The sequence below is a fragment of the Tenrec ecaudatus genome, chromosome 1 (genome assembly GCF_050624435.1).
Source record: "Tenrec ecaudatus isolate mTenEca1 chromosome 1, mTenEca1.hap1, whole genome shotgun sequence".
NCBI classification, from domain to species: domain Eukaryota; kingdom Metazoa; phylum Chordata; class Mammalia; order Afrosoricida; family Tenrecidae; genus Tenrec; species Tenrec ecaudatus.
Genome location: NC_134530.1, coordinates 11,226,282 through 11,298,370, shown reverse-complemented (window position 1 = coordinate 11,298,370; position 72,089 = coordinate 11,226,282). Strand labels below are relative to the sequence as shown.

Below are 72,089 nucleotides of genomic sequence, written 5' to 3'. Positions count from 1 at the left end.
TTCAGTGTGGATTGATTATAACACAATGGAAAGAAAACAAAAGTGTAACCATTTGACCAATTGTTAACACCACGGTAAGTGGAGACGAGATTGAATTTTGTCTTGTTTGGGTCTACAATCGATGCTCATGAAAGCAGCACTCGGGTGTTCAAATGACTCGTTGCATTATGTAAAACTTCTGCACAAGTCCTCTTTAACGTGTTGAAAAATAAGGAAGTTACCTTGAGTACTAAGATATACCTGACTCAAACCATAGTATTTTTAATTGCTTCATATGCATGTGAAAGTTGGGCACTGGTTCAGGAAGACTAAAGAAAAATCGATGTGTTGGAACTATGGTGATGGAGAAGAAAATGTATGTGCAGTAAGTACAGCCAGAATCCTTATTAAAGGCAAGGAATGCAAGACTTGGGGTCTTGTATTTTGGACATGTTATCAGGAGCATCCGGTCCCTGGAGAAAGTCACCATGCTTGGTAAAGTGGAGAAGGTAGTGAAAAAGAGGAAGGCCAATGACAAGATGGATTGACACAGTGGCTGATACAAGGGTCTGAAACATAAGAACAGTTGTGAGTACGGGAAAGGACCAGGTAGCATTTAATTTTCCTGTACATATGGATGCTGAGTGAGAACTGATGGTGTAGGGCCAGGAGCTGTTTTGTTTTGTTATGCATAATATCACTGTGGGTTGGCCCCAACTCAATGGCACCTAACAACAACATGTTGAGTATAACAATTTCAATGTTAAAAGTGTGTATTAGATCATAGTGTATCTCACATCTAGTGTGTAGTTGAATCTGTTTGTTTTTTTTTAAGTGTTCGCTGTCTCCCTTCACCCATGTTTCTGTTGTTCATCACCGTGGGTGCAGGGTGCGGGGAATTATACATCGATCACTGTGAAAATAATAATCATTTATAATTTATCAAGGGTTCATGAGGGTGATTGGGTGGGAGAGAGTGGGAGGGGAGGGAAAAAATGAGGAGCTGATACCAAGGGCTCACGTGGAAAGAAATTGTTTTGTAAATGATAATGGCAACATATGTATAAAGGTGCTTGACACAATGGATGCATGCATTGCTGTAAGATCTGTAAGAACCCCCAATAAAATGAATAAAAAAAAACATTGAGATTCATTGTCCTCCCACCACCCCCCTAAAAAAATGTTGAAAAACATGGATGTTATTTTGAAGTGTGCCTGACCCAAGCCATGGTATTTTCAATTTTTTGTATGAGTGTTAAAGTTGGACATTGAATAAGGCAAGTGAAGGAAAATTGATGCATTTGAATAGTAATGCTGGAGAACAATACTGAAAGTACCACGGATTTCCAAAAAAGAAAAACAAGCAAAGCTATCTTAGAAGAAGTACAGTCAGATTGCTCCTTAGAGGCAAGGATGGTGAGACTTTGTCTCAAGCATTTTGGACATGTTGTCAGGAGTGACCAAACCCTGGAGTAGGACATCGTGCTTGGTGAAAGAGATGTGGCAGAAAAGAGGAAAACTTCCAACAAGATAGATTGACACAGTGGCTGTAACGATGAGCGTGAACATAGAATCATGAGATGGTGCAGTCCTTGACGGTGTTTTGATGGTTGTAGAAAAGGTCATTGTTGTACAAACTGAAGAAAAAAAGGAGCAAGAAAAGTTCACTGCCATCATAGAATTGAAATAAGCCCATGTAAATATGTCAGGAAGGTTTTGCATCTCAGTTGTAGCCTGCCAATATATTTCCCAATTAGTGTTCTGAGTATATAATCCTAAAAGCTTCAAAGTTTGTAGTCAAACTTCTTGGAGAAAAACGCATTAACAACCTTACATATTCGGATTACCCCTCCTTGCTTGATATAATGTAGAGGATGTGCAATACTTATTGTTGGATATTAAAGACTAAATTCTTCTATTTAGATTTCTCCTCAACATAAAACAATCATTCTCACAACTGAACCTGAGCACACAATCATGATAGACAGAGAAAAGAAGGAAATATTCAAAGATTTTAGTTTACATGGATGCATAATCCACACTCATGCAAACTGGAGTCAAGAGATCAAATGACAAATTGTATTGGCAAATCTGCTGTACATGAACTCTGAAAGTTTTAAATAACAAAGAATCAGTGTCTTAGATTGTGGTGCTGGCAAGGAAATCGACTACACCATGAACAGCCAGAAGAATGAACAAATAAATCTATCTTGAAATAAACACATCGAAGATTCTCTTTTAGAGAAGTTATATTTTGTTTCAGATACTTGGTATCCTTTATCAGGTAGGATAAGTAAATGAAGAAAGACATAATACATGCTAAATTAGAGGTTCAGTGTAAAAGAGGAAGATCCTTAATGGGATAGATTGTCACAGTGATTGCAACAATAATTGTGAGGATGGTATAAGACAGGACATGTCCTCTTCCATTGAACACAGGGTCTTTATGCATATGAACTGACTTGAGGGCACCTGGCAACAAACGCAACACTTTCCTAAGACTATTCCAGCCTCTACAACATTGTACAACACATAACAATGTGCCATCAAATAATGGCTCATAGATATGTAAAATCACCTCTATATACTCTATTCCAGGAGCTCAAAATAGCATAATATTATGAACTTTGATTTTAGGCATAATGATTTTTCGTATACCTTTCTCATTTCTACAATTGTTGAAACAAAAACACTCAAACCTGAGAGTGGACAAAGTAAACAAAATTACTGATTAGAATAATTCTTAGTGCATAGTAATGGATCAGCAAGTGGGCATCACAAGGGTAGACTGGTGCAGTGCCTCAGAGAGGCTTTGTGTGATCAGAGTTATTAATGCGCCTGCCTGCTTTAAAAAGGGTTAGAGGTTTGCGTTTACCCAGTTGCCTTGGAAGAAAAGCCTGGTGATCTACTTAAGAAATTCAGTCATTTAAATCCCTATGGAATATCATTTCTTTCTGATACACCTTAGTTCACCAGGAGCACAAATCAACTTGAACACAACCCACTTTTAGTAATGAATCAATTAATGAGTTTTGCCAGTAGAACACTTGACTGTCAACATCAAAATTTCTAATTCATTTGTTGAATGGGCTTAGACTTGTAATTTAATCCTCAGGGCCTTTAATTCTTTGTTTTCAATAAATATATTCTGTTTATAGCAGTATAAGGATTAACAAGATGCTATATATAATGCATTGTAAGAATTCTATAGATTCATCACTTTTGTAATCAACTGTGACACACATTTCATTAAAACAATAGTTTGAACTCCATTTGTGCTTTATCCTGGAGGCCTGACCACTATTACAATTTATTTACACAAGGGCAGGAATTGAGTATCATTTATCTATATATCCAAAATCTACCTCAGCAGGCCAGATATTATTAGTCCAATATCTTCTTTGCATAATGTTGAAAATGATTATCTGATAAAAGGAGATGAAGACAAATTGATATCCACACATCCAATATTTTTTCTTTGTATCATTATACCTTCCATAGAGCTATCTAAGAACACTGAAACTAGAAAGGCATTATTTTATTTAAAACTTATTGACGTTTCACAGGCTCTATTATTTGCCAATTAATTGTATGTGAAAGAATAACAATCATAGATTTAAAGGTGAGTTTGATATATTGCATACAAAGCACAGGTATTATACATGTTGAAAGTATACTTTCCTAAGTTAGACATCGGAAAGTTAAAACAGGAATGTAGCATCTTTTTCCTTAAGGATTCTCATGCAGAGTGAAAATTTAAGAAAGAACTATAACAAAAAGCTCACTTTTATCACAAGAACCCAACCCTATCTGATTTCCTTATATCTGTTCTCATCCTAGAAGGTGATTCCCATTTTTCACAATATTTAATATGAAAATCTTGCCACTATCCAAGAATACTAAAAGCTCCCAATATGTATCCTCTGTTTCTCCAATCAGCCTCTGCATTCATGCCATTTATTCTCCCCCAAAGTATCCTATGCCATTTATCAACACATAGCCAAGAGCAATTTGACTATATTTAATTTGTAAAAAGTATAACACCTTCACTTTATCAAATAGGGAGTTAACCTAAAACAAACAACTAGATATGTCCAAAGCACATTTTACTAAGGTTCCCACAAGTTCTAAACAAAAGAATCTAAAGAAAATTACATTCTGCGATCAAAGGAACCATTCCAACTTAAGGAGAAACCGGAGGCTGCTGGAAGTACATAGGAAACCTCTGTATCCCTACATTACTTGATTGCTTATCTGCATTTGCAAAAGTCTGATTTTCATATTAGGATACTTGCAAGGTCCCTGGCAGGGGGTGGGGCTGTTGGCCAATATTGTGCTTGATTACTAATCTAATGTTAAGGTTTTCAAACCCACCCCGTTGCACCATAGCAGAATGACCTCCTAATCTGTGACCATAGAGAATGCAACCAAGGAAACTCTTTGGGGCACTTTTATTATCTGTAACATGTGGGGTCACCATGCAGCAAAATATGCTAGAAGTCAATGCTTTTGTTTTTGGCCTTTCCAGTTTACAAGTCAGAAGTGAGGCGTGCAGTGGAGATTCCTCCCGGGATAAGGAAGAGCACTGAGACTTCCAGGACCTTTCCATCTCCTTCCTCATTTGTTACTTTAATCAGCCCTGGGAGACTGGTGTTGCATAGATCACGTAGACTAATTATGAGCTCTCTGAGTAACGTTCTTAAAACTTTACCACAATACGTTATTAATCTGTGTCCCCAGACCTTAAGAGTGCCCATCCAAGTCTAGCAGGCTACACATGTGCTCTTTCTTCTCCCAGACCCTTCATCCACATCAGGATACTCATACCTGGCTCTGCCTTCATGCCAGTGAAGGGGGATAACTCTGACCTCTCTTTGCCTGCCAAGCAGAGGAGAAGCAATGGATCCAAACTCGTTGGCTATTCCCCAGTGGAGACAGCAGGCATCTCAGTAAGTACAGAGGGACATGGGTATGTAGGAGCATTTGTTTTAATCATGAGGATCAATAGGGTATCAGGATAGCATGAAGGGAGTGTTCAGAATTACAAGTGTCACCTAACAAGTTTATGAAGTTTAAATTATTTGTATTGGAGGACCGTAAGGACTCTCTTGTCTAGAGTTCTGTCCTGTATCTAGCATTCAAAGGAAGTGTCCTGCCAGAGTAGAAAAATGAATCTCTCTAAACTGTCACCTAGCATCTCTAGGTAGTACAAAAGTTAATGTTCTATACTGTTAACAGAGAGTCCAGGTTCAAGTCCACCCAGACTCACCTTGGAAGAAAGTCCAGGAGATCTACATCCAAGAATTCAGCTACCAAACCATACTGAGCACTGTTCTACTTTGATGTACCAGGATCTCCGTGAGTCGCAGTCAACTGAACAGTAACTAGAGTTTTTCATTTTCATTTTGTGTGTTTGTTTTTTAAACTGTTCCATAAAACCAAAGCAACAACTGCAACTAAAAACAGATAAGCATTTCCAGTGGAATCCATTCTGACTCATAACTACCTCATATGTTGTATAGACATATGTTCCTAGGGTTTCCTGGCAATGGCCTTAAAAAAGCATCATTTCTTCTGAGAACCCCCCGGGTAGATTAGAACAGGCAACCTCAAATAACACCTTACACAACTCAGGGACCCTAAATTCTTGCCTAAGCATTCCTAAATAGCAGGACTTTAACTGTGATAATGATGCTGAAGATGACTGAATCACTGCCAAGGAGTCCATGCTGAGTCATAGCGACCCTGTAGGACAGTGGACAACTGACTCTGGGTTTCAGAGGCTGCACAATTGCAGACAGCCTTGTCTTTCTTCAGTGGAGCAGCTGGTAGTTTCAAATTGATGACCTTGCAGTTTCAGTCCAACTTGTAAACACCACAACACCAGGGCTCCTTGCTGATGATGACAGTAGACAAAATAACACCAAATATTGTTGAAAGAGTCCTAGTAACAGGTCTGAGATTTGGAATTTTTTGTTCCCTTTGTTTTTTACTTTATCTGTACCTTCCTACTCAAGATATTCATGTGTAGATTATTGATAATTTACAGTTGGGGAATGTATTTCAGCCACATTTTGGTGCCATTAGAGACGAGGTCAAGTTTGAAAGTACTCAGATCTGCACCGTACTGGTCCTAGCTGTTATGCAAAGCCGTTTGGTGCAGCCAGTGGGAACCTCCACCTTGTTGAGGTCTTCATCTTTTCCAGCAGAAAACATCCAAAGTGCATGAGATGAAGTCTCAACAGCCTCCTTTCTAGGGAGCCTTCTGGCTTTTCCCAGGCTGTAATCGTAGAGAAGTCAGCCTTCCATATCATTCTCCTGCAGTCCTGATGGTGGATTGGAATAGTTGACCTGTTGGCTAGCAATCCAGTGCTTAACTACTTTGTCACCAAGGATGCTTGACAACTGTATTTTATATGGAAAATCTAGAACAAAGAAGTGTATAGAGATCTAATGTGTGGCTATCTAGCTGTCTTAGTGGTTAACAGTGATGAAAGAAAAAATGGATGAAAATAACATCCAAATGCTGTGTGATTAAGCACACTTGCCTTTTATTTTGATGGCTAGTTTGATAGTTCCACCTTGTGTGGTCATGCCACAGTCACGTAAGGCACCTCTCCTCCACCCTACCTGCCCAAATTTAATAGAAACTTTGTGGCTTATAGGGTCTCACACACACACACACACACACACACACACACAAACCAAGAATAGAATTAAAGGCTCCTTATTCATTCTCCTGTGACTGCCCTCTCTATGGAGACCAGTCTATCCCATACTCAAATGATTGGACCATCTATAAGGCAACAAAGAACTCCTGGTAGCTTAGAGGATTTCATATTAGTCTGCTAGCCACAAGGGCAGCAGTTTGAGACCGCCAGCAAATCAGTCTCAGAAAGATGGAGGTTTCTGCTTTTGTAAAGAGTTCCCATCTCAGGCATTACTACTCTGTCCTATAGGGTGGAATTCACATGATGTCAGTGAATTTGATTTTAGTTTGGGGAAAAGCAAGGCAGGCATCTGAAGCTGGGCCAAGTGTGACTTGAGAGATCAAGGCAAGTGGCTGCTTAGGACATTCTTCACGTTAGTGATAGACGGAGAGTACGGCTTAAGCACATCGGAAGGAGCTCGCCACATTGGAATCCACTGCCAATGCGAAAGGAGAGAGTCTCTGGGATGTCTTCCCAGATGCAGAGGAAAGGGCAGAGAGAACGTGAGATTTAGATGCAGTCAGATGTCCCAAACAATGGAGACAGGTTTTATCACATAGCTCCTGGTAGAACTGTAGGAAAACAATGGATGACTAACTGTGAAGTTCGTGAGTCAAACACACCAGCTGGCTCTGCCGAAGAAAGATGAGTTTTCCTGCCACAGTAAGAGTTACAGTTTAGGAAACCCTATAGAGCATCACCATGCATCAGCACTGACTCAATGTCGATGGGTTATGGGTTGTTTATAAATAGTACAGAAAAAAAGAGCTTAGTGTCCACTTTTTGTGAAAATAAAATATGTGTCTTTGTTGTTGTTGACAGGCACCATAGAGTTGAGTTACAATTATCTGACTCTATATACAAAAGAAAGAAACATTAACTGCACCAGACCCACAATGGTTATGTTGGCCTATTGTTGCAGTCACTGCATCAATCAATCTGATGGAGGGACATTCTCTTTTTTGCCAATCCTTTACTTTACCAAGCTTGATAGGCTTCTCCTGATAACCTATCTGAAGTACTTTAAATGCAGTCTCATCACCCTTCCTTCTTAGGAGCACTCTGGTAGTTCTTCCAGCAGTCCATGGTAATTTCAATATTCTTCGGCAACAGTGATTCAAAGGCATCAACTCTTCTCCAGTTTTGCAAATTTATTGTCCAACTTTCTTATACACATTAGATGATTTAAGATTTTATGGCTGTCATATATCCTCAAACTGATATCTTTGGTCTCTAACACTTCATTTATTGATTTAATCATCTTATGGTGCACCTTTATCACTATTATAACAACAATTCAGTTAGATCAAGCACAATTTTACAATTGCTGCCACTATCTGTTTCAAAACATTTTCTTGACATCAATGTCATCATCAATCTGGTGTTTGCACAACAAATAGTTGCAACCAAAATGTTCATGCCCGTGAACAAGAACTTAATTGATATATAATTATTATATACTAAATATGTATACATTATCATGATTTATTTTTCTTCCTCTTCCGAGCCCTTGGTAACCACTAATTTACTCCATATACATTTGTATTTTTGTATATTTGCATTTCATATAAGTAAGATCAAACAACAGCTGTAATATTGTAATTGGCAAATTTAACTTAGCATCATATTTTCAAGTTTCATTCGTGATTTAACTCATAGCAGGATTTCATTATTCCTTATGTCTGGGTCTTAGGAGAATGATGAGAATTTCGACTCCCATAGAGTTCAGTCTCAGAAACCCATGAGGACAGTTCTCCCTGTCCTATCAGTTACCTTGAGGGGAAATTGATTCAATGGAAGTGAGTTTAGATCAGCGGTTCTCAACCTGTAGATTGCGACCCCTTTAGTGGTCAAACGACCCTTTCACAGGAGTCACCAGATTCATAACAGTAGCAAAATTATAGTTATGAAATGGCAACAAAAATAATTTTGTGGTTGGGCTAGGTCACCACAACATGAGAAACTGTATTTCAGGCTCATGGTATTAGGAAGGGTGAGAACCACAAGTTTAGAGGGTTTTGTTTAATGTCGAGAAGGCATTATAATACACATTCCTTATTTTGTTATTCATTAATCTGTTGGCTGCCATTTAGGTCATTTCCATCTAATGGCTTTTGTGAACAGTGTCACAATGAACATTGATGTACATCTGTCTGCTGGGTTGCTTTTTTCAGATATAAACCTGGGGATGGAATTGCTAGATAGTATGGTAGTTCTATGATTAAATTTCTCAGGAATGCCCCAAATGTTTTCTAAAGTGGTTGAACCATTTGCCTTCCAAATAATAATGGGTAAGGGCTCTTCATGCCCCTGCTAACGTTTTCCTTTCTTTCTCTCTTCTAAAGAAAAGGCTGAGCCGTTCTTCTTAGGGTACATTGAAGTGTCATTGTGGTATTGATTCCCATCTTAAAAATGGCTAATGAAACGAGCCCTGCTGGCATAGTGGTTAATGCATTGGGCTGCTAACTGCCAGGTCAGCAGATCTACTGCACCTAGTGATCAAGGGACAAAGATGAGGCTTTCAACACCCTAAATATTTACAGTGTAGGAAATCCACAGCGTTAGTTCCATTCTGTCTTACAGAGACTTTATGATTTGGAACCAATCAGTGAAACAAGGCTGGTTTTATTTTTTAATGGCCATTAATATTGAGCATCTTTTCAAGTGCTTATTGGCCATTTGTATATCCTCTACAGTGATGTGTCTACTTAAGTCTTTAGTCACATTTTTATTGTATAGCATTTTCTTGGTTATATTTTAAGTTATTCATATTTTGGTAATTAAAACTTTCTTAATTTAGGGTTCCATTTTTGTCACCACGTTTATAGGTTATTTCTTCAGTTTGTTGAATTATTTGATCGGGTAAGTCTTAAAATTTTGTTAAGAAGAATTTACCAATTTTGTCATTTGTTGCTTTGATTTTGTTGGAACGCCTAAGGAGCTCTAGCTCAAGCTGGGACCCAAATATCCCCTGCCCCATATTTTTTCTAAGTGTGGATTGTTGTTGTTTATTTTATTTTAGTTCACACATTTAACTCTTTGGTACACTGTGTGTCTTTTTTCATATATCACATGAATATGACTTCAGTTTCATGCTTTTGCTTTTGGAAATCCTGTTGTGTCAGCGCCATTTATAAAAATAATGCATTTCTTTCCATATTTTAGACATATCAGGAAAGATAATTTCCCCCAGGAACTGTCCTGGAAAAGGGTGTAATGCTTGGTAAAATGAAGAGGCAAAAAAAAAAGAAAGTAAAGCCCTCCATGAGATGGATTAGCAACGGTGTGGAAACAATTGTAAAGATGGTGGAGAATCAGGCATTGTTTCATCTTGTGTGCACAGGGTCCTTGCACGGGGTCCTTATGGGTCAGAACCCACTTTATGACACCTTCAAATAAAAACAAAAACAATAATAACTTCTTTCCCTATTCAATGGAGTTAGCATTTGTCTACAGTTAATTGGCCATAGAAGTGCATGTTTAGATCTAGACTTTCAATTATATTCCTTTGTTCTATTAAAGTGGTATATTAAATGGTAACAGATACTCCCAGAAATATATATATATATATGTATGTATAGATATAGATACAGATACAGGTACAGATATAGATATATCTGGCAAAGGTATGTAAAAAAGCAGCCAAACACCCTGATGGACTGAATCTTTGTGCTTGCTTGTTTAGTAGCAGAGTCTTGAGGAACTTTTAGGTCAATTGGACTAACAGTAAACAAAGACAATGTTTCCCTCCTGCTGTGATGAGTATCAACTGGGGTCCTAAACACTCTGAGCAGCCACCTAAGACGCAACTCTGTCTCCGCATCTGGAGCAAAGAAAACCCAACTCCCTGACATTGAGGCAATGTTGTCTCATAGCGATTCCTTGTGGGTTTCTGAGATTGTAACTCTTTATGAGAGTAGAAAACCCAGTCTTTCTACTGCAGAGCGGCTGGGAGTAAAGAAGAGTGAAGAAAATCAAAGATGCAAAGGGAACAATTATTTCAAAAGACTAAGGGAATATCGCAACTACAGTCCCTAAATACCGACTGGCTGTCACTAATGACTGCGCTGATTGGGAACATTGTAGATGGTCCGGGAAGGAGTGAGACAGAAATTTACAGCAAAATAAAAACTCATAAATAATGATCAGACTTACTGTTTTGATAGAGAAAGATGGAAGCTGGAGGCTATGGCACATCGACACTCTAGAATCCTCTCCTAACGCCAAGCTAGGGACGCCCTTTCAGCTAAACAACAGACAGCCTTATAAACTGAACACTATTTCGCATGAGGAGTATTTGCCTTAGTACAGTCAACCAGGCCATTGAAAAAATGTAGTACAGGCTCAAAAATGGATCTTAGAGGGAAGGAAGAAGCAAGAGAGACGGATTCATGGAAAAGGGAATACATCAAGGAAGTGAGAAAACTGCCATTATATTGAGAGGACTGCTCTAATTCACAAAATATAATGTCTGTAATTTTGTCGAATACAGAAAAAATTTTGGGTTCTGTAATTTTTCAATCACCTGACAATAAATTTGAAACAGAGAAATATTTCAATGTTGCAATCAGGTTTATAATGAGTTGTAGAATTCCTTTAAAAGCATCTGGTTCTTCTACCAACCTATCTTCCTTGGAAGGTGTTTATTTACTGTTTACATCTCTGAACTTTTTGTCTGTTGAAGACTCATTATCTCTGAAATTTCTTATTTGTAAATATTAGTCTTCCAGTTGTACTATTCTCTCGAGATTCTCTAAAGTGGGCATGTATAGAAGAAAGTGCATGAATTAATGAAAAAACAATTCTAGACATAACATCATGTCATAACTGAGAAATGCTCTAGGCACTTAAGTGTGACTACAGGTGAATTTCAGAATTGAAAATACACTCAATTACCAGTTTCCCATTTCCTTGTTTTATCTTATAAATTCTTTTGCTCTTTCTCTGAAGGTGTCTCTGGTACATGGAATCACAGAATATAACACAGGTCCCTAAATTCCTTCTCCTGGGCCTCTCAGATGATCCAGATCTGCAGCGCCTCCTCTTTGGAATGTTCTTATTCATGTATACTGTCACTGTGTGTGGAAATCTGCTAATTATCCTGATTGTAAGCTCTAACAGACAGCTCCACACCCCCATGTATTTCTTCCTTTCCAACTTGTCCCTGATTGACATAGGTTTCACTTCCACCACAATACCGAAGATGCTTCATGACATCTATACAACCCAGAAAACCATCTCCTATGCTGAATGCCTGATTCAGTTAATGTTCTTTAATTTCTTTGGATGTATGGATAGTATGCTGATCACTTCCATGGCCTATGACCGATTTGTGGCCATTTGTCACCCCCTACACTACTCAGTCATTATGAACCCCCGTCTCTGTGGTTTGCTGGTTCTAGCATCTTCTTTATTTAGCTTTTTGGACTCCCAACTGCACTATTTTATGGTGTCCCAACTTATCTTTTGCGGAGATGTTGAAATCCCTAGTTTCTTCTGTGACCCTCCACTTCTCCTCAACCTGGCGTGTTCTGACACATCCAGCTACAGTATATTAGTATATTGCATTAGTGGGATCTTTGCTGGTGTTCCAGCCTTGTGGGTCCTCTTCTCTTACGCACGAATTGTTTCCTCTGTCCTAAGAGTGTCATCATCGGGTGGGAAGTACAAAGCCTTTTCCACCTGTGCCTCTCACCTCTCTGTTGTTTGTTTATTTTATGGAACAGGTATTGGGGTGTACATCAGTTCAGCTGTCGTATCTTCTCACAGGAGTGTTGCGATGGCCGCAGTGATGTACATCCTTATTACCCCCATGCTGAATCCCTTCATCTATAGCCTGAGGAACAAGGATATAAAGAGAGCCCTGAAGAAGCTCCTCAGCAGAAAAACTTCTATGTGATATCTGAGTCATGATTTGGGGTCTGTGAATTTCAAATGGCAAGAAAAACCAAACATCTAGAAGTGGAAAACATGCTTGTGTGGTCACGTGATTTTCAATCTCTCAGGATTTGTATTGCTCTTGGTGTTTCATATCAGACTATTGTGTATGTGGCACATTTTATTAAATAGAATTGGGGATGTTAAGGAAGGCATCACATGTTGTAACATGTGTCTAATCTAGTCCTATAACAGCAATAAAGCCTTCCCCTCCCACACAGCTCTCACAACCGTCTCCTGAGCCAAGGACTTCCTGATGAAATGACATACACAACTCTATCTAAAAACACATCAAAATCTATTACTCTTTTCCCCTCATCCCTTTATTTTCAGATCTGCTTTATTATGTTGTCTAATTGTGAGCATAGTTGTTTCTTGATTTCAAGGTTGGCTTTGTACTGGAATTATCTGGTGAGTTTTAAAGATAAGCACTCCTCAGCTGTACCGTCAGAGAGTTGGCTTCACTTACACTAAAAGCACGTGATGAGGATGAAGAGTTTTCAGAACACATCAGCACCTGCTAGCAGACAACCCACTCTCAAGACTTCAGGCTTAAGCTAAGTCATTTTTTATGAATGGCTATTCTGATGAAACTTCATATTACATACTTGTAACATATTTTCAGAGAGATGACTCATTGGAAAAGCACATTATGGTGGGGTAAAGAATATGGATTGACATAGTGATGGTAACACAGGCTCAAACACAGCAAGGGCTGTGAAGATGACACAGACTACAATGTTTCCTTCTGTGGTGCACAGGGTCCCCATGAGTTGAACGGACTCGATGGAACCCATTAATAACAGCAGCAACAGTAGGAGCCCTGGTGACATAATAGTTACATGTTGGCTGCTAGCCACAAGGTCCACAGTCCTAACCCACCAGCAGCTCTGTGGGAGACAGATGGACCTTTCCTCCCACAAAAGTTTAGTCTCAGAAACTTAGAAGGGGACATATAATTTGTCCTATAGTGTCACTTTGAACCTGCACAAACTCAGTGGGCAAAAGCGAATAGAACAATTTTTTTCAGTTCTTTTAGTTTTCCTGGGCTTATGCTGAAAGTCTCCAAGTCCTCAAAGCATGGGGACATACATGAGAGAAATTACCCTAAAGCTCCCTGGAAATATACCTTTTCTCAAAATGCCTGGTAATATTTCTAAATTGATTTTTATCTCCACACACGATAGATTTTCTCATTGTGCCAGATATTAAGCTCTTGACTCTCTGATCCCAAATCACCTTTCTTTACTGACCTTTGTGAGTCAAAAGTATGAATTCTCCCATCATGTCTAACTTCTCATTTAGTTTTTTTGAAATGTTCTTCTAGAATTTGTGTATATAGAACCCACTACCAAGAAACTCAACGTGTGGTTACTCCTTTCCACCAGGCGCATGTCACAATTACCACGAAATTGCTGCTTTAAAATGCATTTCTGTTTTTCTATCACGATGTTACAAATCACTTGTATTAACTAATCTGCATTTGCTATAACTAGTGTGATTTCTTCCTGATTGTTGAAACAGATTAAAAATAATTCTAAATGGAAAATCTGTATGCTGCTTTGTGTCAATTTTCCTAACCCTATTACATTCTACAATTAAATAGTGATTGCAAATCTTGGTTTAAGGGTGTATAATTAAAGTTAAAGTAGTGATATAATATTTCCAGTCGTGATGTGATTCTAATGTATGTACTTCACAATGATATTTAACATTCTGATGTACACAAGAATTTAAGAGGATATTACATGAAGAAGAAGACTACTCAGGTATACAGTGGTGCTGGGGTCTGAACCAGGGGTTTCACCTGGGCAAGGTGCCCAAAAGAGCGGCAAGGCTTCAATTTTCATTGCTGGGCTCAGAGACAAGGAGTGTGTGCAGTGGCATGAATAGGGTTCATTAGGGACAGCTCACATAGATGGTCATAATGCATGAAATAAATTCTGACAATCTCAATGAGCAACAGGTTCAATATCTGGCTGAGATGAGCATTCGTACTGAAGATGACAACAACACTGGGGCTGACACCAAAAAATAAATTGTCATTGGAATAAAAACATAGAGAAAGGATTATTGGGTTGAGCTTTCAGCGTTTTGTTCTACCACACAGAAGTAAGCACCTACTACAGCAGAGCTCAGATGCTACAATGACCTTTCCAGGTGGTTTTTCCAGTACTTGGTGTAGTCATCCATTAAGTAATCCAGGAGATACCATGCAATCAGAGAAAGACAAACAGCACAGAGGCATCTAAAAGCTGAGCTAGAAATTCCCACATAAGTGGTTCCTCTAAAAGACATTAATTATCAACATGAATTCACTATGTGCTCAATTTGATGGTATTTAGGGTCAACATGAAATTGATTACATTTTGCTTGTGAGAAGGAGTGTTACAACAGATCCTGATCCCAATGACATTGAAAGTTACTGTTATGCGTCAAAGGAAGAACCAGAAACGCTTCTGAAAAAAGCACCAGCCTGTGCAATAATGAGGTGTCCAAGGAATCAGGTACCAGACATCATCAGAACAAAAGTCATATCATTGTAAATGAGGGGGAGTGCGGAGTGGAGGTCCAATGCCCATTTGTAGGCCACTGAACATCCTCTTATGGAAGAGTCACAGGGAGGAGACAAGCCAGTCAGGATGCAATGTAGCAATTATAAAAGTTAAAACTTTCCTCTAATTCCAAAATGCTTCCTCCCCCCATACAAAGTGACAAAAGAGAACATGATGAAAACAAAAAAGAAAACCAATGACCAGAAAAGAATAAATCAATTTTTTTAAAAGGAAAAGAATTTTTTTAATTTTAAGAAGAAAGAAAAACCTGTAAATAGATCAAGGTCTGATTTTTTACCTCTAGTCATGTCCTACAGTCAAGGCCATGCTCAGGCCCCAACGTTTATCCTTTGCACTCCCTCAGTAGCCCCCTTCTCTGCTTCCCCTCTCCCTGATCACTCCATTTTTGCTCTGCCACACGCCTATAGTGTTTTGCCTCCATATAACAGAATCAGACAGGACCAATCCCAACACTGAGTCTCCATTGTTGTCCCCCGTAGGGCCATGCGCCATCGAGGGATGTCTTGTCTCATAGTGGGATCAGCTATATGGTTCACTCTGTACATTGCCTATTCACTGCATCATACATGACTCTCAAGTTTTCTTCAGCTTCTCTGATTGTCTTATTTGACTGCTTTTCTTGTTTGCTGAGGTATGCTTGGTTATCCTCCAGGTCACTTGTGCGATTCTCTGCCTCCTCAGATCTGTTAGCAATGTTTGCGAATTTGCCACTGGAGTGTGTTATTTCATCCCTAAAGACTTATATTTCCCTTTTGTGCAGTGCCTTTATCTCCTCTACCATTTTATCCTTTTTATCTGTGTTGCTTCCCTCATATAAAGTATGACTCTAAAGCAGCATTCTGAAAATTTCAGTCTGTGGCAGGTCAATATCTACTTCCTCTATGCCCATCGTTAGGTTCATGACTTCTTCTGGCATTGTCTTCTGTTTGTCCTGCTTTTTCATTGAGGCTGTTAGGACTGGTTGCTGTTTAAATGTTGTTTTAGAGGAACCTGTAGCCATCTTCTGGAGCCAAAGAGCACAGGGCTCTCTCTTGTCCTATCCATCCAGTATTCTGTTATTTGGGAAGCGAATTGTATAGTCCTGTCATATATTGCTGGTCAGGTTTTTGTGGACCCTGGAGGATATCGCTTCACTGGTAGATATCTAAGTTAGCCTCACAGCACTTGGAGCACCTCAGGTGGCCTTTGGTATTTCCATCTACAACTGGAGTGTCGAAGAGGACATGTTGGTATAGCTTTTGTTGGTGTATAGACTGAAGCTGGCAGGGTGATAACCCCACACACTCAGAGAGATCACCTTGGAAGTTGGTAGATGTTCCCTCAGTACTGTGGAACTGCACCAGTAGTGGGCAGGAGTTTCCCCCAGTCACTTGTACGGCCTCAAGGTTTAGGTTAGAGTTCCACACACTGTTTCAAGGAGAAAACCACCTGCTACTTGATGTAAGGAAGTGGATCACTGTGGTGTCCTCAGCCGCGTGTAATGCCAACAAATGAGAGTGGGAGATGCAACAATTGCACCTTTAGAGTTGCCCTAGGCAGAGGGGAGTGGCCTGGAGGCCACTAGTACTTCTGAAAGGAAAGAGGGAGAAGAAAAGAGAGAAAGAAGAAAACGAAGACGGGAGCAACAATGCCAAGCAAACTAACACCCACTCTCCCACACACGCACACACGGAACTAAACTACTTAGACTAACCTATAGTGAAAACAGTAGAAAACAACAGAAAAGGATAACTGAATCTGTTGTGACTGACGCAGTAAAGAGAGAAGAGATAGAAGAGGAAGAGACAAGAAAAATTAAAAGAAGAAAAAAAGAAAGGAAAAGAGGAAAAATAAAAGGAAGAACATTTTTTGAAATATAGATACAGAGCTGGCTGAAATCCATGCTGTGCCATCTGTAGCATTGTCTCATGCTGTGTTCAGCACTGGTTTAGGGGGTAGCCTGTAGCTCTCCCCACTGGGTGTGCATGGTTACCTTAGGCAGAGGATAGGGATCTGGAAACCAGCAGTGGTGTATGGAAGGAAGAGAGGGAGGAGAGAGAATCATAAAAGCAGAGATAGAGAGCAAATAAAGTGAGAAGAAAGAAAGAAAAAGAGAATAAACAGAAAGAAGGGGGGAAACGCAACTGTGCTAAAATTGTCTGTGATGGAAAAGATGGAAGAAAAAGAGAAGGATGTAATAAAGAATATAGAGTTAGCTGACCCCTAATTGCCTGAAGGTGGGGCCAGAGCAATTTAAACCCTGCCCCATGATGGCAGATTGGTGTGCCCTTTTAATGAAGGGACTCAGTGGTGCTGGGCAGAATTGCCCCAGTTGCCTAGATCACCTTAGAGGTCCAATGGAGTTTCCTCAGTAGCACAGAATGCTGTAGATGGCTGTCACAACTGCCTCATGTGTTATACAGCACTCCCAGAGAGGGCAGGCTGGATGCCCCCTGTTATTTGGATTGATTTGCCCTAGGCAGTGGGTAGTGGCCTGAAAGCCAGTAGTGGCGTATATTAGGAAAGAGGGCGAGAAGAGGAGAAAGAGGGAAACAAAAATATATAAGGCAAAAAGAGCGGGCAAAAAGAGAAACAGAGGGAAAAAACAAACATGAGCTCTTTGAGATCAACTGCGGTGGGAAAGATAGAATGGTGAGCAAATTAAAAAAGAAGAAAGAGTGGTAAGTAAGGACATAACCGAGACATGAGCACCAGTCCGTCGGGCTGGAGAAGTTTCAACTCTTCCTGTATGTACCAAGGTGGTATGCTGCTTGATGTAGGGTTCCACAGATGAAGGATGGAATTACCCTCAGAGGCAAGATCACACCAGCAGCCAGGCATCAATTTCAACCATGGTGCTCAGCGCTGCATTTCACAGGTATACCTGCCTTGTGCTATATGTAGCACTACTGAAGGGCGGTCCTGGGTTAGGGGAGTGTTCCCATAGCCCAGTTTAGGGTCCCTGGACAGGCAGAAGCTCCCTAGCTGTGTGTAGAATCACTGAGAGAGAAGCTGGGCTTATTGGCTGATATACACTGATGCTGTCCTACTAGATCAGAGGATCCCACCCTGCCCCAGGCCAGCTAGAATAGAATCAAATTAAATCAAATCATCGCCTTAGCTCTGGGCTCCAGCTCTGTGTTCTGTTAGAAGATTAGATTTGTTCAGTGGGTCTTTGTTATGCACAAAGCCTCTAGGCACTATAGCTAAATTCTTCCATTCCTTAGGGTGTGCTTGTGTGGATTTATGTTAACAGCCCCCTTCTATGTGCTCCTTGGGCCTAAGCAACAAACCTGGGGTTTGAGTTTTTACTAATAATACATATTTCACTCTTTTATATTATGCTTTTACAGTGCTCTTATGTGGGGGCTGTCATGCTGACCCCCAGAGAGGGAGATCCAGCTTATCGGGGGCTTGTTTCCTTATCAGACATTTGGAACTGAATTTGGCCCCCTGGACTCTCACCATCTGTCTATTTTCTCTCACACCATGAATTGCCTCAGGTAAAATTCTGCTTTTTCTTCTACTCCAAATTTTGGCTACCGAGCACCCCAACCCCCCAGGCTATTAGCTAAAGGTAGTTAACAACCTTTAATGGAGGGCTCTGGGCTATAGTTCTCCTGTGTGGGATTATGTCCCCTGTAGCGTGTCATCCTGGAAAAATCACTACTCCTGGTGAAAGGGCAGGAGGAGATTTTCAGCTGAAGCTGGGAACCCAGCTCTCCCAACCTAGAGCGTTCTTGGTTTGTTTTGAGAGTGGAACTCACAGGCAAACAAAGGGGTTCAGGAGAGACCCTAGTACCCTAATTGTAATTTCAGGACTCCACCTCCCAGTTTCCTTCACCATTCCTCCCAATTTTCTGGTCTGGCAGCAGGCGCTTTGGACACTTGGATATTTTCTAGATGCCACTTTCCCCTCTGAAACCTTAATTATCATTTAATATGTAAAATCAACTAGTTTTTTTTTTGTCAGAAACAGGAGTGGGTCTTGTAAGGTAGACAAGAGGTGCCAAAAACCAAATCAGCCAAATGTTTAGCAAATATGCTTTATTAGGGGAAAAAATACTCCTGGGTGAAGTCCGACAGTTCCCATCATTGGGCCAGGGGAGTAGTGCCCCGGGCTATAGAAGTGAACATTTTATTGCCCTGAGACATGTAGCTGGGCTGGCCCTGGACCCGTATCCAGTAAGGTGGTCAGTGATTGGAAGGCACCAGTACATCTGAGAAAGGCTGCTGGTGATTGGTGGACACAGGCCCATCTGTGCCCTATGTCAGATGAGGAAGACTGTTGGTGATTGGTGGGTGCAGGCATGTCCGCGCCCCTAGCCAGATGAGGAAGGCTGCTAGTGATTGGTGGATGCAGGCACACCTGTGACCCCATCCAGATGAGGGAGCACTTCCTTGTTCCCGGTAGGGCGCACATGTGGCTGAGTGCAAGGTCCGGAGAGAATTGCATCAGCCAAATCTTATCAGCTCCACATGGGGTGGGGGGGTTATTGATTTAGCCAGACATCCCCAAGTCTTTGGTGATAGGGGCCATGACTCTTCTAGCTACTTCCTGCTCGCATGGGGAAAAGTGAGAGAGGCTAAAGAGTTGGAAATGTCTGGCTCCTGGGAGATGGGGCTGCAAGTGTGTAGAAGGAGCTGGTTAACAGTTAGCTTGGTAATGTCCCTTATCAAGCTTTGGAGGAATCTGAAAAGACAAGGAGCTATTAGCAACAAGAAGCAAATCATTACCAAGGGTCCCATGAGAGGCAGGAGCCAGGTAATGAGGGACCTTAGAACCAGGATGTTGCTGACAAAATCTTTAAGTGTTGTTTTTTTTTTATTTCATCATCCATTTCTGTAAAAACTTTATGTTTTGTTCTACTAACCCAGATTCGTTAATGTAGTAGCAACATTCTTCCCTTAGGAACATACAGGTACTGCCCGGCGGTTTTGGAGGGTTACCTGTGCCAAGGAGGTAAGCTGGCACTGTAAAAAGGACAGAGACTCTGCAGTAGATTTTATAACTAGCTGGAGTGTTTGGCTGTGTTTTCTGTTTGGATTAAGCTGTGCCCTAGAGCCCCACTAGAAATTCTGGCTGCTGTCAGGAAGGATGCAAAACTTAGTCCTACAAGGACAGGCAAAAATGTGGCCCTGTGGTATCGGGGTACAGGCTGGTTTTTAGATTCCACTGCCATGCGAATTTGGCCAGTCCATACACAGTAAGTTGTGGCACTATGGTGACTGGAAGACAGAGGTGTGGCATAGAACTATTAATACACTTATTGAGGGTTTTGTTACACCAAAAGAACATACATGAGGAGGCCTTAAGGGTTCTTGTGACATGGTGAGTAGAGCTACATGCTGTGTCTTCTGGTACCTGAGGGTACCTTATAGCATTCAGGATAAGTGACATTTGGGTGGAGGGACATACAAGGGGATGTTTAAGACGGGTGCAGGACAATCTATGCTTTCATTAGACTGGGAGAAAGCTTGCGAGGCTATAGCTGCCAACAAAGGGCATTGTAGGCAGGCACAGAGGTAACAGGAAGAGCTGTTCAGTTTTGAGGTCTTAGGAAGGGCGGCAGGCTTCTTGATTATTATTATCCAGGTGAAGGGGTTGTCACGGTACTTAGTTTGTACTGGAGCCTCCATTACCAGTAGCTGGTTGGTTAAGGATTGTCACTGTTTAGGATTTTTGTGCCACCTGGTTTAGGTTATTAAAGATTTGGGGGAAGATTCTTCTATACTGCCAGTAGATTCCAGAGGGCTTGCTACTACTCCACGAAGGATATAGCTTTCCCGTAACTCCTGATAGCCATCTGTCTTCACAGGCGTCTGCAATATTGAGGTGATATGTTCCGCATCCATTTCCTACAAACATGCCTGTGCAGGCTAGGCTGACTTCTGCATTCCAGTCCAACCTTACATAAATTTTGCAGGAGAATGGGCATCCGCCATAAATATCTGGCCACTGATGGCAGTATTTTTCTGTTGTTCAAAAAGAAAACACAAGAGCAGCATGGATAACCCGATAGTTATTGATTTTAGGGTGCCCAGGGAAAAATTTAGAGACCTGTGACTGGCACCCCTTGATGGCACAGTATCCTTTCCCCATGACATGTGTTTTTTCACTGCTGTCATCCTGATAGGTTTCGTGGTCCACAAATTCCGACACAAAAGAATTTACATGGGGCTTTAAAGGGGTCTCCGAACCCACCTCTATGGAAACCAACACCTGAATAGAAACAGGAACAAATGATGACTTAGCTGAGTCCCAAACAAACTTTTTATCCGTGTTCCATTCGGCTGGAGTGGTTGCCGCAAGACCTACTCCCAGAACACATAACAAAGGGGTGATGAAAACAAAGGCGAGAAAACATGCCAAAAGCATTTAGGGGGAGATTATTTTTAGATGCAGGGAGGTCAGACCAATGGGGTTAAAAGTGCACGTGTCCTCAGTGGACTTGAGTTCCAAAGGCGCTCTCTCGTCCCAGGTGAGGTGATATCATCCTGTCAGTCCTACCAGTTTAACTGCCGAAGGGATGGTGAGTATTATGGTGTATGGTCTTTCCCACCGTGGCTGGAGTTCCAGGGGGTAGAGGGTCAGCCTCAACGACCGCAGTGGAGGAGACAACAGCATACACTGCCCATTTGACTTCCTGATCGTCCACTCTGGAACTGCCGTCCACGAAAAGGATTAACTGGGGATGGGAGAGGTTGATACTGGAGGTCCCGGACTGGGTGGAGGTAGTAGGTGTCAATGATTTTGGAGCACTGATGCATGATGGGCGAAGGGCAATGAATAGGGAAAAAATGTGGCCAGATTAAGGTGTGGGCACATTTGAACAGTAATGTGAGGGTTGTGGAGAAATAACAAATGGAACGTTTGTAAGCGAGAGTTCCCAAAAAGACAAGGCACTCTGACTTAAAAGGTGTGATAACCAGTGGGGAGACGAAACAACCAGGGGTTGGGAATAGGTGAGTTTAAGGGCATGCTTGGTAAGCAGAGCTGCTGCGGCCAGCGCGTGCCAGCAGGGTTGCAAGCCTCTTACCATAACAACCAGCTGTTTGGGCAGGTAGGCTAGAACCCTATGTGTTGGGCCATGCTTTTGACAGAGCACCCCCATGTCTACACCCTGCTGCTCGTCAGTAAAGAGTTGGAGAGGCGTGTTAGCTGAGGGAAAGACAACAACAGGGGTGAAATGTAATAGGGTATGGAGTTTGGCGAACCCTTGAGAGACAATTGCAGGGTTGGTTAGGGGCCCTTGAGGAGTTTCTTTTGTTTCTTCATAGAACGGTTTGGCGATGAGAATGAAATTAGGAATCCAAAGATGGAAAAAACCTGCAAAGCCAAAGAAAGACTCAATCTTGTCAGCATTTTTGGGAGGGAGTATGTCCTTTATGGCTTGAGTAGAGCAGGTGTTTAAAGATCGGCCTATGGGTGAGAACGAAATACCCAGGTATGACAGTTGGGGTACACAGCTGATCCTTAGAGCAGGACACCCGATACTCCTTAGCTCCCAGGAAGTTTAACAGCGGGCTCGTTACTGCCTGGCCGTGGGACAGCGATTGGCTGCAAACTAACAGATCACCTACATATTGCAGTATGGTACTCGGCTGAGGATGAAACTGAGACGTCAGTTGCTAATGCCTGCCCAAAGAGAGTAGGCAAATGTCTGAACCCCTGAGGGAGAACTCGCCAGACCAGCTGCTAAGCCAGAGGTCTGCATGTGCGAGTCAGACCAAGTGAACACAAGAGAAAGTAGGAATCAGGGTATGGAAGAGGAAGGAATCGAGGGGGAAGTCCAAGGGTGTCAGGTTCCTCAGTAAATGCCAAAGACGCGGGGAGGGCAGGGTATAGAGTGTCAGGAGAGTGTTCAGGTTTTTGTTTTTCTGGCCCACTTCTTTCAGTAGATTTAGCTAAAAGAACCTGCAAGGGAGGGCACCGGGTACACAGAGGCACAGACGAGCGCGGAGGTCCCAAAAAGCCTGAAAATACAGAATTTCAGACCATTTTTTGGACTGGTGGCAGAAGGTGTCTAAGTCCATTAGAACACCAAAATCAAAAGTACCCTCAGAGGGCCACCTAAAATGGTTATCCAAAGGATATTGAGGTCATTCGGTGGTACACAGGAAAATGAGCTGCTTTTTGTGGAGGCTCTGTGAGAAATCCAGTTTGAAAAAATTTGGAGGAGGCAACCCAAAGTGGTTTTAGCATCTTTCTGTGACTTGGTATTGCCCATGGTGCCCTGATACTTCGGAGAGTTACCCCCAAGACAAGGCGTTCCCCGTAGTGGAGGAGAACTAAAGGATTAATGGAGGAATTTCCCCATAAATGAGACATCTCCCAGGTTACGGGGTCCGTCAACGGGAGCAGAAAGACATGCCTGGCGTAGCCTAAACACAGGACAAGAAGGGCACAGACGGAGAAGCAATGGAGCAGGACTTACCAGACTCCGAAACTGATACTGCGTACTCAACAGCCCTAGTTCGGTTTTAGAAGAGTACCTTTGGGGTCCCAGCCCCTGGACACGGAGGGGGTTCCTTTTCCCGGGTTTTCTGCACCAATGTAAGGTAGAAAACAGGTGCCAGAAATTGAATCAGCCAAATTTTTTTCAAACAGGCTTTAATGGGGAATAAAAATCCCTGCCTGTGCAAAGTCCCACAGTCCACAACATTGGGGCCGGAGGAGTCCGTCCCGGGCCATAGGAGTGACCCTTTTATTGTTGTTAGACATATGGCTAGGCTGTCCCTGGCCCGTATCTAGTAAGGTGGTCAGGGATTGGAAGGCACCAGCACGTCCGAGGAAGTCTGCTGGTGATTGGTGGACGCAGGCACATCTGCTCCCCTAGCGAGATGAAGAAGGCTGCGGGTGATTGGTGGACGAGGCAGGTCAACACCCCTAGCAAGATGAGGAATGCTTCTGGTGATTAGTGGACACAGGCATGTGGGCGCCCCTAGGCAGATGAGGGAGCACTTCCTAGTTCCTGGTAGAGTGCACACGTGGATGCTTGCAAGGTCTGGAGAGAATTGCATCAGCCAACTGTGATCAGCTTCGCATGGGGTGGGGGTTTAATTATTTGGCCAGACTGATACTGATTAGGTTACAGCTTCTAAATAAACAAACAAAACCTGTTGAGTCAATTCTGGATTCCTAGTCACATTAATTTTTGACGCCTAAGTAAAAGAGCCTCAGAGGTTTTCCAAAATTAATCAGTACAGAAGTGGATTGCCACATCTAGTCTTCCACATAGTGGTTAGTGAATTCAAACATTGACACTTTCGCTTAGCAGCCAAGCACTTATGCTCTGTGCCACAGATTCCTTTCAAGTAGTTTTTGACAATCATGAAGTATGTATTTACAGAATTAAGTCAACAGGTTGCTCATAAAACGGGAATTGGCTCATCCTGTGCAACAAGGTTTCTTTGTCTTGACATATATTTTTTTAACACGTGGGACCAGGTATTTCTTTGTTGTGGTGGCGTGTTGCGTGAAACATAGATTGTTTAGCTCTGTGGAGAGGTTAGATGGTTGCAGGCATCCTCCCTATGGGCAATCAGTTGCCAGACTGCAGTGGGACCAGCTCCCTGCTGTTAAGGACAATGGACGGGCCTGTGGTTACTCCTTTCCACCAGGCGCATGTCGCAATTACCACGAAATTGCTGCTTTAAAATACATTTCTGTTTTTCTATCACGATGTTACAAATCACTTGTATTAATTAATCTACATTTGCTATAACTAGTGTGATTTCTTCCTGATTGTTGAAACAGATTAAAAATAATTCTAAGTGGAAAATCTGTATGCTGCTTTGTGTCAATTTTCCTAACCCTACTACATTCTACAATTAAATAGTGATTGCAAATCTTGGTTAAGGGTGTATAATTAAAGTTAAAGTAGTGATATAATATTTCCAGTCGTGATGCGATTCTAAAGTATGTACTTCATAATGATATTTAACATTCTGATGTACACAAGAACTTTAAGAGGATATTACATGAAGAAGAAGACTTCTTAAGTATACAGTGGTGCTGGGGTCTGAACCAGGGGTTTCACCTGGGCAAGGCGCCCAAAAGAGCGGCAAGGCTGCAATTTTCATTGCTGGGCTCAGAGACAAGGAGTGTAGGCAGTGGCAGGAATAGGGGTCATTAGGGACAGCTCACATAAATTGTCATGATACATGAAATAAATTCTGACAATCTCAATGAGCAACAGGTTCAATATCTAGCTGAGATGAGCATTCATATTGAAGATGACAACACTGGGGCTGACACCAAAAAATGAATTGTCATCAGAATAAAAACATAGAGAAAGGATTATTGGGTTGAGCTTTCAGCGTTTTGTTCTACCACACAGAAGTAAGCACCTACTACAGCAGAGCTCAGATGCTACAATGACCTTTCCAGGTGGCTTTTCCAGTACTTGGTGTAGTCGTCCATTAAGTAATCCAGGAGATATCATGCAATCAGAGAAAGACAAGCAGCACAGAGACATCTAAAAGCTGAGCTAGAAATTCCCACAGAAGTGGTTCCTCTAAAAGACATTAATTATCAACATGAATTCACTACGTGCTCAATTTGATGGTATTTGGGGTCAACATGAAATTGATTACATTTTCCTTGTGGGAAAGAGTGTTACAACAGATCCTGATACCAATGACATTGAAAGTTACTGTTATGTGTCAAAGGAAGAACCAGAAACGCTTCTGAAAAAAGCACTGTTGGGAAATTGAGATAAATCCATGGTTTCAAATGATTGCAGAGACTTTAGGCTTGAAATGGTGGGATAACTTAAAACACTAGAATCAATTTGTCAAATATGAGAAATTACATCAAATGTGAAACTAAGGATGAATGATCAATGTAGGCTAGCCATTTCTTTCTTAGTGAATTTAGACAGCTAGTGCCCTCTTTATCAAGTGGTCCTGGAAAAAATGGGTATCTCTGCAGAAAAATGAAGCAAGACCCTTTTCTCAAGGTGGATAACAGACCTTGAAGTTAAACCCCAAAATATTAGGGCAATCAGTGAGGGAACTGGAAACAACTTGAGAACTTTATCACAGGGAATACATAGGCTATCAGAAATAGGGAAGGACACAAACACAGAGGAGGCACAAATTGACAAATGGGAAGTACAAAGATAAAACACCTGTGTACATCGAGAGAATTCACCAAAGAGTAACAAGAGATTCCACAGACTGCAAAAACATCTTTAACAATGACACATTAGACAAAGGCCTTATTACTAAAATCTACAGGGTATTAATACAATACTCTTCTAGCTTCCAAAAAGAAAAAAAAAAACTAATTGCCCACTAAGAGCGTGGGCAAAGAACCTGAAAAGGATTTCCACAGGGTCAGAAATCAGAATGGTGAAATACCATATGAGAAAATGTTTCCCAGCTTTAACCATAAGAGAAATGCAAATTAAAAACAATCAGATTCCATCTAACACCCTCAAAGATGGCCCAACTCAAAAAATCAGAAAACAACAAGTGTTGAAGGGGTTGTGGGGAGACAGGAACTCTCCTGGTGGACCTGTAAGTATGCACAGCCAGATGGAAATCGATCTGGCAAATGGAAAACAGATGGAAATCGAGTTTCCATATGAGCCAGCAATCCCCCTAAGGGCATATACACAGAAGAGGCAAGAAACAAACCAAGGCCTGATATCTGTGCTCAAATGTTCTATGAAGCACAGCTCACAATTGCAAGGAGTTGGAAACAATCCAAATTTCCATCAACTGACCAGTGCATTAAAACTGTGGCACTTCTAATTTCCTGGTAGAGCGCACACGTGGATACTTGCAAGGTCTGGAGAGAATTGCATCAGCCAACTGTGATCAGCTTCGCCTGGGGTGGGGGTTTAATTATTTGGCTAGACTGATACTGATTAGGTTACAGCTTCTAAATAAACAAACGAAACCTGTTGAGTCAATTCTGGATTCTTAGTAATCTTAATTGTTGATGCCTGTGTAGAAGGGCCTCAGAGGTTTTCCAAAATCAACCTGTACAGAAGCGGATTGTCACATCTTGTCTCCCATATAGTGGTTAGTGAATTCAAACATTGACACTTTCGCTTAGCAACCAAGCACTTAAGCTCTCTGCCACAGATTCCTTTTAAGTAGTCTTTGACATTCACGAAGTATGTATTTTCAGAATTAAGTCAAAAGGTTGCTTATAAAACGGGAATTGTCTCATCCTGTGAAACAAGGTTTCTTCGTATTGACGTTTATTTTTTTAACATGTGGGACCAGGTATTTCTTTGTTGTGGTGGCCTGTTGCATGAAACATAGATTGTTTAGCTCTGTGGAGAGGTTAGACAGTTGCAGGCATCCTCCCTATGGGCAATCAGTTGCCAGGCTTCAGTGGGACCAGCTCCCTGCTGTTAAGGACAATGGACGAGCCTGCAGCCATGGATTTGGTTCCTGTAGGTGGAATTCACACCCTACTGATAATGTTTTCTATGGAGGTCCAGAGAACAAGTCAAAGTTAGCTACCATCCTAAATTTAGGATCCGCCCATCTTTTCCCATGTATATCCCAATCCCTCCTCTTCCTATTGCGTGTATATCCCTAGGTTGTCCCTCTCTCATTGCTGTATAAGTTATAGTACAACACCTTCCTGTGAGGTATGTCTTTACCTGTAATTGGTGGGCTTGCACTCCCCCAAAGGTATATAGGCCTGGGTTAACAATAAAGATCACTCTCACTCGCTCAGCTCCCCCTCTCCTTCCTGTCCCCTGTTCCCTTTCTCCTTGCCCTCCTTCCCTTCCCTCTTTCTCCATCTGGACCATCAAGTAGGGCTAAGGTGAGCATTGCTACCCTGAAAATGTGTCTTACTCCATTATCTGATTCTCTCCTATCTCTCATTCTCTCTATAACTATATATATAGATAGTTATATAGATATAACTATCTATATATACGTATATGTATATATAAAGAGCCATACAATTTTGCTTATGGAACCCGTGATTAGTGGTGGGGGGCTGGCACTCCCTAACTCATACAACATTTGTCCAGCACCTTTGGGCTCTGCTTGCTAGATGCAATTGACACCTCTCCCATATGTGATAACAGGTCTTGTTGAGTGACTTTGAGGTGAGGAGTGGAGCAGAGTTCCTGCAGTTGAGAACAGCAGTTCTACAAATTCTGGCCACATTGTAAGGTGAATGGGGGGAATTAGAAGACAGGAAAGCCTAATGTTCACATTAAATATATTGAAATCTTGGAATGAATATATATATATATATATATATATACACATATATATATGCTATGTATTCTGAAATCTGAGAAAACAGCCACTCCAAAGGGAAAGCCAAGGTTTTCTACTACTGTACAGTCTCAGAAACCCACATGGGCAATTCTACCATGCCCTGTAAGGTCTCTCTGAATTGATGGCACTAAGGTTTTTTGTTTTGTTAAATACCAAATCAAGAATTTCTAACAAAGCTAAGTTGACAAAAAACCCAAATATCTAGGAAAGTAGGTAAAATTCACTATACCAAGTGTGCTAGTTACTTAATCTGCTATCAGTTTTGGACTTCAGAGTTTTAAGAGTCAAGGGGTAGAGTCTCCCTGGCAGATGGTGGGGTTTTGGCAATTTTAGTGCTTGACTACTAACCTAATGCTTAGGTTTTCGAACCCACCCCGTTGCACCATAGCAGAATGACCTCACAATCTGTGACCATAGAGAATACAGCCAAGGAAACTCTTTGGGGCACTTCCATAATCTGTAACACGTGGGGTCACCATGCAGCAAAATATACTAGAGGTCAATGCTTTTGTTTTTGGCCTTTTCAGTTTACAAGTCAGAAGTGAGGCGTGCGGTGGAGATTCCTCCCGGGATAAGGAAGAGCACTGAGACTTCCAGGACCTTTCCATCTCCTTCCTCATTTGTTACTTTAATCAGCCCTGGGAGACTGGTGTTGCATAGATCACGTAGACTAATTATGAGCTCTCTGAGTAACGTTCTTAAAGCTTTAGCACAATACATAATTAATCTGTGTCCACAGACATTAAGAGTGCCCATCCAAGTCCAGCAGGCTACACATGTGCCCTTTTACGTCCCGGATCCTTCATCCACATCAGGATACTCATACCTGACTCTGCCTTCGTGCCAGTGCAGGGGAATTACACTGACCTCTCATTGCCTGCCAAGCAAAGGAGAAGCAATGGATCCAAACTCTTTGACTATTCCCCAGTGGAGACAGGAGGCATCCCAGTAAGTACAGAGCAACACGGGTATATAGGAACATTTTTTTTTTTTTTGCATCACAAGGATCAACACAATGGTCAGAATAGCATGAAGGGAGTGGTCAGAATTAAAAGTGTCATCTAAGAAGTTTATGAAGTTTAAATTATTTGTATTGGAGGACCGTAAGGACTCTCTTGTCTAGGGTTCTGTGCTGTATCTAGCATTCAAAGGAACTGTCCTACCAAAGTAGAAAAATGAATCTCTCTAAACCGTCACCTAGCATCTCTAGGTAGTACAAAAGTTAATGTTCTATACTGTTAACAGAGAGTCCAGGTTCAAGTCCACCCAGATTCACCTTGGAAGAAAGTCCAGGAGATCTACATCCAAGAAATCAACTCTCAAACCGTACTGAGCGCTGTTCTACTTTGATCCACCAAGATCTCCATGAGTCGCAGTCAACTGAACAGTAACTAAGGTTTTTCATTTTCATTTTGTGTTTGTTTTATAAACTGTTCCATAAAACCAAAGCAACAACTGCATCTAAGAACAGATAAGCGTTTCCAGTGGAATCCCCTCTGACTCATGACTACTTCATATGTTGTATAGACATATGGTCCTAGGGTTTCCTGGCAATGGCCTTAAAAAAGCATCATCTCTTCTGAGAACCCCCTAGGTAGATTAGAACAGACAACCTCAAATAAAAAGGTTGCACAACTCAGGTACCCGAAACTTTCCACTAAGCATTCCTAAATAGCAGGACTTTAACTGTGATAATGATGCTGAAGATGACTGAATCACTGCCAAGGAGTCCATGCTGAGTCATAGCGACCCTGTAGGACAGTGGACAACTGACTGGGTTTCAGAGGCTGCACAATTGCAGACAGCTTTGTCTTTCTTCAGTGGAGCAGCTGGTAGTTTCAAATTGATGACCTTGCAGTTTCAGTCCAACTTGTAAACACCACAACACCAGGGCTCCTTGCTGTTGATGACAGTAGACAAAATAACACCAAATATTGTTGAGTGATTCCTAGGGATAGGTCTGAGATTTGGAATTTTTGTTCCCTTTTTTTTTTTTAATTTTATCTGTACCTTCATCCTCACGATATCCATGAGTAATTTATTGATACTTTACACTTGGGGAAAGTATTTCAGCCACATTTTGGTGTCATTAGATGACGCCAAGTTTGAAACTACTCAGATCTGCACTGTTCTGGTCCTAGCTGTTATGTATGAACCCTTTGGTGCAGCCAGTGTGAGCCTCCACCTTGTTCAGGTATTCCACTTTTTCCGAAGAAAACATCCAAGGTGGATGACATGAAGTCTCAACATCTTGCCTTCTAGGGAGTCTTCTGGCTTTCCCTGGGCTGTAATTGTAGAGAAATCAGCCTTCTATATCATTCTCCTGCAGTCCTGATGGTGGATATGAATAGGTGACCTTTTGGCTAGCAATCCAGTGCTTAACCACTTTGCCACCAAGGATGCTTGACAACTGTATTTAATATGGAATATCTAAAAGAGAAGTGTATAGAGATCTAATGTGTGGCTATCTAGCTGTCTTAGTGGTTAACAGTGATGAAAGAAAAAATGGATGAAAATAACATATTCAAAGCTGTATGATTAAGCATACTTGCCTTTTATTTTGATGGTTACTTTGATAGTTCCACCTTGTGTGGTCATGCCACAGTAACAAAAGGGACCTCTCCTCCACCCTACCTGCCCAAATTTAATTGAAATTTTGTGGCTTATGAGGTCACACACACACAAACTAAGAGTGGATGAAAAGGTTCCTTATTCATACTCCTGTGATTACCCTCTCTAAGAAGACCAGTCTATCCCATACTCAAACAATTGGACAATCTTTAAGGCAACTAAGGATTCCCGGTGGCTTAGTGGATTTCATATTAGTCTGCTAACCTCAAAATCAGCAGTTTGAGACCACCAGCAAATCAGTCTCAGAAAGTTGACGCTTTCTGCTTTTGTAAACAGTTCCCTCTCAGACATTACTACCATGTCCTATGGGTTGGAATTCACAAGATGTCAGTGAATTTGGTTTTAGATTGGGGGAAAGCAAGGCAAGCATCTGAATCTGAGCCAAATGTGGCTTGTGAGATCAAGGCAAGTGGCTGCTTGGGAAATTTTTGAAGTTAGTTGTAGATGGAGAGTACGGTTTAAGCACATTGGAAAGAGCTCGCCACATTTGAATCACTGCTACTGTCAAAGGAGGGAGTCTCTGGGATGTCTTCACAGATGTTAGGGGAAAGGGCAGGAGAGAACGTGAAGTTTAAACGTAGTCAGAGGTCCCAAACAATGGAGACAGGTTTTATTACATAGCTCCTGGTGGAGCTGTAGGAAAACAATGGATGGCTAACTGTGAAGTTGGTGGGTCAAACACACCAGATGGTTCTGCTCAAGAAAGATGAGTTTTCCTACCACAGCAAGATTTACAGTTTAGGAAACCCTGTAGAGCATCACCATGCATCAGCACTGACTCAATGGTGGTGGCTTATGGGCTGTTTATAAATAGTATAGAAAAAAGAGCTTAGTGTCCACTTGTGAAAATAAAAACACGTCCCTTGTTTTTGTTGACAGGAACCATAGAGTTGAGTTAGAATCATACTGACCTTATATACAAAAGATGGAAACATTAACTGCAGCAGACCCACAATGGTTATGTTGGCCTATTGTTGCAGCCACTGCATCAGTCAACCTGATTCAGGGACATTCTCTTTTTTGTTGATCCTTTGCCAAGCTTGACAGGCTTTTCCATGGACTGAATTCTCCTGATAACATATCTGAAGTACTTTAGATGAACTCTCCTCACCCTTCCTTCTGAAGAGCACTCTGGTAGTTCTTCTAGCAGTCCATGGTAATTTCACTATTCCTTGGCAACAGTGATTCACAGGCATCGACTCTTCTCCAGTTTATAAAATTTATTGTCCAACTTTCATATACACAGTAGGTGATTTAACATTTTCTGGATGTCATATATCCTCAAATGTATCTTTGGTATCTAACACTTTATTTATTGATTTAATCATTTTAGTGTGAGCTTTTCCCACTATTGTAACAATAATTCAGTTGCATTGAGCATAATTTTACAATTCCTGCCACCATCAGTTTCAAAACAATTTCTTGACATCAATGTCATCATCAATCTGGTGTGCACAACAAATAGTTGAAACCAAAATGCCCATGCCTGTGAACAAGATCTTAATTGATATATAATTATTATATACTATATTATGTATACATTATCATGATTCGTTTTTCTTCCTCTTTCCAGCCCTTGGTAACCACTAATTTACTCCCTATACATTTGTATTTTTATATATTTGCATTTCATATAAGTAAAATCAAACAACAGTTGTCATTTTGTAATTGGCGAATTTAACTTAGCATATTTTCAAGCTTCATTCATGATTTAACTCATAGCAGGATTTCATTCTTCCTTATGTCTGGGTCTTAGGAGAACGATGAGGATTTCTACTCCCATAGAGTTCAGTCTCAGAAACCCACGAGGACAGTTCTCCCTGTCCTATCAGTTACCTTGAGGGGAAATGGACTCAACAGAAGTGAGTTTAGAGCAGTGGTTCTCAACCTGTGGGTGGTGACCCCTCTGGGGATCAAATGACCCTTTCACAGGGGTTGCCAGATTCATAACAGTAGCAAAATTATACTTATGAAATGGCAACACAAATAATTTTATGGTTGGCGCTTGGTCACCACAACATGAGGAACTATATTTCAGGCTCATGGTATTAGGAAGGGTGAGAACCACGAGTTTAGAGGGTTTTGTTTAATGTCAAGAAGGCATGATAATACATATTCCTTATTTTGTTATTCATTAATCTGTTGGCTACCATGTAGGTTATTTCCATCTGATGGCTTTTGTGAACAGTGTCGCAATGAACATTGATGTACATCTGTCTGCTGGGTTGCTGTCTTCAGATATAAACCTGGGGATGGAATTGCTAGATAGTATGGTAGATCTATGTTTATATTTTTCAGGAATGCCCCAAATGTTTTCTAAAGTGGTTGAACCATTTGCCTTCCAAATAATAATGGGTAAGGGGTCTTCATATCCCTGCTACCGTTTTCTTTTCTTTCATTCTTTTAAAGAAAACGCTTAGCCATTCTTTTTAGGGTGCATTGAAGTGTCATTGTGGTATTGATTCCCATCTTACTAATGACTAATGAAACGAGCCCTGCTGGCATAGTGGTTAACGCATTGGGCTACTAACTGCCAAGTCAGCAGATCTACTGCACCTAGTGATCAAGGGACAAAGATGAGGCTTTCAATACCCTAAATATTTAAAGTGTAGGAAACCCACAGGGTCAGTTCCATTCTGTCCTACAGAGACTTTATGATTTAGAAACAAATCAGTGACACTAGGCTGTTTTAAATTTTTAATGGCCATTAATATTGAGCATCTTTTCAAGTGCTTATTGGCCATTTGTATATCCTCCACAGTGATATGTCTGCTTAAGTCTTTAGTCACATTTTTACTGTATTGCATTTTTCTTGTTATATTTTAGTTTGCCATATTTTTGGTAATTAAACCTTTCTTTATTTATGATTCCATCTTTGTCACCCTATCTATAGGGTATTTCTTCAGTTAGTTGAATGAATTGATAAGGGGAAGACTTAAAATTGTGTTAAGATGAATTTACCAATTTTGTCATTTGTTGCTTTGCTTTGCTCTTGTTGTAATGCCTTAGGAGCTCTCGTTCAAGCTACGATCCAAATACCCCCTGCTCCATATTATTTCTACGTGTGGATTGTTCTTGTTTATTTTCTTTTAGTTCACACATTTAACTTTTTGGTACACTGTGTGCTCTTTTTTCATATATCACATGAATATGACTTCAATTTCATGCTTTTGCTATTGGAAACCCTGTTGTATCAGCAACATTGATTTAAAAGCCATTTCTTTCCATAGTTTAGACATATAATCAGGAGAGATACTTTCCTGCAGGAACTGTCCTGGAAAAGGGTGTAATGCTTGCTGAAATGGGGGGGGGGCAAAAAAAAGGAAAGAAAGCCCTCCACTAGATGGATTAGCAAAGGTGTGGGAACAATTGTAAAGATGGTGGAGGATCGGGCAGTTTCATTTTGTTGTGCACAGGGTCCTTGTGGGTAAGAACCCACTTTATGGCACCTTCAAATAAAAACACCAATAACTTCTTTCATTATTCAATGGAGTTAGCATTTGTATACTGTTAATTGGCCATATATGTGCATGCTTATATCTAGCCTTTCTATTATATTCCTTTGTTCTACTAAAGTGGTATAATAAATAGTAACATATATGGGAAGGCTGTGTGTGTATATATATATATATATATATATATATATGGCAAAGTTATGTAACCTTCTCAGCTGCAGCCAAACACCCTGATGGACTGAATCTTTGTGCTTGCTTGTTTAGTAGCAGAGTCTTGAGGAAATTTTAGGTCACTTGGACTAACAGTAAACAAAGACAATGTTTCCCTCCTGCTGTGATGAGTATCAACTGGGGTCCTAAACACTGTGAGCAGCCATCTAAGACGCAACTCTGTCTCCTCGTCTGGAGCAAAGAAAACCCAACTCCCTGACATTGAGGCAATGCTGACTCATAGCGCCTCCCTGTGGGTTTCTGAGATTGTAACTCTTAACGGGAGTAGACAGGCTAGTCTTTCTACCACAGGGCTGCTGGGAGTAAGGTGAGTGAAGAAAATCAAAGATGCAAAGGGAACAATTATTTCAAAAGACTAAGGGAATATCACAACTACAGTCCCTAAATACCGACTGGCTGTCACTAATTGCTCTGATTGGGAATACGGTAGATGGTCTGGGAAAGGGTGAGACAAAAATTTAGAGCAAAATTAAAAATCATAAATAATGATCAGACTTACTGTTTTCACAGAGAAAGATGGAAGGTGGAGGCTATGGCACAAAGACACTCTTGAATCCTGTCCTAACGCCAAGCTAGGGAGGCCCTTTCAGCTAAGCAACAGACAGCCTTATAAACTGTACACGATTTCGCATGAGGAGTATTTGGCTTAGCACAATCAACCAGACCAGAGAAAACATGCAGTACCTACTCAAAGCTAAATCTTAGAGGGAAGGAAGAAGCAAGAGAGAAGGATTCATGGAAAAGGGAATACATCAAGGAAATGAGAAAAGTGCCATTATATTGAGGGACTGCAACTAATTCACAAAATATAACATCTGTAATTTTGCTGAATACAAACATAAAGTATTTTGTTCTGTGACTTTTCAGTCAGCTGACAATAAAAATTTAAAAGAGAAATATTGCAATCAGATTTACAATGAGTTTAGAATTCCTTAAAAGCCATCTGGTTCTTCCACCAACCTATCTTCCTTGGAAGGTGTTTATTTACTGTTTTTATCTCTGAACTTTTTGTCTGTTGAAGATTCATTATTTCTAAAATTTCTTATTTATAAATATCAGTCCTCCAATTGTACTATTCTCTCGAGATTCTCTAAAGTGGGCATGTATAGAAGCAAGTGCATGAATTAATGAAAAAACAACACTAGACATATCATCATGTCATAACTGAGAAATTCTATGGCACTTAAGTGTGACTACTTTACAGGTGCATTTCAGAATTGAAAATAGACCCAATACCAGTTTCCCATTTCCTTGTTTTATCTTATAAACCCTTCTCTCTTTCTCTGAAGGTGTCTCTGGTACATGGAATCACAGAATATAACACAGATCCCTAAATTCCTTCTCCTGGGCCTCTCAGATGATCCAGATCTGCAGCGCCCCCTCTTTGGAATGTTCTTATTCATGTATACTGTCACAGTGGGGGGGAATCTGCTGATTATCCTGATTGTAAGCTCTAACAGACAGCTCCACACCCCCATGTATTTCTTCCTATCCAACTTGTCCCTGGCTGACATTGGTTTCACTTCCACCACAATACCGAAGATGCTTCATGACATCTATACAACCCAGAAAAACATCTCCAAAGTTGAATGCCTGATTCAGTTAATGTTGTTTAATTTTTTTGGATGTATGGACAATCTGTTGATCACTGCCATGGCCTATGACCGGTTTGTGGCCATTTGTCAACCCTTGTACTACTCAGTCATTATGAACCCCCGCCTATGTGGTCTGCTGATCCTAGTATCTTCTTGTATGAGCTTTTTCTACTCCCAACTGTACTACTTTATTGCATCACAGTTTATCTTTTGCGGAGATGTTGAAATCCCTAGTTTCTTCTGTGACCCTCCACTACTCCTCAACCTGGCTTGTTCTGACACATCCAGCTACAGTATATTAGCATATTGTATTGGTGGCATCTTTGCTGGTGTTCCAGCCTTGTGGATCCTCTTCTCTTATGCACGAATTGTTTCCTCTGTCCTAAGAGTGTCATCATCAGGTGGGAAGTACAAAGCCTTTTCCACCTGTGCCTCTCACCTCTCTGTTGTTTGTTTATTTTATGGAACAGGTCTTGGGGTGTACATCAGTTCAGCTTTCATATCTTCTCAAAGGAGTGGTGCAGTGGCCTCAGTGATGTACATCCTTGTCACCCCCATGCTGAATCCCTTCATCTATAGCCTGAGGAACAAGGATATAAAGAGGGCCCTGAAGAAGCTCCTCAGCAGAACAACTTATATGTGATATCTGAGCCATTATTTTGGGTCTGTGAATTTCAATGGGCAAGCAAAACCAAACATCTAGAAGTGGAAAATATGCTTGTGTTGTCACGTGATTTTCCAAGCTCTCAGGATTTGTATTGCTCTTGGTGTTTCATATCAGCATAATGTGTATGTGGCACATTTTATTAAACAGAATTTGGGATGTTAAGGAAGGCATCAACACGTTGTAACATCTGTCTAATCGAGTCCTGTAAAAGCTATAAAGTCTTCCCCTCCCACACAGCTATCACAACCGTCTCCTGAGGCAAGGACTTTCTGATGAAATGACATACACAACTCTATCTAAAAACACATCAAAATCCATTACTCCTTTCCACTCATCCCTTTATTTTTAGATCTGCTTTATTATGTTGTCTAATTGGGGGCATAGCTGTTTCTTGTTCTCAAAGTTGGCTTTGTACTGGAATTATCTGGTGGGTTTTAAAGATAAGCACTCCTCACTGTACCATCAGAGAGTTGACTTCATTTACACTAAAAGTTGGTGGTGGGGATGAAGAGTTTTCAAAACACTCCAGTCTCCTCTGGCAGACAACCCACTCTCAAGACTTCAGGCTTAAGCTAAGTCATTTTTTATAAAAGACTATTTTGATGAAACTTCATATTACATACTTGTAACATATTTTCAGGAGAGAAGACTCATTGGAAAAGCACATTATGGTGGAGAAACTACAATGTCAGTGAAAAACAGGAATACTTTAAAGAATATGGATTGACACAGTGGCGTTAACACTGGCTCAAACACAGCAAGGGCTGTGAAGATGACAAAGACTACAATGTTTCCTTCTGTGGTGCACAGGGTCCCCATGAGTTGAACTGACTCGATGGAACTCATTAATAACAGCAGCAATGGTAGGAGCCCTGGTGACATAATTGTTACATGTTGGCTACAAGCCACAAGGTCCGCAGTCCTAACCCACCAGCAGCGCTGTGGGAGACAGATGGGCCTTCCCTTCCCATAAAAATTTAGTCTCAGAAACTTAGAAGGGGACTTATGCTTTGTCCTATAGTGTCACTATGAACCTGCACAAACTCAGTGGACATAAGTGAATAGCAACAATGTGTTCGGTTCCTTTCATTCTCCTGGGCTTATGCTGAAAGTCTTTATGTCCTCAAACCATGTGGACATACGTGAGAGAAATTACCCGAACGATCCTTGGCAATATAACTTTTCTCAAAATGCCTGGTAATATTTCTAAATTGATTTTTATCTCCACACACTATAGGTTTTCTCATAGTGCTGGATATTAAACTCTTGGCTCTCTGACCCAAAATCACCTGTCCTTAATGACCTTTGTAAATCAAGAGTATAAATTCTCTCATCGTGTCTAGCGTCTCATTTAGTTTTCTTGCAATGTTCTTCTAGGATTTGTGTATATAGAACCCACTACCATCAAGCTCAACCTGTGGTTACTGCCTTCCACAGGTGGCAATTATACATTACCATGAAGTTTTTGCTTTTAAATGCATTTCTGCTTTTCCATCACGATATTACTAATCACTTTTATTAATTAATCTGCATTTGCTATAACTAGTGTGATTTCTTCCTTCTTGTTGAAACAGATTAATAAATAATTCTAAGGAAAACATCTGTATGCTGCTTTGTGTCAATTGTAGTAAGCCTACTACATTCTACAATTAAATGGTGATTGCAAAACTTGGTTAAGGGTGTATAATTAAGGTTAAAGTAGTGATATAATATTTCCAGTCGTGATGTAATTCTAATGTATGTACTTCACAATGATATTTAACATTCTGATGTACACAAGAACTTTAAGAGGATATTACATGAAGAAGAAGACTACTTAGGTATAAAGTGGTGCTGGAGTCTGAACCAGGGTTTGCACCTGAACAAGGTGCCCAAAAGAGCGGCAAGTCTGCAATTTTCATTTCTTGCATCAGTAGCAAGGAGAGTGGGCATTGGCATGAATGGGGTTCATTTGGTACAACTCAGATAGATTGTCATGATGCGTGAAAAAAATACTGACAATCTCAATGAGCAACAGGTTCAATATCTGGCTGAGATGAGCATTCATACTGAAGATGACAGCAACACTGGGCTGACAGAAAAAAAACGAATTGTTATCGGAATGAAAACATTGAGAAAGGATTATTGCGTTGAGCTTTCAGCATTTTGTTCTTCAACACAGAAAGTAAGCAGAGCTCAGATACTCCAATGACCTTCCAGGTGGTTTTACCAGTACTTGGTGTAGTCGTCCATTAAGTAATCCAGGAGAACCTGAAGAAAGTCATGCAATCAGGGTACGACAAGCAGCATGGTGACATCTAAAAACTGAGCTAGAAATTCCCACAGAAGCGGTTCCTCTAAAAGACATTAATTATCAACATGAATTCAGTACATGCTCAATTTGATGGTATTTGGGGTCAACATGAAATTGATTCCATTTTGCTTGGGGGAAAGAGTGTTACAATAGGTCCTGATCCCAATGACATTGAAAGTTACTGTTATGTGTCAAAGGAAGAACCATAAAGCCTTCTGGGAAAAGAGTAGCCTGTGGTGAAATTAAGATAAATCCACGGTTTTAAATGATTGCAGAGACTTTACTCTTGAAATGGTGGGATAACTTAAATCACTAGAATCCATTTGTCAAACATGAGAAAATACATCGAATGTCAAAGTAAGGATGAATGATTAAGTGAAAACTGGACATTTCTCTCTTAGTGAATTTAGACAGATTTTGCCCTCTTTATCAAGTGGTCCTGGAAAAAATAGATATCTCTCTGCAGAAAAATGAAGCAAGACCCTTTTCTCAAGGTGGATAACAGACCTTGAAGCTAAACCCCAAACTATTAAGGCCATCAGTGAGGGAATTGGAATCTACTTGAGAACTTATCACAGGGAATACATAGGCTATCAGAAATAGGGGAGGACATAGACATAAATAAGGCACGAATTGACCAATGGGAAATATTGAAGATAAAACACCTGTGTACATCGAGAGAATTCACCAAAGAGTAACAAGAGATTCCACAGACTGCAAAAACATCTTTACCAATGACAATTTAGACAAAGGCATTATTACTAAAATCTACAGGGCATTAATACAATACTCTTATAGTTCCAAAAAGAAAAAAAAACTAATTGCCCAGTAAGAGGGTGGGCAAAGAACCTGAAAAGAATTTCCACAGGGTCAGAAATCCGAAAGGTCAAAAACCATATGAGAAAGCTTTTCCCAGCTTTAACCATAAGATGGATGCAAATTAAAACAACAATGAGGTTCCACCTAACACCCTCAAAAATAGCCCAATGCAAAAAAATCAGAAAACAACAAGTGTTGAAGGGGTTGTGGGGAGACAGGAACTCTGATCCATTGCTGGTGGACTTGTAAGTATGCACAGCCACTATGGAAATCGATCTGGCAAAAGGAAAACAGATGGAAATCGAGTTACCATATGATCCAGCAATCTCCCTACTGGGCGTGTACCCAGAAGAGGCAAGAAACAAACCAAGACCAGACATCTGTGCTCCAATGAGACTCGACCGGAGAACACTCCTGAGGACTAACAAACAGTCCTTGAACTAACTACGAGTTTTTCTTTCTTGTGTTTTGTTTCATTTTTTGGTCATTGGCTTGTTGTTGTTTTTTGTTGCTTGGTTTTTCTCTGTCTTGTTTTTGTGCATGTTATTATCTCCGCTGATCTGTATAAATAAGATAGGCTGTATGAACAATCTGGAGGAGAAAACATCGGGACTGACAGTTGGGGGAGGGGGTCATGGGAGAGGAGGAGTTAGGGGGAAAGGTAGTGGTGTTAACAAACGCAGGCACAAGGAAACACCAAGTGATACAAATCGGTAGTAGGGAGGGTGTAGTGGACCTGGTATGGCATGAACACGGGTAATGTAACCGAGAGGAATTCCTGAACCACAAATGAATGCTGAGTATGATAGTGGGACAAAAAAGTCAATGAAATAGAGGAAAGAGCTAGGAAGCATAGGGAATTTATACAGGTACAAATAAAGGTATGTACATATGTAAATATATTAATATATGAGGATAGGGAATTAGATCTATGTGCATATATTTATAGGTTTACAATTCAGGTAGCAGATTGACATTGGGCCTCCACTCCAGTACTCCCTCAATTCAAGAATACTTTTTTCTATTAAACTGGCATTCTATGATGCTCTCCTTCCCAACGCAATCACTGAAGACAAAGCGAGTGAATAAGCAAATGTGGTGAAGAAAGCTGATGTTGCCCGCTTATGAAAAGGTATAGGGTTTGGGGTCTTTAAGGTGTGAAGGCAAGGAAATGGCTCTCTAGCTCAGAAGCAACAAAGCCTACATGGAAGAAGCACACCAGCCTGTGCAATCACGAGGTGTCGAAAGGATCAGGTATCAGACATCATCAGAACAAAAATCATATCATTGTAAATGAAGGGGAATGCAGAGTGGAGTCCCAATGCCCATTTGTAGGCCACTGGACATTCCCTTATGGAAGAGACACAGGGAGGAGACAAGCCAGTCATGGTGCAATGTAGCAATTATAAAATTTAAAACTTTCCTCTAGTTCCTAAATTCTTCCTTGCCCCAGACAAAGTAACAAAGGAGAACACAAGGATGACAACACAAAAGAAAACCAATGACCCCGAAAAGAATAAATCAATATTTTTAAAAGAAATGTTTTAATTTTAAAAAGTTAGAAAAACCTGTAAATAGACCAAGGTCTGATTTTTGACCTCTAGGCATGTCCTCCAGTCAAGGCCAATGGGGTGCCACGCTGTGGCCCCAATGTATCCTTTTCACTCCCTCGGTAGCTCCCTTCTCTGCTCCCCTCCCACCCACCACACCCCCGTTGCTCTGACACATGCCTTTAGTGTTTTGCCTCCATGTCACAGGTTCAGACAGGGTCAATCCAGACACTGAGCCTCCAGTGTTGTCCCACATAGGGCCATGGGTCAACAAGGGATGCCGTGTCTCATAGTGGGAACAGCTATATGGTCCACTCTGTATATTGCCTCTTCATAGCATCAGACATGACTCTCAAGTTTTCTTCAGTTTCTCTGATTGTCTTATTTGACTGCTTTTCCGGTTTGCTGTGGTATGCTTGGTTATTCTCTACGTCACTGGTGCGATTCTCTGCCTCCTCAAGTCTGTTGGCAATGTTTGTGAATTTGCCACTGGAGTTTGTTATATCATCCCTAAAGACATATTTCCCTTTTGTGCACTGCCTTTATCTCCTCTACCATTTTATCCTTTTTATCTGTGTTGCTTCCCTCATATCTGGTATGACTCCAAGCAGCATTCTGAAAATTTCGGTCTGTGGAAGGTCAATATCTGCTTCCTCTATAAGCATAGTTAAGTTCATGACTTCTTCTGGCATTGTCTTCTGTTTCTCCTGCTTTTTCATTGAGGCTGTTAGGCCTGGTTGCTGCTTACATGTTGTTTTAGAGGAGCCTGTAGCCATCTTCTGGAGCTGAAGAGTCCTGGGCTCTCTCTTGTGGTTTCCCTCTTTCCCTAGCAATCCAGTATTTTGTTATTTGGAATGTGAGTTGTATAGTCCTCTCATATATTGCTGGTCAGGTTTTTGTGGGCCCAGGATGGCATCGCTTCACTGGTAGATCTCTAAGTTAGCCTCACAGGGCTTGGAGCACCTCAGGTGGCCTTTGGTGTTTCCATCTACAACTGGAGTGCAAAGGAGGACATGTCGGTGTACCCTTGGTGGTGTATAGCACTGAAGCTTGCAGGGGGATTACCGCACTCAGAGAGATCACCTTGGAGGTTGGTGGATGTTCCCGCAGTACCATGGAGCTGCACCAGTAGTGGGCAGGAGTTTCCCCAGTAACTTGTAGGGCCTCAGGGTTTAGGTTAGAGTTCAACCCACTGTTTGAAGGAGACAACCACCTGCTACTTGATGTAAGGAAGTGGATCGGTATTGAGTCCGAAGCTGCATATAATACCAACAAATGCAAGTGGGAGCTCCCACAATTGGGCATTTAGGGTTATCCTAGGCAGAGGGGAGTGGCCTGGGGGCCACTAGTGGCTTTGGAAAGGAAAGAGAGGGAGAGGAGGAAAAAAGGGAAAACGAAGAAAACTAAGACTGGAGCGACAATGCAAGTAAACTAACACCCACTCACACACACACAACTAAAATACTTAGACTAAACTAAAGTGGAAACAGTAAAAAAAGAGAACACAATAAAAAGGGAAAACTGAATCTGTTGCCAGTGAAGCAGGAAAGAGAGAAGAGATAGAAGAAGAGGAAGAAACAAGAAAAATTAAAGGACGATAAAAAGGAAAAGAAGAAAAATAAAGGGAAGGAGAGAACATTTTTAAAAATTTAGATACAAAGCTGGATAAACTACATGCTGTGCCATCTGTAGCATTGTCTAGTGCTGTGTTCAGCACTGTTTTGGGGATAACCCGTAGTTCCCCCCGCTGGGTGTTCAGGGTTACCCTAGGCAGAGGGTAGGGGTCTGGAAACCAGTAGTGGTATATGGAAGGAAAGAGAGGGAGGGGAGAAAAATCATAAAAGCAGAGAGAGAGGAGAAGAGAACAATTAAAGTGAGAAGAAAGAAAGAAAAAGAGAATAAACAGAAAGAAGGGGGGAAACTCAACTGTGCTCACTAAGATTGTCTGTAATGGAAAGGAGGGAAGAAAGAGAGAAGAATGAAATAAAGAATATAGAGGTAGCTGATCCCTAATTGCCTGAATGTGGGGGCAGAGCGGTTTAAACCCTGCCCCATGATGGCAGGTTGGTGTGCCCTTTTAATGCAGGACCCAGTGGAGCTGGGCAGAACTATCCCAGTTGCCTAGATCACCTTACAGGTCCAATGGAATTTTCCTCAGTAGCACAGCATGCTGTAGATGGCTGTCATGGCTGCTGCGTGTGTTACGCAGAACTCACAAAGGGCAGGCTGTAGTTCCCCCTGTTATTTGGGTTGATTTGCCCTAGGCAATGGGTAGTGGCCTGGAAGCAAGTAGTGATGTATGTTAGGAAAGAGGGCAAAAAGAGGAGAAAGAGGGAAACAAAAATATATATAAGGTAAAAAAGAGCAGGCAAAAAAGAGGGGAAAAATATGAGCTCTTTGAGACCGACTGCAGTGGGAAAGATAGAAGGGTGAGTGAATATAAAAGAAGAAATACAGTGGTAAGTAAGGACATAACTGAGACATGATCACCTGTCCATCGGGCTGGAGGAGTTTCAACTCTTCCTCTATGTTGCGGGGTGGTATGCTGCTTGGTGTAGGGTTCCACAGATACAGGGTGGGATTACCCTCAGAGACAAGATCACACCAGCAGCCAGGCGTCAATTTCAGCCATGGTGCTCAGCGGTGCATTTCACTGGTATACCTCCTTGTGCTATATGTAGCACTACTGAAGGGTGGTCCTGGGTTAGGAGAGTGTTCCCATAGCGCAGTTTAGGGTCCCTGGACAGGCAGGAGCTCCCTAGCTGTGTGTAGAATCACTGAGAGGGAAGCTGGGCTTATTGGCCAATATACACTGATTGTGCCCTACTAAATCAGAGGATTCTGCCCCCACCCCCACCCCACCCAGCTAGAATCGAATCAACTTAAATCATTTCACTGGCTCTGGGCTCCAGCTCTGTTCTGTTAAAAGCTTAGATTTGCTCAGTGGGTCTTTGTTATACTCAAAGCTCTCGGCCCTATAGCTGAATTCTTAGATTCCTTAGGGAGGGCTTCTTATGTGGATTTATGTTAAGGGCTCCCTTCTATGTGCTCCTTGGGCCTAAGCAACCAACCTGGGGTTTGAGTTTTTACCAATAATATATATTTCACTCTTTTTTATTATGCTTTCACAGTACTCTTATGTGGGGGCTGTCATGCTGACCCCCAGAGAGGGAGATCCAGCTTATCAGGGAGGGTTGTTTCCTTCTGAGATAATTGGAACTGAATTTTACCCCTGGACTCTGACCATCTGTCTATTTTCTCTCACACCATGAACTGCCTCAGGTAAAATTCTGCTTTTTCTTCTACGCCAAGTTTTGGCTAGTGAACACCCCCACACCCCAGGCTATTAGCTAAAGGTAGTTAACAACCTGAAGGGCTCTGGGGTATAGTTCTCCTCCTGTGTGGAATTATGTCCCCTGTAGGGCGTCAGCCTGGAAAAATGGCTACTCCTGGTGAAAGGGCAGGAGGAGCTTTTCAGCTGAAGCTGGGAACTCAGCTCTCCCAAACTAGAGCATTCTTGGTTTGCTTTGAGAGTGAAAATCACAGGCAAACAAAGGAGTTCAGGTGAGACCCTAGTACCCTAATTGTAATTTCAGGATTCCACCTCCCAGTTTCTTTCACCATACCTCCCAATTTTCTGGTCTGGCAGCAGGAGCTTTGGACAGTTGAATATTATCTAGACACCATTTTTCCCTCTGAAACTTTATCATTTTAATACGTAAAATTAACTAGTGTTTTTTGTTTTTTTTTTTGGTCAGAAACAGGGGTGGATACTGTAAGGTAGACAAGAGGCGCCAAAAACAAAATCAGCCAAATTTTTAGCAAACATGCTTTATTAGGTGAAGAAACGCCTGGATGAAGTCCTACAGTTCGCACCGCCTGGGTCGGGGGAGTAGTGCCCCAAGCTATAGGAGTGAACCTTTTATTGCTGTGAGAAATGTGGCTGGGCTGGCCCTGGACCCGTATCCAGTAAGGTGGTCAGGGATTGGAAGGCACCAGCACATCCGAGGATGGCTGCTGGTGATTGGTGGACACAGGTCCATCTGGGCCCTAAGTCAGATGAGGAAGACTGTTGGTGATTGGTGGATGCAGGCATGTCCGCGCCCCTAGCCAGATGAGGAAGGCAGCTGGTGATTCGTGGACGTAGGCACCACATCTGTGCCCCATCCAGATGAGGGAGCACTTCCTAGTTCACGGTAAGGTGCACATGTGGTCAGCATGTGCAAGGTCCGGAGAGAATTGCATCAGCCAACTCTTATCAGTTCCACATGGGGTGGCGGTTTATTGCCCCAACTCTTTGGTGATAGGGTCAATGACCCTTCTAGCTACTTCCTTCTGGTGTGGGTAAAAGTGAGAGCGGCTTAAGAGTTGGGAATGTCTGGCTCCTGGGAGATGGGACTGCAAGTGCGTAGAAGGAGCTGGTTAACAGTTAGCTTGGTAATGTCCCTTATAAAGCTTTGGAGGAATCTGAAAAGACAAGGAGCTATTAGCAACACGAAGCAAATCATTACCAAGGGTCCCATGAGAGGCAGGAGCCAGGTAACGAGGGGGCCTTGGAACCAGAATGTTGCTGACAAAACCTTTAAGTGTTGTTTTTTTTATTTCATCAGCCATTTGTGTAAAGACTTCATGTTTTGTTCTACTAACCCAGATTCGCTAATGTAGTAGCAACATTCTTCCCTTTGGAACATACAGGTACTGCCTTTGTCAGCGGTTAGCAAGTCTAACACCCGGCGGTTTTGGAGGGTTACCTGTGCCAAGGAGATAAGCTGGCACTGTAAAAAGGACAGAAACTCTGCAGTAGATTATATAACCAGCTGGGGCTTTCTGTCGAAGTTTTCTGTTTGGATGGTGCTGTGCCCTAGAGCCTGGCTAGAAATTCTGGCTGCTGCCAGGAAGGAGGCAAAACTGAGCCTTACCAGAATAGGCAAAAATACAGCCCTGCAGTATCGGGAACAGGGTTGGTTTTTAGATTCCACTGACATGCGAATTCAGCCAGTCCATACACAGTAAGTTGTGGCACGATGGTGACCGGGAGACAGACGTGTGGCGTAGAACTATTAATACACTTATCGAGGGTTCTGTTACACCAAAAGAATATACCTGAGGAGGCCTTGAGGGTACTTGTGACATGGTGAGTAGAGCTACATGCTGCGCCTTCTGGTACCTGGAGTGACTTATAGCATGTAGGATAAGTGAAATTTTGTTCATGGACATACAAGGGGATGTTCAAAATAGGCGCTGGAAAACCGTTGCTTTCATTAGACTGGGAGAAACTCACAAGGGTATGGCCACTAACAAAGGGCATTGTAGGGAGGAACAGAGGTAACAGGAAGAGCTGTTAATTTTTGAGGTCTTAAGGGGACAGCAACCTCCTGGATTATTGTTATTCCGGTAAAGGGGTTGTCAGGGTATTTGGCTTGTACTTGGGCCTCCATTACCAGTAGCTGGTTGGTTAAGGATTGTTCACTGTTTAGGATTTCTGTGCTACCTGGTTTAGGCTATCAAAACTTTCTGGGAGGATTCTTCTATACTGCCAGTAGATTCCAGAGGGCTTACTACTACATCTTAACCAAGGATATAGCTTTCCCGTAACTCCTGATAGCCATCTGTCATCCCAGGGGTCTGCAATATTGAGGTGATATGTTCCACGTCCATTTCCTATGAATATGCCTTTCCTGACTAGGCTGAGTTCTGCATTCCAGTGCAATGCTAGGTGCATTTTGCAGGAGTATGGGCATCCACCATAAGTGTCTGGCCACTGATGGCAGTAGTTTTCTGTTTTCCCTTGAGGGACCATTGCAGGGTTGGTTAGGGGCCCTTGAGGGGTTTCTTTGGTTGCTTCAAACAACGGTTTGGCAATGAGAGCAAAATTAGGAATCCAAAGATGGAAAAACCCTGCGAAGCCTGAGAAAGACAGAATCTGGTCAGCATTTTCGGGAGAGAGTAAGTCCTTTATGGCTTGAGTACAGCAGGTGGTTAAAGATCGACCTTTGGGTGAGAGCAAAATACCCAGGTGACAGTTTGGGTGACAGTTTGGGTTCACAGCTGAGCCTTAGAGCAGGACACCCGATACCCCTTAGCTCCAAGGAAGTTTAACAGTGTGCTGTTTACTGCCTGGCAGTGAGACAGTGATGGACTGCAAACTAACAGATCATCTACATACTGCAGTATGGTACTCGGCTAAGGGTGATACTGAGACGTCAGTTGCTAATGCCTGCCCAAAGAGGGTAGGCGAATCTCTGAACCTCTGAGGGAGAACTTGCCAGAACAGCAGATAAGATAGTCATCTGCATGTGCGGGACAGACCAAGGGAACACAAGAGAAAGAAGAGGTCAAAGTTAAACTGCCATCCTAAATTTAGGATCTGCCCATCTTTTCCCATGTATACCTCAATCCCTCCTCTTCCTATTGCGTGTATATCCCTAGGTTGTCCCTCTCTCATTGCTGTATAACCTATAGTACAACCCCTTCCTGTGACATATGTCTTTACCTGTAATTGGTGGGCTTGCACTCCCCCAAAGGTATATAGGTCTGGGTTAACAATAAAGATCACTCTCTCTCACTTGGCTTCCCCTCTCCGCCCTATCCTCTGTTCCCTTTCTCCTTGCCCTCCTTCCCTTCCCTCTCTCTCCATCTGGACCATCTGACTCCATTATCTGATTCTCTTCTATCTCTCATGCACTCTATAACTATATTATAGTTATATATATTTCACGGGTACCATAAGCACAATTGTATGGTTTTTATATATAACAACCATACAATTGTGCTTATGGAACCCGTGAAATATATATAACTATAATATAGTTTACAATTATAATTACAATTATAGTAACTATAATATAGTATACAACTTTAATATAATATACAATTGTGCTTATGGAACCCGTGATTAGTGGTGGGGGGCTGGCACTCCCCAACTCATACCACATTTAGCCAGCACCTTTGGGCTCTAACTGCTAGATGCAATTGACACCTCTCCCATATGTGACTTCAGGCCTTGTTGAATGACTTGGAGGTGAAGGGTGGAGCAGAGTTCCAGCAGTTAAGAACTGCAGTTCTACAAATTCTGGCCATATTGTAAGGTGAAGGGGGGATTAGAAGACAGGAAAGGCTAATGTTCACATTAAATATATTGAAATCTTGGAATGAATATATATATGCTGCATATTCTGCAATCTGAGAGAACAACTACTCCAACGGGAAAGCTAAGGCTTTCTACTCCTGTAGCAGTCTCAGAAATCCACAGGGGCAATTCTACCATGCTCTGTAAGGTCTCTCTGAATTGATGGCAGTAAGGTTTTTTGTTTTGTTAAATACCAAATCAAGAATTTCTAACCAAGCTAAGTTGACACAAAACCCAAATATCTAGGAAAGTATGTAAAATTCATTAGACCAGTTGTGCTAGTTACTTAATCTGGTATCAATATTGGATTTCAGAGTATTAAGAGTCAAGGGGTAGACTCTAGTCTGCCAATCACACACAGCTAATGAGGCCTCTGTGGTCACGGACTTTCTGTGGGATTCTGGGGAAACTCTGGTATTTCCCTCTTAGAGGCCAGAGATACTGTATCAGTTCACTCCCTTGGACCCTCTCTACTGACAAGTCTGACTCGCTGTGAAACATCCCTGAGGAGAAGCCACATGGACCTACCCTGATGCAGCCAGAACCCCGGACCTGGAGAAGCCACATGGAGACCCCTGTTAGCACTGAGATGCTTACAATGCCACAGGATCCAAAGACTTTCTAAACACTGGCCTGTGATCATCCTGCATTCAGAGTCATTGAATGTGTTTTGTGAATCAGAAAAGGACTGTCTGGATTGGTATCAGACACGTTGGCTAACATAGGACTTATAGACTTGATCTGGACGGGGCTGGGATGTCTTCTCAATGTTCAAGTGCTCTTATATATAAAACCCTTTCTTATACACACGAGTGTCTATGAATTTGTTTCTTTAGTCTACCCAGACTAACACACCTGGATTCTCAATGATTTGGCTGTCAAGACAAAGTAATCTTCCCTGATTATATCGACATAATATAATCCTTAGTGGTGGGGCCGCTCTCAATTTAAGAGAATACTCTTGCTTCTTTTTGCTAAGTCTGGGTTCTGCATATGGCTCTTCATCTGACCTCTGGTTATCTAGACTTGAGCATGAATCTGCTGCTTTTGGTGCTGAGCCTGGGAGTCACTGGCAGGCTGTCATCTTACCTTCTGACCATGGATTCTTTTGCTTCTGCAGTTAGTTGTTTGCCATCTGATCTACTGAGAAGGTGATGTATATCATGCATGGTAAGAATCCTATGAATATAAATTCATCACTGTTGTCATCTACTGTGGCACACATGTCATAAAAAGAATAGTTTGAACTTCATTTGTGCTTTATCCTGGAGGTCTGACCACTATTACAGTTTATTTTACATGACACTGTAAGTTCAAAGGCAGGAATTGAGTATAATTTATCTATAGATCCAAAATCTACTTCAGCAAGGACAGATATTATTAGTCTAATATCTCATTTATATAATGTTGTAAATGATTATCTGATAAAAGGAGATGAAGACAAATTGATATCCACTCATCCAGTATTTTTCCTTGTATCATTATACCTTCTATAGAGCTGTCGAAGAACACTGAAACTAGAAAGGCATTATTTTATTTTAAAATTATTGATCTTTAAAAGGCTTTATTATGTGCCATTTAATTATATGTGAAAGAATAAAAATCATAGAATTAAAGGTGAGTGTGATATATTGCAAAAAACCCACAGGTATTACGCATGTTGAAAGTAGACTTCCCTAAGTTGGACATCTGAAAGGTAAAACAGGAATGTAGCATCTTTTTCCTTGAGGATCCTCATGCAGAGCAAGAATTTAAGAAAGAACTACAACAAAAATGGCACATTTTATCACAAGAACCCAACCCTATCTGATTTCCTTGAAGGTGATTCCCATTTCTCACCATGTTTAATGTGAAAATCTTGCCACTGTCCAAGAATACCAAAAGCTCCCAATAATTATCCTCCATTTCTCCAAGCACCCTCTGCATTCGTGCCATTTAGTCTCCCCCAAAGTATCCTATGCCATTTATCAACACATAGCCAACAGCAATCTTTGACCATATTCAATTTGTTAACGGTATAACACCTTCAGTTTATCAAATAGGAAGCTAAACTAAGCCAAACAAAAAAACAACTAGATGTGTCCAAAGCACATTTTACTAAGGTTCCCACAAGTTCTAAACACAAGAACCTAAAGAAAATTATATTCTGTGATCAAAGGAACCCTTTCAACTTAAGGAGAAACCGGAGGCTGCTAGAAGTACATAGAAAAGCTCTGTATCCCTACATTACTTGATGGATTATCTGCATTTGCAAAAGTCTGATTTTCATATTAGGATACTTGCAAGGTCCCTGGCAGGGGGTGGGGCTGTTGGCCAATATTGTGCTTGACTACTAACCTGATGTTCAGGTTTTCAAACCCACCCCGTTGCACCATAGCAGAATGACGTCCTAATCTGTGACCATGGAGAATGCAACCAAGGAAACTCTTTGGGGCACTTTCATAATCTGTAACACGTGGGGTCACCGTGCAGCAAAATATGCTAGAAGGTAATGCTTTTGTTTTTGGCCTTTTCAGTTTACAAGTCAGAAGTGAGGCGTGAAGTGGAGATTCCTCCCGGGATAAGGAAGAGCACTGAGACTTCCAGGACCTTTCCATCTCCTTCCTCATTTGTTACTTTAATCAGCCCTGGGAGACTGGTGTTGCATAGATCACGTAGACTAATTATGAGCTCTTTGAGTAACGTTCTTAAAGCTTTAGCAAAATACATTATTAATCTGTGTCCCCAGACCTTAAGAGTGCCCATCCAAGTCTAGCAGGCTACACATGTGCCCTTTTACCTCCTGGACCCCTCATCCACATCCAGATACTTATAACTGACTCTGCCTTCCTGCCAGTGCAGGGGAATTACACTGACCTCATTGCCTGCCAAGCCGAGGAGGAGCAATGGATCCAAACTCTTTGGCTATTCCCCAGTGGAGACAGCAGGCATCCCAGTAAGTACAGAGCGACACGGGTATATAGGAACATTTTTTTTATCACAAGGATCAACACGATGGTCAGAATAGCATGAAGGGAGTGGTCAGAATTACAAGTGTCATCTAAGAAATTTATGAAGTTTAAATTATTTGTATTGGAGGACAGTAAGGACTCTCTTGTCTAGAGTTCTGTCCTGTATCTAGCATTCAAAGGAACTGTCCTGCCAAAGTAGAAAAATGAATCTCTCCAATCTGTCACTTAACATCTCTAGGTAGTACAAAAGTTAATGTTTTATACTGTTAACAGAGAGTCCAGGTTCAAGTCCACCCAGACTCACCTTGGAAGAAAGTCCAGGAGATCTACATCCAAGAAATCAGTTACCAAACCGTACTGAGCGCTGTTCTACTTTGATCCACCAGGATCTCCGTGAGTCGCAGTCAACTGAACAGTAACTAAGGTTTTTCATTTTCACTTTGTGTGTTTGTTTTGTAAACTGTTCCATAAAACCAAAGTAACAACCACAACTAAGAAGAGATAAGAGTTTCCAGTGGTAGATCTATGTTTATATTTTTCAGGAATCCCCCTAATGTTTTTCTAAATTGGTTGAACCATTTTGCCTTCCAAATAATAATGAGTAAACGTTCTTCATGCCCCTGCTACCGTTTTCTTTTCTTTCTTTCTTTTAAAGAAAAGGCTTCGCCATTCTTCTTAGGGTACATTGAAGTGTCATTGTGGTATTGATTCCCATCTTACTAAGGGCTAATGAAAAGAGCCCTGCTGGCATAGTGGTTAACGCATTGGACTGCTAACTGCCAGGTCAGCAGATCTACTGTACCTAGTGATCAAAGGGACAAAGATGAGGCTTTCAACACCCTAAATATGTACAGTGTAGGAAACCCACAGGGTCAGTTACATTCTGACCTACAGAGACTTTATGATTTAGAAACAAATTGGCTACACTGGGCTATTTGTATTTTTAATGACCATTAATATTTAACATCTTTTCAAGTGCTTATAGGCCGTTTGCATATCCTCTACAGTGATATGTCTACTTATGTCTTTAGTCACATTTTATTGTATTACGTTTTTCTTGTTATTTTTTAAGTTATTCATATTTTTAGTAATTAAACATTACCTAATTTAGGGTTCCATTTGTGTCACCCAGTTTATAGGTTATTTCTTCAATTAGTTGAATGAGTTGATAAGTGGAAGTTTTAAAGTTTTGTTAAGATTAATTTACCAATTTTGTCATTTGTTGCTTTGCTTTTGTTGGAATGCCTTAGGAGCTCTAGTTCAAGCTAGGACCCAAATATCCCCTGCCCCATATTTTTTTTCAGTGTTGATTATTGTTGTTTATTTTATTTTATTTGACACATTTAACTCTTTGGTACACTGTGTGTTCTTTTTTCATACATTACACGAATATGAGTCCAATTTTATGCTTTTGCTATTGGAATTCATGCTGTCTCAGTATCATTTATCAGCAAGGCATTTCTTTCCCTAGTTTAGACATATTATCAGGAGAGATAATTTCCCCCAGGAACTGTCCTGGAGAACGTTGTAATGCTTGGTAAAATGGAGGGGCAAATAAAAAGAAAGGAAAGCCCTCCATGAGATGGATTGGCACAGGTGTGGGAACAGTGTAAAGATGGTACAGGATCAGGCACTGTTTCATTGTGTGTGCACGGGGTCCTTGTGGGTCAGAACTTACTTTATGGCACCTAAAATAAAAACAATAACATTTCCCTATTCAATGGTGTTAGCATTTGTCAAAAGGTAATTGGTCATAGCTATGCATGCTTAGATCTAGACTTTCAATTATATTTCTTTGTTCTATTAATGTGGTAAAATAAATAGTAACAGATATGGGAAGGCTGAGTACTCCCAAATATATATATATATATATATATATATATATATATATATATATATATATATGGCAAAAGTATGTAAACATCTCAGCTGAAGCCAAACAGCCTGATGGACTGAATCTTTGTGCTTAATTGTTGACTAGCAGAGTCTTGAGGAACTTCTAGGTCACTTGGACTAACAGTAAACAATGACAATGTTTCCCTTCTGCCGTCATGAGTATCAACTGGGGTCCTAAACACTCTGAGCAGCCACCTAAGACGCAACTCTGTCTCCTCATCTGGAGTAAAGAAAACCCATCTCGCTGACATTGAGGCAATGCTGACTCATAGCGCCTCCCTGTGGGTTTCTGAGATTGTAACTCTTTATGGGAGTAGACAGGCTAGTCTTTCTACCGCAGAGCTGCTGGGAGTAAGGTGAGTGAAGAAAATCAAAGATGCAAAGGGAACAATTATTTCAAAAGACTAAGGGAATATCGCAACTACAGTCCCTAAATACCGACTGGCTGTCACTAATGACTGCTCTGTTTGGGAACATTGTAGATGGTCTGGGAAGGAGTGAGATAAAAATTTAGAACAAAATTAAAAATCATAAATAATGATCAGACTTACTGTTTTGATAGAGAAAGATGGAAACTGGAGGTTAAGACATATAGAGACTCTTGAATCCTGTCCTAAAGCCAAGCTAGGGAGGCCTTTCAGCTAAACAGTAGACAGCCTTATAAACTGCGCACGATTTCACATGAGGAGTATTTGGCTTAGCAAAATCAACCAGACCAGAGAAAACATGCAGTACCGCCTCAAAACTAAATCCTAGAAGGAAGGAAGAAGCAAGAGAGAAGGATTCATGGAAAAGGGAATATATCAGTGAGTGGATGGGAAAGGGGGAACCGATTACAAGGATCTACATGTGAGCTCCTCCCTGGGGGACAGACAACAGAGAAGGGGGGAAGGAGAGATGCCGTATAGGGCAAGATATGACAAAATAACAATCTATAAATTATCAAGGGCTCATGAGGGAGGGGGGAGTGGGGAGGAAGGATAAAAAGAGGAGCTGATGCAAAGGGCTTAAGTGGAGAGCAAATGATTTGAAAATGATGAGGGCAAAGAATGTACAGAAGTGCTTTACACAATTGATGCATGTATATGTATGGATTGTGATCAAAGTTGTATGAGGCCCAAATAAATTTTTTAAAAAAAAAAGAAAAGGGAATACATCAAGGAAGTGAGAAAAGTGCCATTATATTGAGGGGACCGCAACTAATTCACAAAATATAATGTCTGTAATTTTGTTGAATTCAAACAAAAAGTATTGCGTTCTGTAACTTTTAAATCAGAGGACAATAAAATTTTAAAAGAGAAATATTTCAATCAGATTTATAATGAGTTGTAGAATTCCTTAAAAACCATCTGGTTCTCTCACGAACCTATCTCTCTTGGAAGGTGTTTATTTACTGTTTTTATCTCTGAAATTTTGTCTGTTCATGATTATTTCTAAAATTTCTTATTTACAAATATCAGGCCTCCAATTATACTAATCTCTCGAGTGGACATGTATATAAGTGGGCATGTATAGAAGCAAGTGCATGAATTAATGAAAAAACAACTCTAGACATAACATCATGTTGTAGCAGAAATACTATAGGCACTTAAGTGTGACTACTTTACAGATGAATTTCAGAATTGAAAATAGACTCAATTACCACTTGCCCATTTCCTTCTTTTATCTTATAAATCCTTCTTCTCTCTCTCTCTCTCACTCTGAAGGTGTCTGTGGTACATGGAATCACAGAATATAACACAGATCCCTAAATTCCTTCTCCTGGGCCTCTCAGATGATCCAAATCTGCAGCACCCCCTCTTTGGAATGTTCTTATTCATGTATACTGTCACTGTGTGTGGGAATCTGCTGATTATCATGATTGTAAGCTCTAACGGACACCTCCACACCCCCATGTATTTCTTCCTTGCCAACTTGTCCCTGGCTGACATTGGTTTCACTTCCACCGCAATACCGAAGATGCTTCATGACATCTATACAACCCAGAAAACCATCTCCTATGCTGAATGCCTGACTCAGTTAACGTTGTTTAATTTCTTTGGATGTATGGATAGTATGCTGATCACTGCCATGGCCTATGACCGGTTTGTGGCCATTTGTCACCCCCTGCACTACTCAGTCATTATGAACCCCCGCCTATGTGGTCTGCTGCTTCTAGCATCTTCTTTTTTTAGCGTTTTGGACTCCCAACTGCACTATTTTATGGTGTCCCAACTTATCTTTTGTGGAGATGTAGAAATCCCTAGTTTCTTCTGTGACCCTCCACTTCTCCTCAACCTGGCCTGTTCTGACACATCCAGCTACAGTATATTAGCATATTGCATCGGTGGCATCTTTGCTGGTGTTCCAGCCTTGTGGATCCTCTTCTCTTATGCACGAATTGTTTCCTCTGTCCTAAGAGTGTCATCATCAGGTGGGAAGTACAAAGCCTTTTCCACCTGTGCCTCTCACCTCTCTGTTGTTTGCTTATTTTATGGAACAGGTCTTGGGGTGTACATCAGTTCAGCTGTCATATTTTCTCACAGGAGTGGTGCAGTGGCCTCAGTGATGTACATCCTTGTTACCCCCATGCTGAATCCCTTCATCTATAGCCTGAGGAACAAGGATATAAAGAGGGCCCTGAAGAAGCTCCTCAGCAGAACAACTTATATGTGATATCTGAGCCATTATTTTGGGTCTGTGAATTTCAATGGGCAAGCAAAACCAAACATCTAGAAGTGGAAAATATGCTTGTGTTGTCACGTGATTTTCCAAGCTCTCAGGATTTGTATTGCTCTTGGTGTTTCATATCAGCATAATGTGTATGTGACAATTTTGTTAAACAGAATTGGGTGTGTTAAGGAAGGCATCAACACATTGTAACATCTGTCTAATCGAGTCCTATAAAAGATATAACACCTTCCACTCCCACACAGCTCTCACAACCATCTCCTGAACCAAGGACTTCCTAATGAAATGACAAGTGCGAGGTAGTACCGATGGAGAACACAGCTTTCCCCCAGATCCTGGATGCTTCCTCCCCCCAACTACCATGATCCGAATTCTACCTTGCAGGGCTGGATAGGGCAGAGGCTGTACACTGGTGCATATGGGGGCTGGAGGCACAGGGAATCCAGGGTGGATGATACCTTCAGGACCAAGGGTGTGAGGGGCGATACTGGGAGAGTGGAGGGTGAGTGGGTTGGAAAGGGGGAACTGACTACAAGGATCCACATGTGACCTCCTCCCTGGGAGAGGGACGGCAGGGAAGGGGGGGGAGAGGGAGACTCCAGATAGGACAAGATATGACAAAATAACGATGTATAAATTACCGAGGGCACATGAGGGAGGGGAGAGCGGGGAGGGAAGGGTAAAAAAAAAAGAGGACCTGATGGATGGGCTTTATACAATTGATGTATGTATATGTGTGGATTGTGATAAGAGTTGTATGAGTCCCTAATAAAATATTTTTTAAAAGAGGGGGGGGAAAGAAAATGATTAGGGAAAAGAATGTACAGATGTGCTTTATACAATTGATGTATGTATATGTGTAAGAGTTGTATAAGCCCCTAATAAAATGTTTAAATAAATTAAAAAATAAAAAAAGAAAGAAACTAAAACAGAAAAAAAACACACATCAAATTCCATTACTCCTTTCCTCTCATCCCTTTATTTTCAGATCTGCTTTATTATGTTGTCTAATTGGGGGCACAGCTGTTTCTTGATTTCAAGGTGGGCTTTGTACTGGAATTATCTGGTGGGTTTTAAAGATAAGCACTCCTCACTGTACCATCAGAGAGTTGGCTTCATTTACACTAAAAGTTGGTGGTGGGGATGAAGAGTTTTCAAAACACGGCAGTCTCTGCTGGCAGACAACCCACTCTCAAGACTTCAGGCTTAAGCTAAGTCATTTTTTACAAATGGCTATTTTGATGAAACTTCATATTACATACTTGTAACATATTTTCAGGAGAGATGACTCATTGGAGAAGCACATTATGGTGGAGAAACAACAATGTCAGTGAAAAACAGGAATACTTTAAAGAATATGGATTGACACAGTGGCTGTAACACAGGCTCAAACACAGCAAGGGCTGTGAAGATGGCACAGACTACAATGTTTCCTTCTGTGGTGCACAGGGTCCCCATGAGTTGAACAGACTCGATGGAACCCATTAATAACAGCAGCAACCATAGGAGCCCTGGTGACATAATTGTTACATGTTGGCTGCTAGCCACAGGTCCACAGTCCTAACCCACCAGCAGCTCTGTGGGAGACAGATGGGCCTTTCCTCCCACAAAAATTTAGTCTCAGAAACTTAGAAGGGGACTTATGCTTTGTCCTATAGTGTCACTATGAACCTGCACAAACTCAGTGGACATAAGTGAATAGCAACAATGTGTTCGGTTCCTTTAGTTCTCCTGGGCTTATGCTGAAAGTCTTCAAGTCCTCAAAGCATAGGGACATACGTGAGAGAAATTACCCTAGAGCTCCCTGGCAATATAACTTTTCTCAAATGCCTGGTAATATTTCTAAATTGATTTTTATCTCCACACACTATAGATTTTCCCATAGTGCTGGATATTAAGCTCTTGACTCTCTGACCCAAAATCACCTTTCCTTACTGACTTTTGTGAGTCAAGAGTATAAATTCTCCCATCATGTCTAGCTTCTCATTTAATTTTCTTGAAATGTTCTTCTAGGATTTGTGTATATAGAACCCATTCTCAACAAGTTCAACCTGTGGTTACTCCCTTCCACAGGTGGCAAATCTGCATTACCACGAAGTTGTTGCTTTTAAATGCATTTCTGCTTTTCCATCACAATATTACTAATCACTTGTATTAATTATTCTACATTTGCTATAACTTGTGTGATTTCTTCCTTCCTCTTGAAACAGATTAATAAAGCATTGTAAAGGGAATGTGTGTATGCTGCTTTGTGTCAATTGAAGTAAGCCTCCTACATTCTACAGTTAAATCGTGATTGCAAGTCTTGGTTAAGAGTGTATAATTAAGGTTAAAGTAGTGATATAGTATTTCCAGCCGTGAAGTGATTCTAATGTATGTACTTCACAATGATATTTAACATTCTGATGTACACAAGAACTTTAAGAGGATATTACCTGAAGAAGAAGACTTCTTAGGTATACAGTGGTGCTGGGGTCTGAACCAGGGGTTTCACCTGGGCAAGGCGCCCAAAAGAGCGGCAAGGCTGCAATTGTCATTGCTGGGCTCAGAGACAAGGAGTGTGGGCAGTGGCAGGAATAGGCGTCATTTTGGAGAGCTTTCATAGATCGTCATGTTATGTGAAATAAATAGTGACAATCTCAATGAGCAACAGGTTCATTTTCCGGCTGAGATGAGCATTTATACTGATGAAGATGACAACAACACTGGTCCTGGGATGAAAAAGAATTGTCATCAGAAAGAAAACATTGGGAAAGGGTTACTGCATTGAGCGTTCAGCATTTTGTTCTTCAACACAGAAAGTAAGCACCTATGACAGTAGAGATCAGATGCTCCAATGACCTTTCCAGGTGGTTTTACCAGTACTTGGTGTAGTCGTCCATTATGTAATCCAGGAGAACCTGAACGAAAGTCATGCAATCAGGGTAAGACAAGCAGCACAGAGGCATCTAAAAGCTGAGCTAGAAATTCCCACAGAAGCGGTTCCTCTAAAAGACATTATCAACATGAATTCACTACATGCTCAATTTGATGGTATTTGGAGTCAACATGTAATTGATTACATTTTGCTCGAGAGAAAGAGTGTTATGACTGGTCCTGATCCCAGTGACATTCAAAGGAAGAACCAGAAAAGCTTCTGCAGAAAGCAGCCTGTGGTGAAATTAAGATAAATCCATGGTTTTAAATGATCGCAGAGACTTTACTCATGAAATGTCGGGATAACTTTCATCACTAGAATCAATTTGTCAAGCATGAGAAAATGCATCTAATGTGAAAGTAAGGATGAATGATTAGTGAAGACTGGACATTCTCTCTTAGTGAATTTAGACGGATGGTTGTATATTTGGATTTCGTTTACTTCTTTATTAGGAGAACACTTATTTGGTACATTGATGGTTTTACAATTAGAAGGTGTATAGAAAAGACAGCTGACTTAATTCTGTATCATACGCTTATTCATATATCACTGTTTTTCGAAGACATGAGAAATTATTATAAAATGGAAAAAAAAGTTCATGTAATCTATCCAGAAACATATTCGAGACAATTTTGGAGGAGCAAAGTTAGTCAAATTTATATAGTAGGCAAATCATTTTCCAGATATTTCTAGGTCACTGTGCTGTTTGCCAGCCACTTTATCTACCATTGACTTCATATTGTGATCCAGAAAAGTGTGAACAGGACACTATTTGCTTAGCTAATTCAACACAGCGCAAGCTAACTGTTAACAGATCAAACTAGTTTGATATTAAAAGATCAAACTAGTTGTGTTGGACAGGGTTCTCTAGAGAGACAAACCAGATTGCTAGTAATTATATATAAATATATTTATAAAGATAGATATATAATACAAGAAATGAACCGTTAAATTATATACAAATAGATAATACAAGAAATGAACAGTTAAATTATAAAGCAGTGAGACACTAGCAGTTCTTTAAGGCTTGAGAGCCGCCAGGTGCAGGTCCCTTTCTGTAGAGAGCTGGGCTATATATACCCAGGCAGCAAACAGCAAGGCAGGTCACAAACTGTCACCAACTGTCAGTCTCCAGCTCTAGAGACGAACATTCCAATCATTAGGGCTTAAAGGGACCTTAACTTACAGCGACACAATCCACAGGCTAGTCACGCCACAGGTAGTGTACCTCTTTAAACTGAAGTACAGAACAAGCAAGGCGGCCGCACGCAGGTCTGATGATTAAAAAATGAGAGACAAGCAAGGCAAGGCTCACTGAGCCATTTTATCCCTCTGCCTTTCAATTAATCCCACTTGTGTTTATCGGCCAGGCTGGCACAATAAACTATCACAATCCACCCCTTACCAACCTGGCACCTGTACACAAATTTTTATTCATGCATACTTATATAATTTCCAGACATTAATGAAATCACACTTATACTTATCATCAATCATCTATCATACATATAAATGAAAAAACATCCAGTCCAATTGCATCTGATATATCATGCCTGAACAAAGGAAAGATATGCAATAAGCACATGAAAGGAAATACATTGACAATTACAAACCTCGCTTTTGCAATTGATCACGTGGTCATAATTGATAGGTAGAACTGCCTTCTACTGCTACCCATTCTGTATTACCTTTGCCCTCAGCAAGCACCTCAGCTGACTGTGGTTTTGGGCCTGGCAGGGTGACCCAGACCTTCATTCCTGAGGGGTCTGGGTCATTATAAGTCCTGCCAGGATTGGGTTGCTGTAATTTACCATTTACTTTAATCACAGGGCATGGTAACACTAAGAGTCGGCCTATGGGATCTCCTGCATTCCAGACATATTCTTCTTTACCTCCATTATGTAGTACCAGTCCAATTTCTCCTTGGTTATCAGGATCAATCACACCACTTAGTACAGTAACACTCTTCCTGACCTGTTGATCCAAAGGCATGAGAAGTCCAAAGTGGCCAGGCGGCATTCTCAGCTGCCAGTTCAATGGAATCCGTGCTGTTTCCAGGTGGGAGAGCTCCTTTCTTCAGGACCAGGACCTCCAGGCCTGAGGAACACAGGGTTGCTGGGACAAGAAGTAAAAATGCTGCAAGGGGATCACTAGGAGTAATAGTGAGTGGTGCCACTCCAGCTTCCACCCCTTGGTTCCTGGACCCATGAATTCTGGCTATTGGAGACACAGCACCATATATTGGCCGCTGGTTTAGAGCATATACAGCTTCCTGGAGAACATTGCCTCAGCCCCAAAAGTTGTTGCCACCTAGTTGGCGCCATAATTGTGTCTTTAGGAGCCCATTCCATCGTCCTATCAAGCCAGCAGCTTCGGGATGATGAGGAACATGATACGACCAGTGGATTCCATGGGAATGGGCCCATTGCCGCACTGTATTTCCTGTAAAGTGAGTTCCTTGATCTGAAGCAATGCTATGTGGGATGCCATGACGGTGAATGAGGCATTCTGTAAGTCCACGAATAGCAGTTTTGGCAGAAGTATCACGTGCAGGGAAGGCAAATCCATATCCAGAGTAGGTGTCTATTCCAGTAAGAACAAAACGCTGTCCCCTCCATGATGGAAGTGGTCCTATGTAATCAACCTGCCGCCAAGTTTCTGGTTGATCTCCCCGAGGAATGGTCCCATATCTTGGACTTAATGTTGGTTTCTGTTGCTGGCAAATGGGACACTCAGCAGTGTCAGTGGCCAAGTCAACCTTGGTGAGTGGAAGTCCATGTTGCTGTGCCCATGCATAACCTCCATCCCTGCCACCATGTCCACTTTGTTCATGTGCCCATCGGGCGATAACAGGGGTGGCAGAGGAAAGAGAAGGACCTCTCTCCACAGCGCGTGTCATCTTATCCACTTGATTATTAAAGTCCTCCTCTTCAGAGGTAATCCTTTGGTGAGCGTTCACGTGAGATATGATTAACTTTACTTTCTTGGCCCATTCAGAGAGGTCTATCCACATACCTCTTCCCCACACCTCCTTGTCACCAATTTTCCAGTCATGGTCCTTCCAATTCCCTGACCATCCAGCCAAGCCATTAGCCACAGCCCATGAATCAGTATTTAGTCTCACATCTGGCCATTTCACTTATATGCAAACAGAACAGCCAGGTGCACTGCTCGAAGTTCTGCCCCTTGAGAAGATTTCCATTCACCACTGTCCTTTTGAGAGACCCCAGAAAGGGGCTGTAGTGCTGCTGCTGTCCACTTATGAGTGGCACCTGCATAACGTGCAGAGCCATCCGTAAACCAAGCATGACTTTTTTGGTCTTCACTTAAAGTATGATAAGGAACTCCCCAGGAGGCCATAGGTGCAGACTGGGAGAAAGGAGGCAATGTGACAGGAGTGGAGACTGTTGGCATTTGGGCCACTTTTTCATGCAGCTTACTTGTTCCTTTAGGTCCTGCTTTGGCCCAATCTCGTATATACCACTTCCATTTAACAATGGAGTGTTGCTGCGCACGTCCAACTTTATGATTACGTAGGTCAGACAATACTCAGTTCGTGATAGGTAATTCAGGCCTCATGGTGACTTGGTGGCCCATGGTGAGGCGTGCAGTCTCCACCAAGGCCCAGTAACAGGCCAACAGCTGTTTTTCAAAGGGGCAGTAGTTGTTTGCAGAGGATGGCAAGACTTTACTCCAAAATCCCAATGGTCTACGCTGTGATTCACCAATAGGGGTCTGCCAAAGACTCCACACTGCATCTTTATCTACAACTGACACCTCTAGCACCATTGGGTCAGCTGGATCATATGGTCCCAGTGGCAAAGCAGCTTGCACGGCAGCCTGAACTTGTTGAAGAGCCTTTTCTTGTTCTGGGCCCCACTCAAAAATGGAGGCTTTTTGTGTCACTTGATAAATAGGTCGAAGTAGAACACCCAAGGGAAGAATATGTAGCCTCCAAAATCCGAAGAGGCCCACTAGGTGTTGTGCCTCTTTCTTAGTCTTTGGGGGAGCTAAATGCAATAGTTTATCCTTCACTTTAGTAGGACTATCTCGACATGCCCCACACCACTGGATCCCTAGAAATTTTACTGATGTTGAGGGTACCTGAATCTTTGTTGGGTTAATTTTCCAACCCCTTGTACGCAGATATTGTACCAATGAATCTAGAGTCTTTGATACATCCTCCTTAGTGGGTCCAATCAGCATAATGCCATCAATATAATGGACCAGTGTGACATTTTGTGGAATAGACAGGTGGTCAAGGTCCCTTCGGACTAAATTATGAACAGTTGATGTACCCCAGGGGGAGAGTTGTGAAAGTATATTGTTGCCCCTACCAGGTGAAGGCAAATGGCTTCTGTGGTCCTTTGAGACTGGTATTGAGAAGAAGGCATTAGCCAGATCAATAGCTGCATAACATGTACCAGAAGTATTAATTTGCTCAAGCAATGTAATCATATCTGGGACAGCAGCTGCAATTGGAGTCACCACCTGGTTAAGTTTACGATAATCCACTCATTCTCCAGGATCCATCTGTCTTCTTTACAGGCCAAATAGGTGAGTTAAATGGGGTTATTATAGGAATCACCACCCCTGCATCTTTCAAGTCTTTGATGGTGGCATTGATCTCTGCAATCCCTCCAAGAATGCAGTACTGCTTTTGGTTTACTATTTTCCTAGGTAATGGCAATTCTAATGGTGTCCACTTGGCCTTTCCTACCATGATAGCCCTTATTCCACATTTTAGGGATCCGATATGGGGGTTCCGCCAGTTACTAAGTATGTCTATTCCAATGATGCATTCTGGAACTGGGGAAATAACCACAGGATGGGTCCGGGGGCCCACTTGACCCACAGTGAGGTGTACTTGAGCTAAAACTCCATTGATAACTTGACCTCCATACGCCCCCATTCTGATTGGTGAGCCTTCGTAACATTTTGAGTCTCCTGGAATTAGTGTCAGTACTGAGCCAGTGTCTAGTAATCCCCGAAAAGTTTGATTATTTGCTTTCCCCCAATGAACAGTCACTCTTGTGAAAGGCCACAGGGCCCTTTGGGGAAGGCTAGAAGAAAGACTAACAGTATAAACCTTCAGTGATGTAGCAGGGTCCTCCTTCCAAGGGATCCGGCCTCCCCTTCATTCAAGGGGTTGTGGGTCTGTAAACTGGCTCAGGTCTGGGAATTGATTGAGTGATCGTGACTGTCTATTCTGCTGTTCACCTGATCTACCATTCTTTGGCCTGTACAGATCACATAAATATTTAGTAGGCTTCCCATCTATTTCATTCCTAGGGACACCATGGCTAAGTAGCCAATGCCATAATTCCACATGAGACAGGTTGCTTTGATTATTATTGAAAACTTGTTGTCTATTATAACCACGCCCACCCTGTCTCTGTTGATTCAGTGCTGACACCTGCCCTCTACCATCACGGGGACCAATCAGCCCCATTGTTGACAAATGTTGGAGTTCACTTAGGGCAGTGCCCACTGTTAATCCTGGTGCACATAAAATAGCAGGAGTCTTAAGAGATGCTGGGGCTCACTTCACAAACTTGTTCCTTATGGTTGTGGTAAAGGGAATGTCCTCAGGACATCCCCTTTTTGGGTCTATGGGAATATCTTGATAGATCCATTCTAACATACCAATTTCTCTAAGCTTTTGGATGCCTTCCTCTACAGTGTACCAAGGTAGGTCAGGTACTTCAAATTGGTGCCATCTAGGCCATCTGACTGTCCATGCTCCAGCCAACCAACCAAATAAAGAATTAGATCCTTTTTTAGCCTGTCTCACAGAGACATTGAAAGAAGAGTCTGTGCTTAGGGGTCCCATATCCAGAAACTCAGACCGGTCTAATATTACATTTTGTGCACCAGTATCCCACACCCTTAGTAACCATTCCCAGGGATATTCTCCAAGCTTTTACTTGTACGTATTTGAGAACTCGAGCAGGTCTTTATGTGTGTAGCGTGCTTCTTCTTGGATAAACATCTCAACCTCACCTTTAGGAGGTTTCTGAGACTTAATTTTAGTGACAGGTCTAGCGGAAATAATGGGTGGTGAGGGTGTTTCCTGGGTGCTCTCAGCAATATCTTGTGAGGCATCTTCCTCAGGTAATGCTACTGATGCAGCCCCACCTGGCATATCAACTTAAATAGTTTGGCTAATCTGCTCAGGTGTTTCTAAGGGCTCAATAGCCTCTTCTTCTGGATCATCAGCCCATATGTTCCCATCCCATGTTTCAGGGTCCCAACTTTTCCCAATGAATGCCCTTACTTTGGTTTCAGACACTCCTCTAGATCCGCAATTCAGCTGCCATTGTAATTCAGCCACTCATATAATGAGACTCTGGTCCTGGTTCTCAGCAATGTCAGCTCTTTTACTAGAGGAGAGAAGGCTCTCCTTTGTAGCACAGATGGAAGTTTTCAAATCTGTTAGTCTGCACCCGAGGCGTGCTTTTGAGGCTCTGAGATCATCCCTGTCCTTAATCAAACTTTCCATTGTATGAAGGACCAGCCAACCAGCTTCCCTATACTTGTCATTATCACAAAACTCCTGGAAAATGTCAAACATACGAACACCTAGAGCATCTCCTTTATCCAGCACCTCATCTATTGGTGGTGCTACTTTAGGTATTATCTTTGCTATTTCACACCATCGATTAGTAAGAGTAGCAGACATATCCACGTCAAGACTAATCAGGTTGGAAAGCCAATTTAAGAAACCCGTATTTATGATTTATTTCTCCTGGGACCAAAATGTGTTGGACAGGGTTCTCTAGAGAGACAATCCAAATTGCTAGTAATTATATATAAATATATTTATAAAGATAGATATATAATACAAGAAATGAACCATTAAATTATATACAGATAGATAATACAAGAAATGAACAGTTAAATTATAAAACAGTGAGACACTAGCAGTCCTTTAAGGCTTGAGAGCCGCCAGTTGCAGGTCCCTTTCTGTAGAGAGAGCTGGGCTTTATATACCCAAGCAGCAAACAGCAAGGCAGGTCACAAACTGTCACCAACTGTCAGTCCCCAGCTCTAGAGACGAACATTCCAATCGTTAGGGCTTAAAGGGACCTTAACTTACAGCGACACAGTCCACAGGCTAGGCATCCCACAGGTAGTGTACCCCTTTAAACTGAGGCACAGAACAAGCAAGGCAGCCGCACGCAGGTCCGATAATTAAAGAACGAGAGACAAGCAAGGCGAAGCTCACTGAGCCATTTATCCCTCTGCCTTTCAATTAATCCTACTTGTGTTGATCGGCCAGGCTGGCACAATAAACTATCACACTAGTTTAACAGGCTAAAGGTGAATTAAATGGCATAGATCCTGAAACCTATCATTCTACATCAATTTTTGGTTTAATTTAAAATTATTTTAGAAACTTATTTATTTTTAAAATCACTTTATTGGGGGCTCCTACACTTCCTATCACAATCCATACATACATCCATTGTGTCAAGCACATTTGTATGTTTGTTGCCATCATCATTTTCAAAACATTTGTTTCTACTTGAGCCCTTGATATCAGGGCTGAGCTACGGGGGCTCATTTTCCCCCCTCCCTCCTCATGAACCCTCCCTCATAAACCCTTGATAATTTATAAATTATTATTACTTTGTCATATCTCTACACTGTCTGACATCTCCCTTTACCCACTTTTCTTTTGTCCATTCTCCAGGGAGGAAGATATATGCAGATCCTTGTGCTCAGTTCCCCCTTTCTACCCCACCTTCCTCCACCGTCCAGGTATCACCACTGTCACCAATGGTCCTGAGAGGGTCATCTGTCCTGGGCTCCCTGTGCTTCCATTTCCTATCTGTACCAATGTACACCCACTGGTCTAGCCAGATTTGTAGGTAGAATGGGGTCAAAATAGTAAGGGGAAGGAGCATTTAAGAACTAGAGAAAAGTTGTATGTTTCATCATTGCTACCCTGCATCCTGACCGGCTTTTTCTCCTTCCCATGACTCTTCTGTAAGGGGGTGTCAAGTTGCCTACAGATGGGCTTTGGGTCTCCACTCTGCACTTACCCTCATTTACAGTGATATGGTTTTTTGTTCTTTGATGCCTCATACCTGATCCCTTCTCCACCTCATGGTCACACAGGCTGGTGTGCTTCTTCCATGTGTGCTTTGTTGCTCCTGATCTAGATGACCGCTTGTTTATTTTCAAGCCTTTAAGACCCCAGATGCTATATATTTCCATAGCAAGAAACCATTGACTTTCTTCACCACATTTGCTTATCAATCAGCCTTTGTCTTCAGCAACTGTGTCAGGAAGGTGTGCATCATGGAATGCCAATTTTATAGAACACCATGTTCTTGCACTGAGCAAGTACTTGTGTGGAGGTCCAATGTCCATCTGCTGCCTTAATACTAAACTTATAAATATATGCACATAGATCTATTTCCTTATTGTCATATATAAACATATTTAAATATGTACATGCCTGTATTTAGACCTCTATAAATATCCTTTGCCTCCTAGATCTTTATTTCCTTTTACTTTCCTCTTGTCCCACTATCATGCTCAGCCTTCATTTGGGATCAGTAATTTCTCTTGGTTACATTTCCCTTGCTGAATCCCTACCAGGCTTCTCACACCCTCCTTGCCACTAATTTTGGCTCATTTCCCTCGCCTCTGCCTCTCCCATGGACCCCCAGAGCCATCATTCCCGTTGTTTTCTCCTTCAGACTGTTCAGCCAGCCTATCTTAACTAGATAAATCTGCAGAGATAATAATATGCACCAAAAAACAAGGCATAGCAAGACAATGCAACAAAAGAGAACGCAACAATGACAACAAAAATTGAAATCAGTGACCCAGAAAATGATAAATTAATTTTTTTTAAAGAAAAAGACATTCTTTTATTTTAAAAATAAAGAAAAGCCTGTAAATAGATTAAGGTCTCATTTTTGACATCTAGGCATGTCCTCCACTCAAGTCCAATGGGGTGCCATACTCTAGCCCCAAAGTCTATCCTTTGTACTCCCTTGGGAACTCCCTGCTCTGCTCCCCATTGCTCTGCTGCATGCCTTCAGTGTTTTGTCTGGGTGTCATGTGGTCAGACTGGGCCAATCCCATCACCGAGTATCCAGTGTTGTCCCTCATAGAGCCATGGGTCAGCAAGGGCCATTGTGTCTCACAGTGGGATCAGCTATATGGTCCACTCTGTGCTTTGCCTGTTCGGAGCAAGGCTATCATCATCCAGTCCTGGTGGGCCAGGTTGTGCTTCATTCTCTCCTCCCCCCCCCCCAATTCCTTTGCTTCTGCCTGCTCTGATCAGACATGTCCCTATCCCAGAGCTCAGTGCCAGGGCCATCCTCTAAAGTAAATTTGTCTGGGGGGAGAGGCAGTAGTCCACATAGCTGGTACGGGAGCCGAGCCCTCAGGCCCTTCAGTTGGCTCCCCTCTCTATGCTGGAAAGCTGCATTCGCATCCAGGAACACCTGATTTAAGTCTGGCCCCTATTTCCATGTGGAGACGCGAACAATACCCTCCCCTTGGGTGCGTCAGTAGTGCCCTAGTCCCCAGCTACACATCTCTTTTTTTTTCTTTCTTTTCTCCCCACTCTCCTTTTTAGTTGGCTACCATATGTACCCCAGGACTTGGTCTGGCACCTATCATACCACCTGGAGCTCACCCTGGAGTGTTTGTACACAGTAGCTTTTTTCCTGTGCCCCTATTGCATTTTTCTCTTTTTTTCTTTTCTTTCTTTTTTTATAAACCTTCCACCGTGCACCCCTATTGTACTTGTGCTTTTGTGCTGGGCTTACTTCACTTAGCAGAATTTCCTGTAGTTCTTCCCATGAGGCGATATGCTTCATGCGTGTCACTGCTTCTTAGTGATTCATAGTACTCCATTGCATGTATGTATCACAGTTTTTTAATCCATCCATCTATTGGTGGAAATTTGGGTTGTTTCCAAGTCCTTGCAATTGTGAACTGTGCCACAATGAACATTGGATCACAGATGTCTGGCCATGGTTTGTTTCTTGCCCCTTCTGGGTATATGCCCAGTAGGGGGATTGCTGGGTCATATGGTAGCTCAATTTCAATCTGTTTTAGAAATCACCACATCAATTTCCATAGTGGCTGTACATACCGACAGATCCACAAGCAGGACATGAGAATTCCTATTTCACCACAACCCCTACAACACTGTTGCTTTCTGATTTTTTGAATTGAGTTCTCTTTGAGGATGTTAGGTGGTATCTCATAGTGCTTTTAATGTGCATTTCCCTTATGGTTAATGATCAGAAACATTTTCTCATATGTTTATTGGCCATTTGGATTTCAGACTTTAAAACTTCTCTTCAGGTCTTTTGCCCACCTCCTCAGTAGGCAGTTCATTTTTCTCTTATAGTAAGCTTGCAAAGTCTTTTAGATTTTAGTAATAAGGCCTTTGTCTGATGTGTCATTGCTAAAGGTGTTTTCCAGTCGGTGGGCTCGACTCCTCTGTATTTGTATCCTTCCATATTTCTGATAGCCTATGTATTCCCTGTGCCGAGGTTGTCAGGTTTGCCCCAATTCCCTCATTAATGTCCCTAATTGGGGGTTTATCTCAATCTCAGTGATCGACCTTGAGCTTATTTTTGTGCATGGAGTGAGGTAAGGGTCTTGCTTCATTTTTCTGCAGGTAGATACCCATTTTTTCCAGCACCATTTGTTGAAGAGGGCATCTGATTCCCATTTGATATTTGGGGGGCCCTTATCAAAGATCAGTTGCTTGTATGCTCATGGTTCTATTTCTGAGTCTTCAGTTCTTTTCCATTGGTCTGAATACCTGTAATTAGACCAGTACAACACTGTTTTCATTACCGTGGCTGTATAATACATGCTTAAGTCAGGTTGAGCAAGCCTTCCCACTTTGTCCTTCTTCTTGAGAAGTTCTCTGCTAATTCTGGGCTTCTTCCCCTTCCATATGAAGTGCTGATCGTGGGTTTAGCAGCCCCCACTGTTGCATGAGTCAGGAGAAGACTACAGCTTCCCTTCTCACCCATGGAATTGGGACTTGCAATGGATTCCCTAATTTTTCAGCATAGGTCCATTATGATATAATTTGGACCTATTTGGGAAATATTTCAATTTGGGAAATTGAAATGCCCAATTGACAACAACTAAGGATAATATGACAGATATCTAGGTTGTTTGCATATCTATTTGAATCTAGGAATTAAGTGATAAAAAATACACAAAGGCCTTAGGATACTGGTTCTCAGTAATGCTGATTGTGTTTATTATCTTTGAATCTTTTAAAAATAAAATGATGAGCTCACCAAAGGAAGAACCAATTAAATTATCCTTTTTACATGTGAGTAACTTCCTCTGACTGAAGTCAGGCCACAGTGAGAAGCATTATTTTATATTCCTATAAGACTACAAGGAACTTAATAAGTTGTCTGACAATGTTAACATAATTTCTAATGTGGTAGATAGATAATCGTTTGTCAATTTGAGGATTAAGAGTCTAGGGGTGGAGTCTAACTTGTCAATCAGATCATAGCCATTGAGGCTTCTGTGTGGGCATGACCTTCTGAGAATTCTGGGAAATCCGGTACTCTCTCCTTAGAGGCGGGAGACACTTCTTTCTCTCTGCTCACACCCTGGCAGACATAGCAGCTGACAAGACACATGGACTCCCCCACCCTGGGGCAGAGAGCATGCCAGCGCTGAGATCTTTCCATTGCCAATGGATCCAAAGACTCTCTCCCCACTGGCCTGTGATCTTCCACATTCAACATCATTGCATGTGTCCCATGAGTCTGAAGAGGACTTTATAAATTGGTATTGAACATTTGAGCTAATAACAAATTTATGGACTTGATCTGGACTGTGCTGGGATGTTTTCTCAATGTTCAATTGCTCTTGTATATAAATCTCTTTCTTAGACACATATATGTGTCCGTGGATTTGTCTATTCTACCCAGATTGGCAAAACCAACATGTTCCCCAATATCAAAATATATACATTCAATACACTTTTTCTCACTCATTGTCTTAGGCTGGGTTCTCCAGAGAAGCATAAACATATATCAACAGTTAAATCTATATATGTGCTTATGAAGAGAGATTTCTATCAAGGAAGAGGCTCACAGGTTGTAGAGGTGAGCAAGTCTTGACAAAGATGAAAGTGTCCACAGGCCTTGTAGGATTCAGATAGGCCGATGCTATGATGCATGATGGTCTCCAGAACATTTCCCAAATCCCCAGAAGTGTGCCATAGGGTCATTGTTCTAATAATGATATTCTAATACTATATAATAATCATCATAATATTATTATATGAAAACCACACTTTAAAGCCAAGGGAAATGAAGATCATGAGAGTGCGCAGGCAAAAAAAAAACCCAAAAAAATAATAACCAGGGGGAAAAAGACAATATGTATGGACTGAAGTATTTTTGGATCTCCATTACTCTTGCGTATTTAAAATGTGATATGCTTCAACTCCTCTGCCATGTAATTTAAAATAAAACAGTGGACGCTTGGCTCTGTGATTTTATCAGTAGACGTGCTACTCTAACCATCACTGTCAAGGAGATGGATGGACAGAGAGGCTGCAACAGTGGACTCCAGCATAACTACAAGTAGCAGGAGGGCACGGGATTGAACAGTGGGGCTTTCCCTTATACATAGAGTCTCTGTGTGTTAAAGTTGGCTTGTTGAAAACTAATAAGAACATGTTCAGCACCAGGAAAATGACATCATCACTGGTAAAGTGAAAGGACTGCACAAAAGAGGAAGATCTTTGACAGACGGATTGTCCCACTGAATGCAAACGACCAATTGTCCCAGAGGCTGAAATATACCAATTGTG

General features: G+C 41.6%; 3 protein-coding genes and 4 pseudogenes across 3 annotated transcripts; all 7 read left to right on the top strand.

The window, feature by feature from the left end:
• Positions 1 to 11,643: 11,643 nt before the first annotated feature.
• LOC142441185 (olfactory receptor 7E178-like) lies at positions 11,644 to 12,588 on the top strand. The gene has a single exon (XM_075543272.1). It carries the CDS (start codon positions 11,653 to 11,655, stop codon positions 12,586 to 12,588), a length of 936 nt encoding a protein of 311 aa, XP_075399387.1. The 5' UTR covers positions 11,644 to 11,652.
• Positions 12,589 to 14,553: 1,965 nt separating this feature from the next.
• On the top strand, positions 14,554 to 18,886 carry LOC142441082 (isopentenyl-diphosphate Delta-isomerase 1 pseudogene; annotated as a pseudogene).
• Positions 18,887 to 25,341: 6,455 nt separating this feature from the next.
• LOC142431333 (isopentenyl-diphosphate Delta-isomerase 1 pseudogene) lies at positions 25,342 to 26,009 on the top strand (annotated as a pseudogene).
• Positions 26,010 to 36,066: 10,057 nt separating this feature from the next.
• LOC142440983 (olfactory receptor 7E178-like) lies at positions 36,067 to 37,002 on the top strand. Its single transcript, XM_075543123.1, has one exon. It carries the CDS (start codon positions 36,067 to 36,069, stop codon positions 37,000 to 37,002), a length of 936 nt encoding a protein of 311 aa, XP_075399238.1.
• A 2,002-nt stretch (positions 37,003 to 39,004) lies between these two features.
• On the top strand, positions 39,005 to 39,680 carry LOC142440875 (isopentenyl-diphosphate Delta-isomerase 1 pseudogene; annotated as a pseudogene).
• A 15,694-nt stretch (positions 39,681 to 55,374) lies between these two features.
• Positions 55,375 to 56,319, top strand: LOC142440771 (olfactory receptor 7E178-like). Its single transcript, XM_075543028.1, has one exon. It carries the CDS (start codon positions 55,384 to 55,386, stop codon positions 56,317 to 56,319), a length of 936 nt encoding a protein of 311 aa, XP_075399143.1. The 5' UTR covers positions 55,375 to 55,383.
• A 2,626-nt stretch (positions 56,320 to 58,945) lies between these two features.
• LOC142431327 (isopentenyl-diphosphate Delta-isomerase 1 pseudogene) lies at positions 58,946 to 59,608 on the top strand (annotated as a pseudogene).
• The last annotated feature ends 12,481 nt before the right edge of the window (positions 59,609 to 72,089 follow it).

Bases quoted from the DNA above. Each gene is read 5' to 3' on its own strand.
- LOC142441185 (XM_075543272.1), top strand. From the start codon at position 11,653: ATGGAATCACAGAATATAACACAGGTCCCTAAATTCCTTCTCCTGGGC.
- LOC142440983 (XM_075543123.1), top strand. From the start codon at position 36,067: ATGGAATCACAGAATATAACACAGATCCCTAAATTCCTTCTCCTGGGC.
- LOC142440771 (XM_075543028.1), top strand. From the start codon at position 55,384: ATGGAATCACAGAATATAACACAGATCCCTAAATTCCTTCTCCTGGGC.